Source organism: Hyaena hyaena, unplaced genomic scaffold (assembly GCF_003009895.1).
Source record: "Hyaena hyaena isolate Hyena2069 unplaced genomic scaffold, ASM300989v1 scaffold_105, whole genome shotgun sequence".
In the NCBI taxonomy this organism is placed as follows: domain Eukaryota; kingdom Metazoa; phylum Chordata; class Mammalia; order Carnivora; family Hyaenidae; genus Hyaena; species Hyaena hyaena.
In genome coordinates this window covers 1,820,190-1,892,278 of record NW_024080737.1, presented here as the reverse complement: position 1 = coordinate 1,892,278, position 72,089 = coordinate 1,820,190, and the positions used below count along the sequence as shown (strand labels likewise).

At 41.7% G+C, this 72,089-nt stretch overlaps 1 protein-coding gene across 3 annotated transcripts in view; it reads left to right on the top strand.

Annotated features, from left to right (window-relative positions):
- The first annotated feature begins 71,169 nt into the window (after window positions 1-71,169).
- The window catches only part of CCNL1 (cyclin L1), a 12,479-nt gene continuing 11,559 nt past the window's right edge, over window positions 71,170-72,089 (top strand). For 2 of the 3 annotated variants that reach the window (XM_039236023.1, XM_039236022.1), the window contains exons 1-2: window positions 71,170-71,558; window positions 71,857-71,931. In XM_039236023.1, coding sequence (XP_039091954.1) covers window positions 71,259-71,558; window positions 71,857-71,931 — 375 coding nt within the window. In that variant the 5' untranslated portion in view covers window positions 71,170-71,258. The remainder of the gene's footprint in view (window positions 71,559-71,856; window positions 71,932-72,089) is intronic. The other variant, XM_039236021.1, reaches the window with a different exon arrangement.

The window sequence follows — 72,089 nt, the reverse complement described above, 5'->3', positions numbered from 1 at the left end:
CCAGAAAGAGATTAGGGGAGGGAGAGATCAGAGTTGAAAGTACTCTCAATGGTTTGTTGGTTGTTTTGTTTTGTTTTCTTTTTTTTTTTTTTTTTTTTTTTTGAGTGGGGGAAGGTGATGTGCCAATAAAGGAGACAGAAAGGGGCACCTGGGTGGCTCAGCTGGTTGAGTGTCCAACTCTTGATTTTGGCTCAGGTCATGATCTCAGCGTCATGGGATCAAACCCTGTGTCTGGCTCCATGGTAGGCATGGAAACTGCTTGAAATTCTCTCCCTCCCCCTGCCCATCTCCCCTGTTCCTATGCGCGCGCTCTCTCTCTCTCTTTCTCTCTCTGAAACAAAATTTAAAAATTAAAAAAAAAAAAAGGACAAAGCTTCATCAAGACACAAGTTAAATTTGAGATGCCTGCTAGCTAACCTGCTGGAATATCTAGGAGACATTGGAAAAAGGAGTCTAGAACTCAGGAGAGTAGTGAGGCTGGAGAGAGATTTTGGAGTCAACATATAGGTATGTGGAAGCTGAAGCAGGTGAGTAGGTGAAACTCCTCAGGAAGAATGCATGAAGCAGCCTTTTCAGTTTCAGCTCCAGGGCTGATGTGGTAGCAGTTCACCCAGCAGGGGCCATACTTGCTACTAAAATAGAGGAGACCATGCTGAGCCTTATTGGATCCTGAGGTGAAAGGAAAAATCGGTAATGGAGAGATCCAGTCTCTCGTGTTGAATAGTGTGTCTCTCAAATTCATGTCTACCCAGAGCCTCAGAATATGACCTTACTTGAAAATAGGACCTTTGCATATATAATGAATTAAGATTACTGGATTAAGGGGGCCCTGAATCCAGTGGCTGGTATCTTGAATGAATAGGTTGCTAAGGTTACCACTAAGCCAAGTCTCTTACTATAAGGTGCAAGGGTTCATGCTGAGCCCTTGGAATATTAGAAGTTTAGCCCAGTACAAAAGCTCATGGTCCCACCAGCAAGGATTGACATAAGGCTCATCTCCTTAATGGCTGCCCAACTCCATTTTAAAACTCCTTGGCATAAGTAACCCCATTTCATCATCTTTCACACGGGCATCTACCTCTTTCAAGTCTCAGTCTACACAAGTGCACATAGTTCAAGTTTGTTTGTTTTAAATTAATTCCTACACCCAATGCGGGGCTTGAACTCATGACCCAGAGATCAAGCATTACAGGCTCTTTCAACTAGCCAGCCAGGTGCCCCTACAAATGCATGTATCTGTAAGGCAGAGTAGGAAGAAAGCGCACTGCCCCTCCAGGGTGAGGCACCCTCCAATAAGGGATGCCCCGGAGCCTTGATTGCGGCAGAGCTCAGGACCCCATCAGGCAGCTAGTCCACATGGGAAGTAACTGTCGTGCGTTTCAGTGGCCGCTTCCGAGTGATTTTCTGCAGGTGGGTTTCCTTTGCCCTTAAGGCTGTGAGGGTGGTTGGGAATGGCACTTGTTCCACAGACCTGCAGGGCCCTGGCTGCCCAAGGATGGCTAGCAGGGTGCTTACTTTGCACGCACAGGACACAAAGGTCAGGGAAGCCAGGGACCTGGAACAGAGCGAGTGTTGGGAGAGGTTAAGTCAGAATATAAGGCTGTTGGAAGTACTTGGCATCCATCTGCTTAATTACAAGCCTTCCTTACAAATGCACATATCCCCACCCCTACCCCCCATGGCAGAACCAGAGGAGTCTGGAGTGCCTTGACAAGGCAGGGCTGGCTGGGATTGCTAGGCCACATCCTCCAATAAAAGACACCTGGGAACTTCGATTGCTGAAACCTGGAACCTATCAGGCAAACGGTCTAAGTGGGAATTGACTGGTGGCAGTTAAACGCTGCCGCCCGAGAAAGCTTTAGGGAAAGGGCTCTTTCCACCATGAGGCCAGTCGGGCGGTTGGAGTCCGGCCAGAGCTGCACAGATCTGGAGTGACTCCTGCAGCTGAAGGCTAGGTGACAGAGGGTAAACTGTGCAGGCATGAGCCACGGAGGTCAGGGTGACCAGGGACCTGGAACATGGCAATGTCAGGAGAGACTGGGTCACAGAAGGGGGCTCTTGGAAGTACCCAAATTTGCCTGATTACAAGCCTGACCTGCATAAATGCCCCCTGAAAGCAGAGGTTGAAGAATCTCAGCTGCCTTGCCCGGGGCTGGGCAAGGAGAGCTAGCAGAGGTACCCTCCAGTAACAGACACCTGGGAGCCCGCATCAGTGCAGAAGCCTGGACCTCTAGCAAACGTAAGCATGCATGGGGACAGACTGTTGCCCATGTCACTCACTGCCACAGAGCAGTTTTCCAGGGTGGGCTTTATCCACCCTTGAGGCAATGAAGGTGGTCATGTATAGGCCCCGGCTGCCCAAGGGTAGCTGATGGGTTATCTACAGCTACGGGCAAGCTGATTAGGTCAGGGTAGCAAAGACCTGGAACAGGGCAATAGAGAGCAAGGCTGGGTCACAGGAGGGTGCAATTTTGGGTACCTGGCGTCTGCCTTTCCAGGTATTGACTTCCACTAACGCGCATGTTCCTGGGGAAGGCAGAGCTGGAGGAAAGCGGGCTGCCTTGCCAGGGTGGGGCCCAGTGGGCTGGTCAGGGTAGCCTCAAATACGAGACCCCTGGGAGCCTTGATGGCTGGAGGAGCTTGGATCCCATCAGGTGTCCAGTCAATATGGGGACGGACAGTCTCTGGTTTGATGCTGCCAGCTCAGAAGGTTTTTGGTGGGTAGACTTGGTCCACCCCAGAGGCTCTGCAGTGACTGGGGACAGGCCTGAGCTCTACAAGCCTGAGGGGCTTCCCAGCCAGAGGCCTGCTGAGAAGTACAGGCCAGCGTGCCCAGGGACCTGGAACAGGGCACTGGTGAGCCATGCCAGGTCACAGGGGAGGGTTCTTTGTGGTACAAGGTATCAGCCTAATGGTAAGGCCTATCAACCCATTACGGAGTAATCTCCCAAAGGCACAGCTGAAGGTGTGTTTGTTTAATGTTTATTTTTGAGAGAGAGAGCGTGAGGGTAGAGGGGCAGAAAGAAAGGGAGACACGGAATCCCAAGCAGGCTCCAGGTTCTGAACTGTCAGCACAGAGCCTGAGGCAGGGCTTGAACTCCCTAACCATGAGATTATGACCTGAGCTGAAGTCAGACGCTCAACCGACTGAGCCACCCAGGTACCCCTGGAGCTGGAGGTTTTCAACTGCTTTGCCGGGAAGGGGCTCCGTAGGCAGGACAGGGTATCCTTCAGTAGAAGATGTCTGCGGGTCTTGGTTCCTGGGGATGCCCAGGACTCCATTAGGCACCTGTCCCCATGGGGATTGCATGTTACCCATTTGTAACCGCCACCTCGGGGTGATTTTCAGGAGTGGGCCCCTTGCCACACTGTTGCCTATATAGGACCATGCCTGGTCCCACACCACCCCCTGTGGATGGCCCTGGCCACCTCACCCTGGGTGAAGGGGTGGACTGTGCATGAGTGTGTAGCACACGTCAGGCTAACCAGCCACCTGGAAAAGAGCACTGGTCAGAAAAGTGGCTCTTGGGGACAAGGTGTGTGCCCATGGGAAGGCCTTAACCTACCCAAAGGACAATATTCCTGCTGAATGCAGAGCTCTAGCTTACAGAGCTGTCTTTGCAGGATGGGGCTGGGTGAGCTGGCCAGGCTATTAAGTAATGAGATTCCTGGGAGCCCTGGTGGCTGAAGAAGCCCCAGACCCACTCAGCAAGTCCAAATGGAGGCGGATAGTGGTAACTTTGCAGCTGCTGCCTCCGGGTGATTTCTGAGAGGGAGCCCCCCACACTAACCCTATGCAGGCTTTGGGGGTCAGGTCCCAAGGCTATCCTCCCAACTGCCTCAGGCTGGCTGAAGCTGTTCCTGCCCTGACAGTGCACTTCAGGGTTGCCAGGAACGTGGAACTAGGTAAGGGTCAGAAGAGCAGATTCTTGGGGGGCCCTAGCCGGGGCTGCCAGGAGGGGGCTGCCAGGCTGGCCAAGGAACCCTTTCATAAGAAATACCTGGGAACCTTGACTGCTGGAGAAGTCCAGGACTCCATCAGGCAGCCAGTCCAAGTGCAGGCTATCATCATCTCAAAGCTGCCACTTCAGAAAGATTTTGGGTGGGGGGTCCCCACCCCTACCCAGGAGGCTATCAGGTGGTTAGGCAACAGCTCACTCTCCACAGCCCTAGAGGGACCCAGGTGCCCAACGTGCTGACCAGGTGTGTGCTGTACAGGCAGGAGCCGTGCAGCTCAGGGAAGCTAGGGGCCTCAAACAGGGCAAGTACAGGGAAAGGCTGGGCCACAGAAAGAGGATCTTAAGGACCCAAATGTGCATATTTTCTAGGAAGACAGAGCTGGGGGATACTGGAGGGGACTTCCTTGCCAGGGCATGGCGAGGCGAGCAACACCTGGGAGTCCTAGTTGCTGAGGTCTGGACGCTTTGGGGCAGCAACTCCAAACCTGGACTGATGGTGCCCACTTTGCAGGTTCTGCTTCAGGGTGACTCTCCTGGGTGGGACCCCTCCATCCTGGAGCCTAGGCAGGTGTTGGGAGCAGGACCCCAGCTGCCTCAAGCCCGCCGAAGGGGTGCGAACCGCTCCTATGCCGTCAGCACAGTTCAGGGCAGCCAGGGACCTGGAAAAGGGCACTGGGCTCTAGAAGCTGGGTCAGAGGAGTGGCTCTTGGGGATACCAAACTTTAAAATAGCCAGTTATTTTACTAGAAAAATCAGTTTATTTGGAAATGACAGGAGAATTACAATTCAGGACAAGCAAACTATGGCAGACCACAGGCAAGACCAAAGAAACAAAGGATAGGCCAGATGTTGTGAGATTTGGGAGGAAATGGGGAGGGTTGTTTTGAACAGAAGTTCACTGGAGAAGAACACGAGTTTGGGGTTGTGATGGTTTCTCATTGGCTGTAAGCAGTGGGTAGAGTGTTTTGCTGGGGCAGGGAGAGAGCTTCTTCATAAAGCAGGAGATAAAATTCCTCTGTGAAAAGTGTCCTCTCTTGTCAAGATAAGAATTATCTTCCTCCTTCTGCAGGTTGTGCAGGCTGCAAGGAGGGGTAGTGCATGCGAGCTCCCCCCTCTCAGGGCTTCCTGACTCCATTTTAAATGAGGTTTCCTTTACGCTCTGATTCCTCCCCTTGGTTCAGATCTTTTCTTTGTTGAAAGCATTGCTGATCAAGTCAGGTTTTCTGCATTTAGCACTTTGTCCCTTGGTGCCAGGGTTCCCGGGTTGGTATGTCGCCTGATGGAAGGAAGGCACACTGATGGGAAACCATCAAGATGACATTTGATTAGCAAGGAAGGGGAGGAGGGAGAAGTTTTAGGCATCTTCCACCTAAAGCCAGTATCTTCTCAAGGATGTAAGCCCTGGAGGTCCTCTCAGAGCACTGAGCCAGCATCACCCTATCTGATGCATCAGTGATGCAGAGATCTGACAGGCAATAGGTACAAAGTTAAAATTGATTATACAGAATAAGACTATGAGCAGTATAATGACTCCAACTGGTATAAAAATATAAAACCAGGGGCGCCTGGGTGGCTTAGTTGGTTAAGCGTCCGACTTTCGCTTAGGTCATGATCTCGCGGTTCGTGGGTTCGAGCCCCGCGTCGGGCTCTGTGCTGACTGCCAGCTCAGAGCCTGGAGCCTGTTTCAGCCTGTGACTCCCTCTCTCTCTGACCCTCCCCTGCTCACGCTGTCTCTCTCTCTCTCCTAAAAATAAATAAAACATTAAAAAAAAAATTAAAAATATATATATATATAAAACCAAGAGGCCAAACCAAAGAGGTGATCAGCTAAATAAAGGACATGGATCATTAGGTGGAATTTATTGTAGGCAATGTATTCATTCTCTAATTTTATGCAGCTGGGTTTTTACTTCCCAGGGGACAGGTATTCACTATTGCATAACACCTTGTTGAGTAAGTAAATACTCAAGGGCTATGCAATTATACAAAATTACTTTAACCAATGAGTCAAGTGATCCTTGTTGGGCCATTAACACTTTACTTGTAGAGTCAGCTAAATGTAGGAAGAGATTTCTTATCATGCATCCGTTGGCATTCACTTTGATCCATGGGTGGGAGAAAGGGTTCCCAGACCGAGAATCATGTGTGCCTCCTGGAAGATGCTGTTGACAGCAGAGAGAGCGGCTCAGTGGGATGGACCCATGAAAGGTTCTGATTTTCTATGGCTGTTAACAGAGACAGTTAAATGCCCTGATACACATTGACCTCTGATTCACCAGGTACCTAAACATTCATATGCGCCTGGGAAATGCTGTCCACTCCAAACAAACAACAGCAACAAAAAGCCCAAGTGGAGTACAGAGGATGCCCACTAAGGTCTGGTTATTCATAGATTTATTAGCTGGAATTTTCTGACCTTTCCAAGCCATGGGTCAGAATAGTTGGGATGACATTCTGTAAGAGCTTATCCCTCCCTGAAGCAATCTTTCTAAAAGCTTCACAGAAAGGTTTAAACTCTGTTGTATTTGCTTAGGGGGTAGAGGAACAGATCATGTTTAGATAAGGAAAAATAGATGGGGGGGCAAGGGCTGTGTGACTGACAGATGTGGAAATGTTTAGTTTCCACAGTAGTGGTTGAAACAAGAAATAGAAACACCCAGTCTTAACAACCTACTCACATGAGTAACACCTCTAGGCTTGTAGGTAAAATCAGCAGTGGTATTTGAGACTAAAGAGAAATTAGTTGACAAGTAAGACCAAGTGGTTTCTGACATTGTAAACATAGTGGAGTTTCTTGGTGAGCAATTCAACAGTCAGAGAGGTCTACCCCTTTTGCAATAGACTGTGAAATGTGGATAAGAGCATTGCCTCCCCAAGAGAAAGAGGGGGAAAAGGGTTAGGAGGAGCAGTGGGAAAAAGGTATAAAGGTCTGGTCGTGTTATTCTAGGAAAGCTGCCTCCTTCAGCTGTCACTTGTTTCAATTCCTAGAAATCTTGACTTTCAGTCACCAGTTGCTGTGCAGGTCCAGAATGGATTGGTTCTTTCTTTAAATGTAACTCAGAAAAACAACCGTCTGTTCCTTGGTGCTTGGCTGCACGAACACCAAGTTTGGCGTTAACCAGTGGATAACACGACCTGATGGGGTCTTTCAAAGTGGTGGAAGGGAGTCTTTCTAGAAATGTCTTTTCCAATAGATGAAGTCCCCAGGTTGCAAGGTATGATGTTTAAGATCTTCATCTCCTGGGAGCACTCTGAAAAGAATGCTCTACCACAAGCATGGATTTTAATAGAAGTAATTAGACCTTTACTGTATAGGAGTGTATCTCTCTTTATCAGCTGTGGGTCAAAGAAACATTGAGAGTTTTGCTACAACCAAAACAGATTCTTACCGAACTTCTGCAAATATGTACATTGTCATGAAATATAAAAATATTTGATAAGAGTTTCAGAATTCTGGAGGGATCAGGAAAGAAGAAAAAGATCCATGCTTCAACCTTTGTGGTAAAGATATATATTAATAAATTGCTATAAGTTATGCGTAGCTTAAAGGATAGGAGAAAAGGGGGGTTTAAAGTCTAGAAAACAAAACATTAAAGCCACCTGTTTTCTATTAAAAATTTTAGAAATTCTTCTGGACGGTGTCATGATCTTAACTTTATCAAAACCCGTGTCCTAGAGTACTTGTCAAAAGTTTTCTCATGAATGTCTTTGAAGATGAAGAACTGAGGGGGCACCTGGGTGACTCAGTTGGTTAAGTGTCCCACTTTGGTTCAGGTCATGATCTCACGGTTCGTGGGTTCGAGCCCTGCATCAGGCTTTGTTCTGACAGCTCAGAGCCTGGAGCCTGTTTCAGATTCTGTGTCTCCCTCTCTCTCTGCCCCTCCCCAGCTCGTGCTCTGTCTCTCTCTCTGTCTCAAAAATAAATAAACGTTAAAAAAATTTTTTTTAAATGAAGAACTGAATAACTGTGCCTAAATGACAAAAGGCTTAAAAAGAATAGCATTTGTTAGAGAGCTGATGAGAGTTCATTGTGATGTATTGGGCAAGGAAATTTGCTTATTTCTGTGACCTGCAACATGTCAGGATAATAATTAGAATTCCAACTGATAACATTATACCAGCACATATCAAAATTTTAGGGATTTTTGGTAATTTCTAGAACACTTATGTATACCTACACAAATACAGCATAAAATATAATATTCTCATTTGACAATGCTTCTCATGTAATTTAACCTATCAACTAATCCTAATCAGTGAAACCTCTCCCTTTTTATGAGGAAAGGGAACAAATCTTTTGAAAACTCCAGGGACTCTCCAAAAGTTACCGAACTCACTTTTAGGTAAAAACAACTGTGTTTAGAATTTTATTTGGGTAAGTGTGTAAAAAGAAAAAAAATCAAAAGGATTTGGACACTTGACCAAATAGGACCACAGATCATTATGAAACAATGGTTAACTGTCTACTTGAGCAAAGTGACCATAAAAGATGTCAAAGGCAAATACATGGCTGTAAGCATAACTTAGCTTTCTTAATATACAGAAGACTCCGTTTAGTTGATGATAAAGGTAACCTGAAGCACAGGAAATTATTTTGATAATAAACAAAATATTTTCTCTCCTAGTAGATTACTTTAAAAGTTAAAACCTTTCACAATATCTTTTCAAAAACAGACCAATAGTCCAAGAAAACTTTGCCCTTTTACACAGAAGAGATAATTAATTTTAATTTAACAAAAATGCATTATTGGTATTAAGGGTTGGCCAACCCTTAATTTTAGCCAACTTGAGCATATATAAAATGTCTTTTTTCAAAATTTGTTTTCCATAAACCTTTAACAATTTTCTATATCTGTTTAGGTTTTGCTTGTCTTTCCCTTCCTTATACTAGAGAAATCATTTCACTTGAGGACACGTTTTTGTTTTTTTTTTCCTTTACCAAAATGACCAACCAACCATGTTCTTCACACCTTTGCTTATCTCCCATCCCTCCTGCCAAACAAACAAACAAACAAAAAACCCTATCACATTCTATTTTTCTTATGTAGTTTTCATATAGTTCATTTCTTTCGTTCTTGTTTCCAGTAGCTTTGTGGAAAAGAACTTTTGCTGACCATTTCATCTTCATTAGCTTAAATATTACTAAATATTTTCTCAATTTCAAAAACTTACAAAGCTTATCTAAAAAGAGATGATGTTAGACAGCTGTTACAAAATAATTCCAGATTCCCTCTTACAACACAGTGCAATTACATTGAATGAATATAAACTATGTAATATAGTTAAGCCATACTCCTGCCTATAGGCTCATCCTGACCTCTCTCTATTAGACTGAGGATGATAGAACAGGCAGAGACAACAGTATCTCATTATTAATGAAGAATGTTACTCTATGTAGGCAGGAGAAAAAAAGATTTGAAAAATAACTTCTAAACTGATCGCAGAGTTCTAGATATCTGGGAAACCCCACCAGAATTAACAGCTTTGCAAGTAGTTATGAGAAACAGGGGAAGTTCTTTTAAATAGACGGCTGCCTGGCTGAAAATCTGAAAAGGCCGTGAAATATGAGCCTGTCAAACAGTGATTCTCGCCTGGTCTTGAGGAGTTACCACTGTGTGTGTACAAAACAGAAAAAGTGGTTCTTACACTGGCCTTCTCAGTTGGCCACACAGATTTTGTTGCACAACTTACTGTGATAGAAGAGCAGTGGTTTTCAAACCGGTTGGAATATTCTGCAGTAATAAAGAGTATGTTTTATGGCCCAGTACTTACATACCTATATATACACGTACACATACCCATATACTTACATACCTATATATACACATACACATACACATACCCATATAAATCACTGAAGTAAGTTTAATAAACATGTATTTCCTATTTCCCAGCATATGCTATATATTACTCTTTTGCATTTTATAAAATTACTGTTTATATATAATCTATAGTGAATCCATTTACAAATTGTAGATAAAATTGAAGATATCCATTTATCTATACAGACCTAGTACATAGATTTTCTATTTACATAAATGCTCATCATAATTCATCAATGGTCTGTGACTATAGTTTGAAAAACAAGTTAACAAATTTTGTAATATATAGTCTGAGCTCTCCAATTAGTAAACCCAGAAAAAGTTGTTTATCTGCATTCTATTCAATGCTGAGAACTCTGAAGACATGCCTTTTAAAAAATTAACCACTGATCTTAAACTACCAATTTATCAGTGATTATCTCAGATCATATGAACTTGAAAAACATTTGAGTTCGTTTATACATTTCTCAAAGTATATTTGATTTATATAAATGCTTAGTTTTCTTTAGGTCAATTAAATGGAGCTCTTTACTGATTAATTTTGGTAACACTATCTGGAGGTAGAAAAACATCACACATCTGTAACATATAACCTAGACATACTTAATATATAGATTCAGATGTATTGTAGTAGCTTTTGTTTAGAAAACTTAGTCCTGCCTCAGGTACAAAACTCAAGAGAGAATAAAATTGGCCCTTGAGTAATGTGGGCTGGAATCGTGCAGGTTCCCTTACATGTGGATTTTTTTTTCCCCAATAAATACAATACAGTATAATATATGTATTTTCTCTTCCTTGTGATTTACGTAATGAGCTTTTCTTTTCTCTGGCTTATTTTTTGTAATATACATAACATATAAAATATGTGTTAACTGACTGCTTAGGTCAACAGTAGGGTATTAGTAAGTAGTAGTTAGTAGTTAAGTTTGGGGGGAGTAAAACATTATACTTGAATATAACATATATACACACGTATATACTGTGAGGGGGTTGATGTCCATAACCCCTGAACTATTCAAGGGTTCAACTTAAGGGGATCCTAATCATGCAGTAAAACCAAGTTAACATTTCCTGCCCAGATGGCCAAAGACTTTTATTAAAGTTTTTATTGTATACAGTATGGATCCTTACAAAGTCCTTTTGTCTTTAGAAGATTGTGTATATCAATCAAAGAACTCATTTCATGGTCTCTCTGAGGTTCGTAATCCTCATTAAGGGGGTTCCTTAAGGAGGATTTATCTAAAAGCTTTGCCAGAATGCCCATTATAATTTCAAATTCTTCAAAAATGGACACATTTTTTCAAGAAAAGCAGTGGAATGCCGGCTCAATAACCAGGTGGATCCTAACTTGCCTTTGGATTCCTGAAGATGTCTTAAGTATGAGAGGCTTTATTTTTACACAACTGTTCTAAAACACTGTGAATCATGTGTTTTCCTCCCTTTTGAATACAATGAGTGACTTACCAGGAAGCTTCAAAAAACAGAAACGTTTGTTCACCAACCTCAGAGTTGTTGGGGGTCTTCTCTGGATCTGCTTCTCTGACAGCATTTCATGACAACCTTAAAACAGCCAGTTATTAGCAAAATGAGCAGGAATAGCATAGGAATTGCAATTTGGGACAAGCAAACTATGGCAAACCAATTGTGAGTCTGAAAAGATAAAAGGTCAGTTTTTATTAAGTTTTAGGAGAAAATTGGGGAGGGTTGTTTTGAACAAAAGTTCATTAAATACTAAGAGCTCGAGGTGGCAATTTCTCATTGGCTGCAAGCAATAGCTCTTGTTGCTGGGGCTGAACCAGATCCTCCTCTTTCTCAAAAGCAAGAGATGAAATGCCTGTGAAGGTGTCTTACCTTGTCAAGGTCAGTCTTATCTTCTTTCTTCCTGCTGGTTATGCAGATTGCAAGGAGTGGTGTGTGCATGAGAGCTCCTTCCTTCAGGGCTTCTTGACTCATATACACGGAAAAGGTATATGAGTCCCCATAAGCCTTAACCTACCCAATGGGCCATAACCCCTCTGCATGCAGAGCTCAAGGTTACTGGACAGCCTTGGTAAGGCAGGGCAGGAAGGGCTGCCTAAGGTATCATCCAATAAGACACTCCTGGGAGCCCTGTTTTCTGGTAAAGCTCTGGAATCCCATAGGCAGCAAGTCCAAATGGAAATGGACTGTCTCCAGTTTGCAGCTATTGCTCCAGCGTAATGCTTGGGGGTGGTACCTTCTATATCGAACTTTTGCGGGTATGTGGGGACAAAATCCAGCTACACTAGCCTGGTGAGCCCTGGCTTCTTAAGGCTAGCTGAAGGGCTTCCAACTCCAGGTGCCTTGACAGTGCAGTTCAGTGTTGCTGGGAATCTGGAACTTAGCAAGTGTCGGGAGATAACTGGTATCCAGAGCACAATATTGGAAGCCTGTGGATTCTGCCCAATTTTAAGTCCTAACCTCCACAAACATACTTCTTTCTTTTAAAGCAAAGCTGGAAGAGTCTGCACTTACTTGCCAATTGACCAGGGTATGCTTTAAGAAGAAACACTTGGGAGCCTTGATTACTGGTAAACCCAGGACCCCATTAGGCAGCCAGTCTGAACAGGACAGATTGTCACCAGTTTAAAGCTGCTATCTCAGATTTTTGGGCGTGGGCTCCTTCTGCCCCAGAGGATAGTTCAAAGGTAGTTGAAAATGGCTTGGGCCCCAAAAGGGTCCCAAAATAGCCAAGGGCTGGCTGACAAAGCACAGACTGCACATGCATAAGTCCACACATCAGGGTCAAGGACCTAGAAAGGGCAAGGTTGGGTGAGGCCATGTCACAGGAGAGGGCTATTGGGGGTACGTCCTATCTGCCTAATCCAAAGCAGTAATCTACAGAAATGCACACATTCTCTCTGAAAGCAAAATTGAAGGAAACTAGATGGCTATGTCCGGCTGTGGCTAGGCATACAGGCCTATAATCTTCCACTAAGAGACATTTGGAAGATTACTGGAAAAATTCCGTACCGCATCAGGTGGCCTGTCCAAATGTGGACTGACTGTCCCGATCAAAGCAGCTGATGCAGAAATATTTTTGGATCCCTCCACCCAAGAGACTGCAATAGGTTGGTGACTGGGTTAAGTTCCACAGGTCTGCAGGGCCCTGGCTTCCAAGAGCAGCTGATAGAATATGAATTGAGCACGTGCAGAGCATGCAAGTCAGGGTGCCCCGGGACTTCAAACAGGGCAAGTGTTGGGAGACTGGGCCATGGATGTGGGATGTGGGCTCTTAGAGCTCCAAGGCACCTTCCTAAATCCAAGAACTCACCTACGCAAGTGGGCGTGTGAAGGCCAGGACAGGCCACCCCATAAGGTGCCACTTCAGCATATTGGTTATTTTGAATTAAGGTTTCTTCTCAAACAGCCAGTGCAAGGATGACACCCTGACTCCCTTTGACGCCACCAAGCAAAACGTAAATCTCCCATGCAAACTTTACCTTCTCTTTACCAGGTAAAAAGCCCTCAATATCACCAGAGATCTGGAATTCAAATCTAAGAAGGCTATGTAAATAAAACTGGTCACTTATACTAATTTTGCTATCCTGGCCCAAATTCTGTTTAGAATTCCTTACTAATTGAAACTTGCAAACATAACTTTTCTTTGTACTGTCAGTTCCTCACAGATGAGTTGTTTCGATGTCTAAAAAAGCATAGGGGCACCTGGATGGCTCAGTGAGCTAAGCAAGCCCCGCACTGGGCTCCATGCTAACTGCTCAGAGCCTGGAGCCTGCTTTGGATTCTGTGTTTCTCTCTCTCTTCCCCTCACTCACATTCTCATTCTCTCTCTCTCTCTCTCTCTCTCTCTCTCTCAAAAATATTATTTAAAAAAAACTTTAAAGCATAAAAGCTGCCTGCCTTGGTTATTTCATCTCAATTTTAATGGAGTCTCAATCTTAATAATGGGCCTCTCTGTGTGTGTAATTTATTTTCCTCCTGTTAATCTGTCTCTTGTAAATTTAATTCTTAGATCACCTAGAAGATTTCTTGAAGGGTAGAGAATCGTTTTTCCTCCTCAACAGTCCGCATGGCCGGCAGGATGAACTTTAGCTGGCAGGCCACTGTTGCAGCTGAGACATTATGGGGCATCTGCCAAAAGCTGGCACAAGGGAAGACTCCTCACCACCACATCAGCCAACTGGATCTCTGCGTGCCAGGTCTAATGGAAGTGAGAGTGATGTGAGTCCTTTTTCTCTCTCTTCCTAAATTTAGGCAAGCAGGAGAAAGTATTTGTGGAACTAGTTCCTTGGCTCTAATGACTGGTGAATTTGGTAGTTCTCTAGGCTTGACACATTGATTTCCACCCAGAGATGATCACAGCTTTTCTTTATCATTGTCATAAAAATGAATTCCCATAGGAAAGCACACAGGCTTAGTCCCAGGCAGCCTGTTGTTCGAGTTGGCCTCACAGACTGGAGAATTCACAGTTACCATCACACCCGTATCTGTTTAGACGAACTTTGCTGTGAGTCCTCTATGTAAAAGCCAGATGAGGTTTTTCCTTTTGTCTTCTTTTATGTCCTCAGAGCTTGGCTTTGTGACCGGTGAGAATATTCTCTCTGGTCTCCACCATCCACAAGATGGAATTACCAGAGGGCACCCTGGTGGCCTGTCAAGTAGGTGGGGTTCTGAGTTCTGAGACACAGTTGCAAGCAGTTACTCTCATTGTCTGGCCTTGCCAGCAATCAGCCCACAATGGACCCTTGTCTTTGTAGTGCCTTTGTCTGTTAGTGCTAGAAAAGTCTCATTACAGTAGTGCCTGTCCCATGTCACAGATTAGTGGGTCTGTGACTAGAGGTGTTTCACGTTTTTTTTGTGGGAGACTGGACATACTGTTTTCTCTACATCAGCTTTACTGCCTGGGCAATGAAGGCCTTTGCTGTCTTAGACAGTTTTGGGGGATAAAATTTTGGACCACAGGGGATCCATCATCTATGCCCTCACCAAGGATGCCTCTTGTGTCAATGGTTTAAGGCTGGAGTGTTGCCTTTATGTCTTCCCATAAAAGTGCATATTGGTTTGAGTCACTATTGAGATTAAAAAGATCCTACTCATCATTTCCAGATGATGGATCCTTTACATTGGCTATATTTGAAAGAAAAAAAATTCTTTATAGAAAGTTTTCTGTTGACTCATTAGTATAATAGCTAGCTAGCTTTTGGGACTCTGTTGAGAAGATGAAAACAAGCTAGACTAAAAACAAAAATTAATATTTATATCCAATGTAAATTCCCCTTCTCAAAATCTGGCCCCATTTGCCTGTTTTAATTTCCCTTCCCAAAAAATCTGTACAGAGACCACCCTGACCTGATCTCTAAGTTCAGAGTACAAAAGTTATTCATGTAAATGATGAAAGACAAGAAATAAAATTAACAAAAGCTCAAGACTGGCAGTAAGGCTTGCTTTGCCCCTACTTTCAAGGGCTCTGTAATTTTTTTTTTTTTTTTTGCTTATGTAGAGTAACATGTAAGTGAAATCACATGCTATTAGTCTTTCACTGTCAGACTTACTTCACTTAGCATAATAACTTGTTGACAATCAATCTCATTCTCTTTCATGGCAGAGTGATATTCCTTTGTGTGTATATATGTATATATACATAGTATATGTGTATATGTGTATATATATATATATACACATATACACACATACATACATATATCTTTACAAATATATATGTGTATTTACATACATACACAGACATAGACACACACACACAGACACACACACACACACCACATCTTCCTATCTATTCCTCTATTGATGGACCCTTATGTTGCTTCCATATCTTGGATATTGCAAAATAAAATGAAATGGTAATAAACTTAGGAGTACATATATCTTCTTGAAGTAATGTTTTCCATTCCTATGACCAAATACCCATGAGTGGAATCACTGGATCCTCTTTTACTTTGTGCAGTCACCATAGTGTTTTCCACAGCAGTTGCAACAATTTACATACCTGCCAGGAGATAACAAGGGTTCCTCTTGGTGGATATCATTTAGTGGATCCAACCCAGTGTGCTTGGTGTGAGGTAGTATCTCATGGGGTTTCCTTATGGGTCTCCTAAATGACATCTGATGTTGAGCATCTCTTCCTAGGTCTGTTGGCTAGCTGAATCTCTTCTTTGGGGGGGAAAATACTATACCAAATTATTCAAAGTATATGGTTTGTTGTTGCTGTTGTTGTTGTTACTTGTGTTTTTTGGGTTTTGGTGTTGAGTATTACAAGTGTGTGATTATTTCAGATATTAACCCCCTATGGCATATATCAGTTGCAAACCACTTCTGCCATTCAGTAGGGTGCCTTTCATTTCATTAATGTTTTCCTTTGCTGGGCAAAAGCTTTACATGCCAGTGTGCTCTCCATAGTTTATGTTTGCTTTGGGTTCTCTTGTCTGGTGAGCCCTATCTAAAAAACTATTGTTCCAGCTGATATATAAGAGATTACTGCCAATGGCTCCTTGAATGAGTTTGATGATTTCAGGGGTCATCTTTGGATCTCATTTCCACTGTGGGTTTGTTCTTGCACATGGTATAAGAACATTGTTCACTGTCCTTCTTTTGCACACAGGTGTCCAGTTCCCCCAGCATCATATGTTAAACATGTAGTCTCTCCCCAGTTGTCTATTCTTGCCAATTTTTTCCTAACCTAATGGACCATATAATGGTGGGTTTATTTCTGGGCTCTTTAGGCAGTTCCATGTATCTGTGTGTCCTCTCATTTGTGCTAGAACTCTACTTTTCTGGTTATATCATGAAATCAGGGTTGTAAGAGCTCCTGCTCTGTTCTTCCCCCTCAAGATTGCTTTGGGCTCTTTGCAGGCTTTGGTGATTTCATGCTAATTTTAGAATTGTTTATTCTAGTTCTGTGGAAAACACAGTTGGCCTTTTGATAGGGATCACATTAAATCTGTCAGTTGTTTTGGGTTAGGGTGGACATTTTGACAAAATTGATTGTTCCACACCGTGGGTGTCCTGTCTCCACTGATTTGTGCTATCTTCAATTTCTTTCATCTGTGTTTTATGATTTTCAGAGACAGTTCTTTCACCTTCTTGGTTACATTTCTGCCTTTATTTGTGGTTTTTCTTTTGGGTTGTAATGTAAATGGACTGTTTTCTTTACCTTTTTCCTACTTCCTTATTCTTATGTAGAAATGCAATGAATTTGTGTATATTAATTTTGTATTCATTTTTACTGAATTCATTCATGTATCAGTTTAAAGAGTAGTAAAGTCTTTAGATTTTCTATATATGATATCACATCTTTTTAATATGACTCTTAATTTTCACTTTCACTTTCTTTGTCTTTTATTTTTTTCTTGTCTGATTGCCATTGCCAGAACTTCGTCATTAGTTAAGAAAATATTGATGAGTGTGAACATCTTTATCTATTTCTGATTATTTTAGTTCTTTTCTATTGAGAGCAATATCACATGTGATTTTGTCATGTTTTCTTCAGTATGGTGAGGTATATTTTACTTTTATAGTTTTTATCATGAACAAATGTTAAATTTTGTTAAATTTTTGTTGCATTGATTGTAGAGATCCTGTGAGTTTTATCCTTTCCCTTTTTCATTTTGTATCACATTGAACAATTTGCAATATTGTACTCTCTTTACATCTCTTTAATAAATCCCCCTTAAGGGCGCCTGTCTCAGTCGGTTAAGCGTCCAGCTTCCACTCAGGTCATGATCTTGTGGTTTGTGGGTTCCAGCCACGCGTCGGGCTCTGTGCTGACAGCCAGCTCAGAGCCTGGAGCCTATCTTCAGATTCTGTGTCTCCCTCTGTTTCTGTGCCTCTCCTGCTCACACTATCTCTCTCTCAAAAATAAGAAAAACATTTAAAAATAAAATCACCCTTGTTCTTTTGTTTGTTTTAATGTTCATTTATTTTTGAGAGAGAGACAGAGTGAGCAGGGGAGGGGCAGAGAGAGAGAGGGAGACAGAGAAGCTGAAGCAGGCTGCAGGCTCCAGGCTCTGAGCTGTCAGCACAGAGCCCGATTCAGCGCTCCAACCCACGAACCTTGAGATCATGACCTGAGCAGATGGTCAGATGCTTAACCCACTGAGTCACCCAAGCGTCTCCCCCACCCCCTCTCCCACCCCGGACCTTGTTCTTTTTAATGGTTCTTTTAATGTATTGTTGAGTTTGTTTTGGTGAGGATTTTTCCATCTGTGTTCATAGGGATATTGGTCTCAAAATTTCTGTTTCTATAACAGAAATTTCAGTAACTTAGTGGGATTTTTTGTCTTTGTAGACAAAATTTTTGTCTAATTCTGATCAAGGGAATTTTCATCTCTAGAGTAAATTTGGAAGTCGTCCTTTGTTTTCTATGTTATGTATTGATTTAAAAATTAGGTATTAATCTTGAGGCACCTGGGTGGCTCAGTTGGTTGAGCATCCGACTTTGACTCAGGTCATGATCTCACTGTTCCTGAGTTTGAGACCTGTGTCCGGCTCTGTGCTGACAGCTTGAAGCCTGGAGCCGGCTTGGATTCTTCGGTCTCCCTCACTGCCCTACTGCCTCTCTCACTTTCTCTCTCAAAAATAAAAAATAAAATAAATTAAAAATAAAAGTCAGGTATTAATCTTTTAATTTAATGATTTTTTATTAATGTTTGGTTAACATTAATGTTAAATTAGCATCAGGTAAACAACATAGTGCTCTCACAGCTCTTGACATTTTACAATGCTCACAAGTGAATCTCTCATTTGTCCTCATAGAATACTATTTCAATGCCATTGACTATATCACCTATGCTATATTTTAGTTTTCATGACTTTTTATTTTGTAATGTAAGTTTTTACCTCACATTTTTTTCATCCATTTTTCCCTTCTCACTCTTGTCATCACCATTCACCACCAGTTTGTTTTTTGTGTTTGAGTCTCCCTCTGTTTGCTTTCTTGTCCATTTGTTATGATTTGGAGATTCCACATACAATTAAAATCACATGGTATTAGTCTTTGATTTATTTCACTTAGCATAATACCCTTTAGTTCTAACCATGTTATCACAAATGGGACATTTTCACTCTTTTATGGCTGTTACATTCCTGTGTGTGTGTGTGTGTGTGTGTACATATAAAACATGTTCCTTATCCATTTATCTATGGATGGACACTTAGGTAGCTTCCATATGTTGGCTATTGTAAATAATGTGGCAATAAACACAGACCTGTTTGTTTAATCTTTTTGAATGTGTCTTTCTATTTTCTTTGTGTAAATATCCAGTAGTGGAGTTACTAAATCACATATTTCAATTTTTGTTTTGGGGAACCACCATACATTTTCACAGTGTTTCATAATTTATATTCCTATTAAATGTGCACAACGCTTCCTTTTTCTCCACATCCTGGCCAGCACTTATTCTTTCTTTCTTTCTTTTTTTATTCTAGCCAATGTGACTGGTATATAATTATACCTGATTTTGGTTTCATTTTGCATTCCCTTGAAGACTAATGATGTTGAGCATCTTTGCATGTTGCTGATAGCCAGTTGGATGAATTCTTTGGAAATATGCCTATTCAGGTCTTCTGCCCATGTTTTAATCACTGTGTGTGTGTGTGTTAGATAATTTCCTTACAGATTTTTAATATTAAGCTTCTCTGATATATCATTTACTAACAGTTTGCCTTTTAGTAGGTTGTCTTTGTATTGTTGATGGTTTTGTTTGCTGTATAAAAGGTTTTTTTTTTAAGCATACTCCCAATAGTTGCTTTTTTCTTTTGTTTCTTCTGTTTAAAGAGACATATCTAGAAAAAAGTTGCTAAGGCCAACACGCACAGCATTACTATCTATGTTTTCTTTTAGGAGTGTTTTGGTTTTTTTTTTTAATGTTTATTTATCATTGAGAGAGAGAGTGAGAGCAAGTGGTAGAGGGTCAGAGAGAAAGATACACAGAATCCAAAGCTGGCTCCAGGCTCTGGGCTGTCAGCACAGAACCTGACATGGGGCTCAAACCTTAAGTTCATGACCTGAGCTGAAGTTAGACACTTAACTGACTGAGCCACCCAGGTGCCCCTCTTTTAGGTGTTTAATGACTTCAGGTCTCATATTTAGGTCTTTAATCCATTTTGTGCTTACATTTGTTTATAAGGCAAAAAACAGTGGTTCCACTTAGTTTTTTTTGCATATAGCTGTCTGGTCTTCTTGTACCATTTATTGAAGAGACTCTTTTTCCCTTTGTCTATGCCTCCTTTGTTTTAGATTAATTGATCATATAGTCAAGGGGTTATTTCTGTGTTTCCTATATTGTTCTATGGTTCTATATGTCTGTTTTTGTTCCTGTACCATATTCTTTTGATGGCTATATATTTGTCATACATTTTGAAATCAGTGATTGTATTACCTCCAGCTTTTTCTTAAGATTGCTTTGGTTCTCCAGAGTGTTTTGCAATTTCCATACACATTTTTCAATTATTTATTCCAGTTCTTTGAAAAATACTATTGTAATTTTGGTAGGGATTGCATTAAATCTGTAGTTGCTTTTTGTAGTGTGGAATTTTAAAATTGTTAGTACCTCACCATTAGCATGTTATCTCTCTCCATCTTTGTTTATTTGTTTCTCTTGAATTTCTTTCATCAATGTTTTATAGTTTTCAAGGTAGAAATCTTTGTGATTAAGTTCACTTCTAAGTACTTTTGTCTTTTTTGGTGCAGTTGTAATTTTTGTGTACGTGTATGCAATTTGTTTCTCCTACTTTGTTCTTAGTATATTTTGAAACACAATTTAGGTTTATCAGTTTTGTATCTTGCAACTTTACTTACACATTTGTTCCTTCTAATTGTTTTTTGTGGATTCTTTAGTGTTTTATATTTATCTATTTTATATAACATATATGCATATGTATTATGTCTCCTGCAAATATGACTTGACTTCTTTCTTATAAGTCTGGATGTTTTTTCATTTATTGTATGATTGCTATGGCTAAAAGTTCCAATACTCTACTGAATTAAAGTGGTGAGTGTGGACATAGTTGTCTTGTTTCTGATTATAGAGAAAAAGCTTTTAGCTTCTCTTCATTTAGTACTATGGTAGTTGTATGTCTTTCTTATTTGAGTTATGTTTCTCTATACCCACTTTTTGGAGAATTTTTATCTTGAACAAATGTTTAATTTTATCAAATATTTTTGTACATCTTGTGAGACGATCATATGGTTTTTATCCTTTTGTTAACGTGTTGTATCAGATTGATTTTGGACTATTGTGTCCTGGTAATATATACCCTTGATCATGGTGAATCATTTCTTTACTATGATTTTTAATTCAGTTTGGTAAGAATATTTGGTAATATATTTGCATCTATGGTCATTAGAAATATTGGCCTAAAGTTTTCTTTTTCTGTAGTGTGTTTGTCTTATTTAGGTATCAGGGCAATGCTCACCTTATAGAATGAATTTGAAACTTTACTTCCTCCTCTCTTTTTGAATAGTTTAAGAAAAGTATGTATTAACTCTTCTTTAGATGTTGGGAAAATTTACCTGTGAAGCTCTCTTTTCTGAACTTGTTTTTCTGGGAGCTGTTTTTGTTTTTGTTTTCTACTGATTGTATTTCCTTCTTGTAATTTGTTACATTTTTGATTTCTTCCTAATTCACTTTTTGAAGATTGTGTGTTTCTAGGGATTTATTTCTTCTACATATCCACTTTGTTTGGAGTTAACTTCTCATATTCTCTTATCCTTTTTGTCTCTGTGTTATCTGATGTTATTTCTCTGTATTTGTTTTTCTTTCTTGATTCTTGCTAAAGATTTATCAATTTTTCAGACAGCTCCCCTTTTTATCAAACTTTTGATTTTTTAGTATCTTTTTTGTTTGTTTCCACTCTAATCTTTATTATTTTCTTTTTCCACGGTCTTTGGGATTTTTTGCTCCTCTTTTTCTGGTTCCACTAGGTATGAGTCAATTGTTTGAGACTGTATTGTTTCTTGAGGTAGGCTTGTATTGCCATTAACATTCCTCTGAGAACTGCTTTTGCTGTGTTGAAAAATGTATCATTTTGTTTACATTTTCTTTATTTTCCATGTATTTTTTAAAATTTCTTCAAATTCTACATTGACCCCCCTTTTTAAAAATTTTCCTGTTTAACCTACATGTGTGTTCTATGCAGCTGTTTTCTTGTAAATGATTTCTAATCATGCTATTGTGATCAGAAAAGATGCTTGATAGGATTTCAGTCTTCTTACATTTTTTTGAGGCTTGTTTTGTGGCCTGATATGTCATATATCCCAGAGAATGTACCATGTGCGCTTGAAAAAAAACTGTGTAATCTGTTGTTTTTGGATAGAATGTTCTGAATATATCTGTTAAGTCTTTGTCTTTCTAATCTAATGTGCTTTTCAAAGCCACTGTTTGCTTGATTTTCTGTTGGATTGTATGTCTGGATAATCTATCCATTGTTGTACATTGGGTGTTAAAGTCCTCTACTGTTGTTATTGTCTTCTTCTCTCTTAATATTTAGGTATTTAGGTGCTTCTATGTTCTATGTGTATATTTACAATTTTTATGTTCCCACGTTTTATTGATCATTTTATTATTATGTAATGCTCTTCTTTGTCTTTAGCTACAGTCTGATTTAATGTTTATTTCATCCAATAAAGTGTTGCTACCCTAGATTTTTTTTCTTCTATTTGCATGAAATACTGTTTTCCATGCCTTCACTTTCAGACAATGTGTATTTTTAGGTCTGAAGGGAGCCCCTTGGGCTTTGTTTTTTATCCATTCAGCTACCACATTTCTTTTGATTGGAACACTTTGTCCATTTACTTTTAATGTAATTATAGGTAGGTAGGTAGGTATGTATTGCCATTTTGGTCATTGATTTCTGAAATGTTTTTATAGTTCTTTTCTGTTCTGTTCTTGCTCTTTTTTGGGGGTGGTTTTATACTTTCTTTAGTGTTATGCTTTAATTCCTTTCCTTTTATTATTATTCTTTTTTTTGTGTATCATAGGCTTTGATTTGTGGTTACCATGGGGTTTATATATAATACTGCATGTATACAGCAGTCTATATTAAGTTGATGTTGCTTAAGTTCAAACATCAACTAAAAGCACTACATTTTTACTACCCCCTCAGTATTTCATGCAAATAAGGTCATGCTTTACATCCTTTTATTTTGTATATCCCCTGTCTAATTTTAGTACATATAATTGATTTTACTATTTTTGTATTTTAACCTCCATATTGGCTTTATAAGTTATTAATCTATCACCTTTACTATATGTTTGTTTTTACCAGTGAATTTTTTTTCCTTTCATAATTCTCATATTCTAGTTATAGCATTTTCTTTCCACTTAAAGAATTCCCTTTGACATTTCTTGTAAGGCTGATTTAGTGGTGATGAACTCCTTTAACTTTTGTTTGTATGAGAAATGGCTTCTCTCTCCAATTCTGAATGATTGTTGGATAGAGTATCACATGCTGGGAGCACAATAGGCAGAGTTTGTTCCCTGTGTTGAGAAGCTTGGCTGAAGCCACTGCAGGATTTGTCTGGTGGCTCTGGGTTTCAACCTAGCGGTCTATAATTAGCCTCTACAATAGCTACAGGTATACTAATGGGCAGGGTTTCATCCCTTCACAGGCAACAAAGAAGCCCAGCTATTGGAACTAAAGTATTCTAGTGTGTGGGGTTATCTCTTCTGCTTCAGGGCAGAAATTCCTTTAGACTGGCACTGGTCCCAGCCAGTGCTACCTGCCAGACTGGCCTGGCAGAAGCTGCTTTGGAGGGGTGCCTGCCAAAGTGAGGGGCTTGGGTGGAGTTGGTCTGTAGGGGAATGCCGGGTGCTAGCAAAGGAGATGGAGAGTGTTGGAACTATTTACATTAAAAACTACAGCCTTGCTCCGATTAAACACTCTTGGATATTCCCCACAAACAGTATTTAGTCTAAATTTCCCCTTGCCTTAGTACTTCTTCATACGTTTTTATGGATAAGTTTCCAGCAGGGACCCTCAGAAGCTGTACTAATTCTTGTGGGTAAAAACAGATTAGATGAAGACATTCCAGTATGACTTACTTTTTTGTGATATCAAGACAACTTTACATCTAAAAACAACTTTTGTCTTTGTCATTTACTAGTGCTTTTGAAATCATATCAAACCAATACACAACACTCCATCCTAGTGTCATTCAGATCCTTGGGGATTCTTGTGGAGACTGCAGTGCAAGTTTCAACTCCTTAATCAGCTTCTCTAACCATTTGGTTTCTCCATTGACTAAAGTTTTCCCAGTGAGTAGATAGTGCAGACAGTGAAGGGAGAAGTGGAAAGGTTGAGCTTGGTGATGTCAGTAATGCAGTTAAGTCATCAGTTGCAATAAGGTGACCAAAATGGCAATCCATGGAGGAAGAAGAGGATGTCACAGACTCAAATTATATTTGGAGCAGAAGGTTGCCCATTTTGGAACACTGGCACAACTGATACTGCAGAGGAATATCTCTAGCTTTACTGAATATGATATCAAAAGTGAGCAATTGCAAAAGAGTGTGGCCAACATGCAGCACGCTGCACTGACCTACTTAGTAGCAGTTAAAGATGCAAAGCAGATTCATGCCTGCAAAATATAGTGTCCCATAAATTTGTAATTCTTTCTTGTTCTTGCCACTCAAGGGAATCTATAGTTGTTATGGCAATTATTGACACCCTTGTCCCAAGTATTTATCATCCTGCATTATATTAGCTAATATTAGGCATCCAATGTTGATAAATGATAGTGTTCATGTGCCTGAAACTTTTATAGAGGCATCATTATAGTCTTTAATTTGTTGTAATATACCTTTTCCTTTGGTCCACAAGTAGAGTTTTATATGGCAGGTGCTATGATTTTCCCTGTACTGTGTGTATGTGTACACACATTATATATTCTATATATACTATATACTTATGCTCTGTAATTAACACTTTTCCTATTTTAGATTCTGGGATGGTGTAATGCTAATTCCTATCTCTGTAGCTGCCTGCAATACTAATTCAGTAGGAGTTCTTTCATCCTTTTTATATCTATGTTGTAGAGAATACCACTTTCCAGATCATTTTAGTCCAAGATTTCATATCTAGATTGTTAGTGAGCAACCTAGCTTTTGCTTAAGCCATCATACCTTTCAGTTGATCCAGAGACATTTGGGTTGTAGAGTAAGATGGAGTTCCATATTATGCCTTCTTCCTTAGCCCATTCTTGTATTAGCTTTTCTGTGAAGTAGGTGCCCTGATCTGATTTTATGATGGTTGAACTACCAGAGCAGGCAATCCAGATTTCTAAGGCTCAGATGGTGGATTTTTTATTATTTCTTTCACAAGGATAGAGTAATCGATGTGTCTAAAATTGTTCATACATATAATTTATTCTCTGATATAGGTGAGCATTCCATGTAACCAGTTTGTATAATTTGGAAGGGTTTGTGGTCTTTGAATTTATCTGGATGATTCATTAATGTAATGAAGAACCAATGAATGAATCCTCTGAGGTTCAAAATGGTGGCAATTATCACATTTCTTTTTTTTTTTTTTTACAAATAGTTTATTGTCAAATTAGTTTCCACATAACACTCAGTGCTCATCCCCACAAGTGTCCTCCTCCATGCCCATCCCCCCCTCCCCCCACATCCATCAGTCCTCAGTTTTTGTCAGCATTCAGGAGTCTCTCATGGTTTGCCTCTCTCCCTTTCCCCCACCATTTCCGCCCTTCTTCTCCCCCTTGGTCCTCCGTCAAGTTCCTCCTAATCCTCCTATACGTGCAAACATATGATATTTGTCCTTCTCTGCCTGACTTATTTCGCTCAGCATAACACCCTCAAGGTCCATCCATGTTGCTACACATGGCCAGATTTCATTGTTTCTCATTGCCATGTAGTATTCCATGGTATAGATAAACCACATCTTCTTGATCCATTCATCTGTTGATGGACACTTAGGCTCTTTCCATGTTTTAGCTATTGTGGAGAGTGCTGCTATGAACATTGGGGTACATGTGCTCCTATGCCTCAGCATTTCTGTATCCCTTGGGTAAATTCCTAGCAGTGCTATTGCTGGGTCATAGGGGAGTTCTATTGTTAGTTTCCTGAGGAACCTCCACACTGTTTTCCAGAGGGGCTGTACCAGTTTACATTCCCACCAACAGTGTAGGAGGGTGCCCATTTCTCCACATCCTCGCCAGCATCTAGAGTTCTCTGATTTGCTCATTTTAGCCACTCTGACTGGCGTGAGGTGGTATCTCAGAGTGGTTTTGATTTGTATTTCCCTGATGAGGAGGGATGCCGAGCATCGTTTCATGTGTCTGTTGGCCATCTGGATGTCCTCTTTGGAGAAGTGTCTGTTCATATCTTCTGCCCATTTCTTCACTGGGTTGTTTGTGTTTCGGGTGTGGAGTTTGGTGAGTTCCTTATAGATTCTGGATATTAACCCTTTATCTGATATGTCATTTGCAACTATCTTTTCCCATTCTGTTGGTTGCCTATTCGTTTTGTGGGTTGTTTCCTTGGCTGTGCAGAAGCTTTTAATCTTGATGAGGTCCCAATCATTTATTTTTGCTCTTGATTCCCTTGCTTTTGGGGATGTGTCAAGTAAGAAGTTGCTGCGGTGGAGGTCAAGGAGGCTGTTTCCTGCTTTCTCCTCTAGGATGTTGATAGTTTCCTGTCTCACATTCAGGTCCTTTATCCATTTTGAGTTTATTTTTGTGCATGGTGTGAGAAAATGATCCAGTTTCATTCTTCTGCATGTTGCTGTCCAATTCTCCCAACACCATCTGTTAAAAAGGCTGTGTTTTTTCCATTGGATATTCTTTCCTGCTTTGTCAAAGATCAGTTGACACATTTCTTAATTTTCAATTGAAGGTATTTTGCAAATATATGTGTTTCTTTTCTTCAATAATGTTCTAGTGCCATGTTTGCCAGCATGACCTGTTTGGTGCTGTGCCCATACAATGATCCTATCCATTGGCATATCTGTATGTCCACATTTTATGTTCCATTGTCCTTCTTGTTTATGTATGGTTGTTTTGAATTGGTTTCATCCTTAGCCATGAATCTGTGTTTTTTCAGAAATTTAGGTATCTTTATGTCTTTAGTTTTCCTATTGAGTTTGTCAACTTGGTTATTACATTTGGTTACTTCATAGCTGTTCTTTTGATGCGCAGACATGAGTAACCAATATTGAGATGTCATCCAGTGCTATTTTCTGCCATACATCCTTACCCCATAGGTTCTTATATCCTATTTCCCATTCTCCTGCCATGACCTGACCAAAGAGCTATTCATTTACCTACTATCCTTGGATCCAAAAATTACATACCTCATTCTGACTTTCCTTAACAGACTGTTCAATTACCAATTTTATGACTATTAGTTCAGCACGTTATGCTGATTCTCCCAAGCCTGATTCTATCATGGTTAGACCATTGTCAGTCCTTAACTCTAGCAACTGACTGCTCGCATACTCTGGATGATGGCAGGAAGGCTGATCCATCTAAAACAATGCACTGTTGGGGCACTTGACTGGCTGGGTCAGTTGAGTGTCTGACTCTTGATTTTAGCTCAGGTCATGACCCCAGGGCCATGGGCTCAAGCTCTGCATCAGACTCCATGCTGAGTGTGGAGCCTGCTTGAGATTTTCCCTCTCTCCCCCTCTTCCCTTCTCCCCCACTTCACACATGTGGTCTCTAAGGTAAATAAAATAAAATCATGCATCATCAACTACTGTAGTCCCTATAATGCAACCGCTTGAGCTTACTCCTCAAAATCCAGCAAGTCCACTATTGGCATTGCTGAGATTTTTTTCAGCTAATGCAGGTCAGCTTTTAATCTGTGGCCCCACTCAGATATGTACCATTTTTATGTATAGCTTTATGGTCAAGAGTACTTCCCCTCTCTTTGTAGAGGTCTGCTTTACCTATACCAGAAGGGGTTTTTGGAGTTCAGGTATAATTTAGTTTCTCTTAATGTGTCTGTATTTTCTAGGGACTTGTAGAATGTTTAGGTGAGCCTCTCACTTGGTTGGTTTATGTTCTCAGACAATGGGAACTTCTTAGTGTAAAGCCCAGTTGGGTAAAAACTTGGGTTTCTGTGGTGTTTCAGTCCACAGTGATGCTGCTACAAACTCTCATGAGTGTAGGGCTCTAATTTGTATTTAAAGCCCTCATTAGGGATGCCTGGGTGGCTCAATCAGTTAAGCATCAGACTTCAGTTCGGGTCATGATCTCCCAGTTCGTGGGTTCACACCCCACGTCAGGTTCTGTGCTGACAGCTAGCTCAGAGCTTGGAGCCTGTTTTAGATTCTGTATCTCCTTCTCTCTCTGACCCTCCCCTGCTCACTCTCTCTCTGTCTCAGAAACAAAAACATAAAAAAAAAATAAAGTCCTCATTAGCTGTGCCAAAGTGTTAAACATTGACAGGATTTGTCAAATAAATAAAGGCTGTCCTGAGTCCCTAGCCATCTAAATTCTCTTCCTGTTTATTTCATAAATGTGTTTTAAGATTATCCCCAAAGGTGGTTATGTGCTATACCCAATATCCAGTCCTATCAGTTTCTGAGCATTGTCTTTTGTGGTAGGAGTCAATATGCAATTTATATTATGACTGGGTATAGTATTTTTATGTCTCCAGAGGACCAAATTTTGCCTAGCATTTTTACTGCAGTGTATGGACCTTACCTGGGTCAATTTTCCATTTTCTGAATGAAAGGAATTCAATTAACTCTATTTTGACCCTAATCTGTTTTTTTCCTAGTTATCACTATAAGTAAGGATGTCTTCAATATATAGGAAATACTGTTTTTTTTGTGTGTGTTTTCATCAAAGACCTGGGTGTCTTGTGTTAGAAGGTTGTGGCCTATTACTGGGGTGCTAAGGTATCCTTGTGGTAGCCCAGCAAACTGATATCATCTGCCTTGCCATGTGTATGCATCCATGGGCTGGTTCTCCTCATCAATTAGAATAGCAAAGAACATGTCACATAAGGCCTGGATATCATGGTGATACTGGTGACATACCACATGACATAAGGTCTGGATCCATTGGTTACGATAGTGCCTATGTCCCAGAGTGCTCCCTCAGTTTGCGGAGAGCAAAGTATAACACAGTTTCTCAGTTCTGAGGGTAGCCAGTTGAGAAGATTTCTAGATGCCAATTTCAAAGCATCTTCGATGGAGTGAAGGCAGGCAGTCACAATCAAATGATATTTCTGGTTTGCACTTTAAATGTCACTGGTGATCTTTGGCCACACAATAACCAGTACAAAGATTACCCATACATAAGCTGTTCTGATAGTTTCTCTGGTCCCATCAAATCATTCATATTTGTTTGCAATGTTTCAAAAGAATGGGAAATAATAAGAGATGTTACTTTGGAAAGATGTAACCAGACATTTGAGACACTAAAATTTGGCATTTGTCTAGTTGACAGGCAGAAAACAGAACCCCAAAGACAATTAATAGAACTAGAATCTAATATCTAAAAGTTCACAGTTGCAGTCAAAACAATTTTTCTCTGTACAATTACTCCCATTTCTATCAATTAAAACCATTAAGACTAATTTGCAAATAAGGCTACTTTCAATGAACTTAGATTGATTATATAAGTGCAGTGAGAGTCATGATTGACAGTGAGGCTCTTTTACCCCACTTTGGTGGAACTTTTCATAAGGCATCTCAGATTGAATTTTTAACAGACTCTTGATGCTAAGAAAGAAAGACAAATATTTCCCGGTCATCATGCTTTGCCTGCAATACCTATGGATTTGGGTTATTTCCTTTTTTAACAGGGTCCCCAAAATATCCTGAGGTTCCTGCATCTGCGTGGAAGTTGCCTTGTTTACTTACCTGGTAAAGATGCTGAAAGCCCTGTAAGCAAGTATCACAACTGCTATTTCCAAGGCACTTGATTGGCTCCATAAAGTCAGCATTAGTTCTTCAAAGCTGTCTGGTTGTATCTGAGCTTCTGTAGATCTCTTAAATATGACATTACTTTAGTAATAAATATTTTTAAATGTTTATTATTTTTGAGGGAGAGAGAGATGGAGTGTGAGTAGGGGAAGAGCAGAGACAGAGGGAGACATAGAATCTGAAGGAGGCTCCAGGTTCTGAGCTGTCAGCACAGAGCCCAATGTGGGGCTCAAACTCACAGACTGCGAGATCATGACCTGAGCCAATGTTGACACTTAACTGACTGAGCAACCCAGGCACCCCAAAACCTTAGTAATAAAACCAGTGTTCCCAATTGTGTCTTGTTAGAAAGAAGACGGATTCTTATTGAACATATACAAATATAGTGCCATAAGTATATAAGATTACTCACTGAAAGTTTCCAAATTCTGGGGTGATCAGGAAGGCAGAAGAAAAATGTTTCAATTATGCTTACAAAAGTATAATTTACTAAACTGCTAAGGAAAGGTTTTCCTGTATCTGGAAAGAAAGATTAAAAAACAGTAGTGTTTCAGGGCATCTGAGTGGCTCAGTCGGTTAAGCATCTATCTCTTGGTTTTGGCTCAGGTCATGATCTCACAACTTTGTGAGTTCGAGCCCTACCTCAGGCCTACACAGACAGTGGGGAATCTGCTTGGGATTCTCTACTTTTTCTCTATCCTTACACCACTTGCATACTTTCTCCCTCTATCTCCCAAACCTAAATTTTTTAAAGCAGTATTTAAAAAATAAGTCATAAAAATTATAATTTTCATTTTATTCAGTCCCATTTGTAATTAATTTCTCTTTTTTAAAAATTTATTTTGAGAGAGAAAGGGAGAACACATGCACACACCAGTTAGGGAGAGGGCAGAGAGAGGGAGAGAAAGAATCTCAAGCAGGCTCTGCACTGACAGACATGGGGCTCAAACTCACAAAACCATGAGATCATGACCTGAGCTAAAACCAAGAGTCCAGCGCTTATCCAACTGAACCACCCAGGCACCCCTGTAATTAATATCTATTGATCTTGATCTTCTGTTAGTAGTTTTGTGAAACCATCAGTTTCTCCATTAGAGTTCTGTAAATTCTTAGTTCAATGATATGATCTTAAGTTATTAGAGACCTATATCTAGAGTATTTGTCAGTCTTTTCCTTTAATCTCCTTAAAGATGAAGCACTTTTGCAAAAGCATCAAATTAAAACAACTGTAAATGACCAAAAAAAATGGTATTGGTTAATGATCTGATTAGAATTGATTACAATGCAGGGGCACTGGGGTGGCTCAGTGTATTAGGCATCCAACTCTTGATTTCGGCTCAGGTCATGATTTCACAGTTTGTGACTTTGAACCACTGAACAGTGCAGAGCCTGCTTGGGATTCTGTCTCCCTCACTCATGCTCTTTCTAAAAAATAAATTAAACTTTATTAATGCAATTAACACGGAGATTTGGTTATTTCTGTGATGCTCAACACTTCAAGATAACTAGAATTAAAAGTGATAAATTTCTGGGAGTCTCAATTTCTAGAACACTTGTTTTAATTATATTTATGGAAATATAATCTAATTAGCATCACTTACTTAATGATTCCCATGTAATTTAACATACCAAATAAACACAGTTAACATTTTATTTATTCTTAAATTAGCTAACATACAGTGTAGTCTTGGCTTCAGGAATAGAATCCAGTGATTCATCTCTTACATATAATGCCCAGTGCTCATCACAACATGTATGTTCCTTAATGCCCATCACCTATTTTGCCCACCCACCCCCATGCCTATCAACCCTCATTTTGTTCTCTGTATTAAAAAGTCTCTCATGGTTTGCCTTCCTCTGTTTTTATTTTGCCTACCGTTCCCCTATGATCATTTAAGTTTCTCAAATTCCACATGAGTAAAATCAGGATATCTGTCTTTCTCTGAATGATTTTGCTTAGAATAATATCCTCCAGTTTGCATGTTGTTGCAAATGGCAAAATTTCATTCTTTTTGATGGCCAAGTAGTATTCCATTATAATACAATTCTATTGTGTATACACACACACCCACACATCTTTTTAGTCCATCTATCAGTTGATGGACATTTGGGCTCTTTCCATAATTTGGCTATTGTTGATACCACTGCTATGAACATTAAAGTGCATGTGCCCCTTTAGATCAGCACTCCTATATCCTTTGGATAAATTCCTAGCAGTGCTATTGCTGGGTCATAGAGGAGTTCTATTGTTAATTTTTTGAAGAACCTCCACACTGTTTTCCAGAGGGGCTGCACCAGTTTGCATGCCCAACAGTGCAAGGCAGTTCACCTTTCTCCACATCCTTGCCAACATCTGTTGTTTCCTGAGTTGTTAATTTTAGCTACTCTGACTGGTGTGAGGTGGTATCTCAATGTGGTTTTGATTTGTATTTCCCTGATGATGAGCAATGTTGAGCATCTTTTCATGTGCTGGTTGGTCATCTAGATGTCTTCTTTGGAAAGGTGTCTATTCATGTCTTCTGCCCGTTTCTTCACTGGATTGTTTTTTGGATGTTGAGTTTGGCAAGTTCTTTATAGATTTTGGATATATAACTTTATCCAATATGTCATTTGCAAATATCTTCTCCCATTCCGTCGGTTGCCTTTCAGTTTTGTTGATTGTTTCCTTTGCTGCGCAGAAGCTTTTTATCTTGATGAGATCCCAATAGTTCATTCTTGCCTTTATGTCCCTTGCTTTCCGCAACATGTCAAGTAAGAAGTTGCTGCAGCTGAGGTCAAAGAGGTTGCTGCCTTTAACATCTCTTTTATGAGAAGAACAAATCCTTAAAATCTTCCAGGGGTCTTCTGGGAAATTTCAAACTCAAGAAGGCTTCATTTTACAATTCGACTGCAAGTTTTATCAAAAACAAAACAAAACTTTTTGCTAAATAGAAAAACAGGTTATAAAACATTATTATCCATTTTAACTAAAGTGGCAGTTAAACACTTCACAGGCAAATAAAGAAAATTAAAGTTAGACTCCTCTAAGTAATCAAAGACCTGATGAAGACAGAACATGGAATCTTGATTTTTCTAGACACATTACATTAAAAGTAAAACAAACAAAAAAACTTTAAAATCAAAAGCAAAATAAGAAAATGTCCTTTTAACAGAGACAAAAAACAAATTTTAATTTTGTACCAGCTTTTAATATTAAAACTCATTTTTCAAATAAATCATTTTAAAGATTCCTTGTTTATAACTTTTTAAGACTTTTTTTCACATTCAGATTTTTTCTTGATTTTTCTTCTTTAAATAGTCTCACTTTAGGACAAAAAATTCCCCCCCCCCCCGATTTCTTATATCTTTTCTATCAAAAACATATATCCTACTTTTCTTGCATATGGAGAGGTTTCCCTTATTATTTTAGTAGCTCTAACCACATTAATTAGAATTTTTAACCCTTAGAAACTTCATAGTGAAAAATAGTAAGCAATTATGAATTGTTACATTTACTTATTGCATCTTTAGATTGGCAAATTATGAATGTATTCACAAATTTCTAGAAATATGTGCTTCTTCATAACAATCTTTCAATAAAGCACAAAAAACTGTTTACTAGAAGACTCAAGTTTTAGTTTCTCTGTGATAGGGAAGCCAAAAGAATAAACCTACAGTAAGTAATTAATGTTTTATTATTGCCTTATTGGGAAATAAGTTAAATTCATCTATCTCCATTAACTCATCATTTACCAAAGCTTAAATGTTTCCGGTTACCAAAAAGACTTGGAGAAACTATTAAAAGTTTTTAGATAAACTATTTAATGTTTTCTTTTTTTTTAAGTAGGCTTCACATCCAGTGCGGAGCCTGAACCCATGACCCTGAGATCAAGACCTGAGATCAAGAGTCGGATGCTTAACTGATTGTACGGTAAAGGGCATGTGGGTAGCTCAAACTTTTTTACTTCAATTTACTTGCTCTGTTTTTTTTTAATGTTTATCTGTGGGAAAGCCAGTGAGAGAGAAAGACAATGAGAGTGAGCAAGAGAGAAAGCAAGACAGAGCATGACACTGTGAGAGCAAGGGATAGAGAGAGAGAAAGTTACCAAGTGCAAGAGAGCAACAGAGTGAAAAGAGACAAACAGACTGAAAGAGCAAGACAGAGTGAGCGAGTGGTAGAGAGAGCGACAGTGTGGGGAATGAGCTTAGGGATTCCATGAGCCTGCACAGATGGGTTAATAAAGCAGAAAAGGTGAGTTGCTGCCAGGAGGCCTGAAGGCGGGCAGAGAAAAGAGTTCACGTGTTCCTAAAGCCTGTCAGATGAGCAGGTACCGATTTTTGTTTTGTAGGATTTGTTTTGTTCTCCACTACTGGAATTAGGCAGTCTATACCAGGCCAGAAAAAACCGGGGAAGTTCCCCAAAACAAAAGGAGTTTTGGCAGCTGACTGGGAATATTCCTTAAAATCTCCATATTGAGGTAAGCTACCAGAAACAATTGGCTCTAATCATCATAGTTATTAATCCAGGAAATGAATGAGGGAGAAGCCCTCATACATAGAGTAACTAGAGTGTATAGGGAGAAACAGTGAGTTAGAGTCCCCTGTATTATGGATGCCCTGTGTAAAGTACACTGCATCATTTTAGTGCATTATTTTACTGACAATGATCGGGAATGTTGCCCCATGTCAGACACTGGAATAGCAGCGGCAAAGTTGTGCATACCACGAGCCATTCAAGCATCATAAACTCTAGGACACAGACAGCACACTGGGCTGGGGTTAAAATGGTGTTCATAAGAGAGCCCCAGGCACACATGGAATGAGTACCACAAATACTTTTTAAAGCTAATTGTAAAAGGGCTGTGATGGACATACAGCTGAACTGATTTTTGCAATTCTTTTACTAGTGGAAAATTCTTTTACTAGTGGAAAGAGCAGGCCTCATGGATGTATTGAGGCCTTTTTACCTGACAACAGGAAACATGGCCTTATGGGCTTCCTTAATATACTTTTGCATTGGGATGAGGACTTTATCAGAACTGGGTGGTGAGGCTCAATATTGTCCCATCCTTTTGGGGGGGACGGGTATCTTTTGGCTATAAAGGTGCCAGAGGCACAGACTGATTATAGGGGGACCAATGTTTTTCCTTTTTTAGATAACACTATGTCTTCATATACACCGTCTGAGCTCAAGGAGAGAAGGGCAGGGCGGACGATGGACCAGGTGAGGATTATCTCGGGGGGGGGGGGGCATTAGCCCCTTCAGAATGCCTGGCCTTCACTGTTTTCCCTACTCATTCCCACACTTCAAGATCATAAGTTCCTTGTTCTGGGTACCAAGGGCAATTTTGTTGGACAGCCAGCAGTAATCTAAGGAGAGCCTTATAATTTAGAGGTTTCCCTGTCTCTCCCAACAACCGAAGAATTCGAATATAGTACTTTTGTTCAGGGGCTAGGGTGTTTCCCACGGTAGATCTCTCAAAAAGCAGTGAATCCTAATAGTTTTGCGTTATCCCTTACCTCATCAGAAAGAGATTGTACTGGGTGAGTTTTTTCTTGGAGCTCTTTAATGTTCCATGGTGTCCTGCAGTCCTTGTATCACACCACCTCCTGGCCACATCAGCTCCTTGTCCATGTCGGCCTGTAGTCCTCTTTCCTTCTATCACCTCAGGGTCACCATCTGTCATAGACTCTGGGTCTAAAATTCTCTTGTCCAGCAAGCGTGCAGATGCAGGATTAAAATGCGAGAGATGGCTAATCTGGAAAAAGACAGCCCCAAATAAGGGTCCTTGCTCCATATTTATGAGGATCAGAAAGCTTGCAAATGTGATGGGTGTGCACAAAAAGACAATGAATCTGTGAACATTAACTCATGGGTATAAGGGAAAGGGAAATTTGAAGATATACATGTTAGGGGTTTGGGTCAATATAAAACAAAATCCTGGCACTGGGAAGATGGTTGTTAATGGCAGACATGAGGTGGCATGTCACTATACCTTAGCCTAGGGTGTAAGACAGAGCATGCAACCTCTGGGTCAACAAGGCACCTTTCTTTTGCGAATCAGCTCCTCTCTGGGCAACTTCACCAGACAGCGGGTCTATAGCCCAGTTTACCTATTTTCATCCTTCCTTCCTTTGAGAGTAGCTTTCTGCTATAGTACTAAATTGGAGGGTATTTTTGCCCTGAATACCTAGTTTTGCTTACCTCATATACCTCTGTATTGGGGCCTTGGCTCCGCCCTCTCTATACCTATTTACCTAATCTTGTTTACCCAAACTTGGGTGTGATCATCCTATGGTTTTGTAATTCTTTTTGCCTTGTTAACCCATCAGTACAGGCTCAGGGAATTCCTAAGCTCGTTCCCCACAAGACAGAAAGAAAGAGAGCAAATGAGAGAGGGGGGAGAGAGAGAGAGAAAGGGAGAAAGCACATATGCACAAGTGGGTGAAGGGCAGAGAGAGGGGAACAGAGGGTTCTAAGTGGGCACTTGCTCTTGACAGCAGCAAGCCCCATGTGAGGCTCCAACTCATGAACCATGAGACCATTACCTGAGCCAAAGTTGGATGCTCAATATTGACTGAGCCCCTGAAGTGCCCCCAATTTACTTACTCTTAACAATTAGATTACCTATGAAAACTTCATGAGATCTCAAAGTCAGCCACTTTCCCTGTTGACAATTCTGTAACCTAATAGACTTCAGGGAAGATGTATCCTAGGCTTATTTTGTTCCATGGCTACATTTAGATAACAACCACATCGCTGTAAATATCTCAGAAAACCACTCAAAGACTGACAGGCTTTTCCTAGTTAATCTTAGAGAAGAAGCCACATCATGAATGCCTAGATACGTGGACATCTGTGGGACCAGCCCAAACCCCAACCCCATTTTCTCTTATGAACCTGCCCCATCCAACCAACCACACTGGGCAGGCGTTCCTCCAAAATGGCTCCAGACATTTTCCCACCACAGGGCTCCAAGTCTCTTCCCACAAGCAGACCAGTACAAACCTTGCTTTACATTAGGCATCCCACCCTTGTGTTCTCCTGCAGGCTCTCCCATCCAACCCACCCCACTTGGCAGGAGTCCATCCAAAGTGGCACCACACACATGGCATTTTGCAAGCAGCCCTGGCAGTGGCCAGCACCAATCAAAGGGACACTCACCCTGGGGAAAGTGGAAAATAACCACACACACTAGTTTGCAGGCCCACCAGTGGGCTTGGGACAGACATCTGGTCTGACTGTAGATCCCACCCACCAATAAAAGCCTTTCAGGAGACAATGCTGGGAGACTACCCTGCAGTTCAGTGCAACCACAATTCTGGAAATGAGCTGGGGGCATACATCTGTTCTGACCCAACTCAAGCCCAAGGTGGCTCTCAGACTGGCCCCTTAGCACCACAGGGACCAAAGCCTACCCCTAACAGGCAAAGAGCCATTGCAGACAACTGGAGTAAAGTCAAACGTACCTCGAGCACAACAGTAGGGTGCACACAACACACAGCAGAAAACCCTGAAATGCCAGGTTCTGCTGCACAGGAGACCTCACATTGCAGGGCACTATAGGGCCTCCTCTTCACAAGGCCACTAATTTCAAATGCAGGAGACATGGTTGACTTTCCTAACACATAAAGTTAGACAAAATGAGACAGTGGAATATGTCTCAAAAGAAAGAACAAGACAAACTCATAGCAAGAGAGCTAACCAAAATGGAAATAAGCAATATGCCAAATAGAGAACTGTAAATAATGGTCATAAAGGTACTCACTAGACTTGAGAAAAGGATGGATGATCTCCGCAAGATCCTCAACAAGGAGAAAATATTAAAAAGAACCAACTAGAGATGAACTCAATAACTGAAATTAAAAATACACTACATGGAATAAAGGACCAAAGGAAGCAGAAGAATGGATCAGTGAACTGGAGACCAGAGTAATGGAAAACAACCAAATGGAACAAGAGAAAAAAAGAATATTAGAAAATGAGAATAGGTTAGGGGAGCAAAGTGACACCATCAAGTGTAATAATGTTCACATTATAGGAAACCCAGAAGAAGAGAGAATAAAGGGGGCAGAAAATTTATTTTAAGAAATAGTTAAAAACTTCCCTAATCTACAGAAGAAAACAGAAATCCAGATCCACGAGGCACAGAGACCCCCAACAAAATCAACCTAAGGTGGTCCATACCAAGACACAGGATAGTTAAAAATGGTATAAAAAAAAAAGGCGATGAAGAATTTTAAAAGTATAGAGAAAACAGTTACATAGAGGGGAATCCCATAAAGCTATCAGCTGAGCTTGGGCATGATATATTCAAAGTGCTGAAAAGAGAAAAATCTGCAACCAATAATACTCTATCCAACAAGCCTATCATTCAGAATAGAAGAAGAGATAATGAGTTTCTCAGACAAAAATAGTTAAAGATATTCATGGCCACTAATCCATTTCTACAAGAAATGTTAAAAGGGTTTCTCTGAATGGGAAGGAAAGACCATAAGCAGGAGTAATAAAAGTAAGAAAGGAAACATTTTCAGATACATATAAACATTATAAAAGCAGCATACTAATCCCTTATAAAATCATTATGGAGGTTAAAGCACAACAGTAGGAACGTTAGGCCACAAATTAAAAAATACTAAAATCAATATATCTGAAAATAAGTGAAGGTATTTACAAAATAAAAAAGATGTAAAGTATAACACCATACACCTAAAATGTGGGGTGGGAAAAATAAAAATTTAGAATGGGTTCAAACTTTAGAAATTATCAACTTAATATACACTGCCATATGCATAGGATATTATATATAAACCTAATGGTAACCTGACATAAATATGCAAAAAATAAAAAATAAGGGAATCCAAGCATATTACTAAAGAAAACCATCAAACCACAAGAGAGCAAGAAAGGAACAAAGAAGAACTACAAAAGCAACCATAAAACAAATAAAATACCCACTTATCAATAAATACATACTTATTAATACATACTTATCAATAATTACTTTGAATGTAAATGGACTAAACTACCTAGTCAAAAGAATAGGGTGCTTAATTGGATAAAATTGCAAAACCCATCTATATCCAGCCTACAAGAGACTCAGAAACTTATTTCAGACTTAAAGACACATACAGATTTAAAGGGAAGGGATGGAAAAACATTTACCATGCAAATGGAAGTGAAAAGAAAGCTGGTAATAATATATCAGACAAAACAGACTTTAAAACAGACTGTAACAGGGGCACCCGGGTGGCTTAGTCGGTTAAGCGACCGATTTTCGCTCAGGTCATGATCTCGCGGTTCGTGGGTTCAAGCCCCGCGTCGGGCTCTGCGCTGACTGCCAGCTCAGAGCCTGGAGCCTGTTTCAGTCTGTGACTCCCTCTCTCTCTGACCCTCCCCTGCTCACCCTGTCTCTCTCTCTCTCTCTCTCTCTCTCCTAGAAATAAATAAAAAAACATTAAAAAAAATAAATAAAACAGACTGTAACAACTGACAAAGAAGGATACTATGTAATCATAAAGGGAACAATTTAACAAAAAGGTATAATTGTAAATATTTATGTACCCAACATGAAAGCCCCAATATATAAAGCAGCTAATAAACATAATGGAAGAAACTAATAATAGTAAGAAACTTTAATATCCCACTTACATAAATAGATCACCCAGAAAGAAAATCAAACAAGGAAACAGTGGCATTGAGTGACACACTGGACCAGATGGATTTAACAGATACATTCAGAACTTTTCACACCAATACAGCAAAATACACATGCTTTTCAAGTACACTTGGAACAGAATAGATTGCATTAGGCCACAAATTCAGAAAGATTAAAATCATAACATGCATCTTTTCTGACCACACACTATGAAACTAGAAATCAATCACAAGTAAAAAATATGGAAAAAACACAAATACGTGGAGATTAAATAACATGCCACTAAACAACAAATGGGTCAAAGAAGAAATCAAAGAAATAACAATACATAGAGACAAATGAACAGGAAAATACAATGGCTCAAAATCTTTGGAATGCAGCAAAAGCTATTCTAGGAGGGAATTATAGCAATACAGGCCTACCTCAGGAAACAAAAAAATATATATATATCAAACAACCTAACTTTACACCTAAAGAAGCTAGAAAAATAGAAGCAAACAAAGCCCCAAACTAGCAGAAGGAAATACCAAATATTAGAGCAGAAATAAATGAAATAGAGATTTTAAAAATCAGAACAGATCAATGAAAGCAAAAGATAGTTCCCTGAAAAGATCAACAAAACTGATAAACCTTTGGCTAGACACATTAGAAAAAAAGAGAGAGAGGACTCAAAATCAGAAATGAAAGAGGAAGAGGTGCCTGGATAGCTCAGTGGGTTAAGCATCTGACTTCGGCTCAGCTCATGATCTCGCAGTTAATGGGTTTGAGCCCCGCGTTGGGCTCTGTGCTGACAGCTTAGAGCCTGGAGCCCCCTTCAGTTTCTATGTCTCCCTCTCTCTCTGCCCCTCCCCTGCTCATGTTCATTCTCTCTCTCTCTCAAATAAACAAACATTTAAAAAAATAAAAGAAATAAAAGAGGAAAAATAACAATGCCACAAAATACAAAGGATTATAAGAGAATGTTATGGAAAATGATATGCTAACAAATTGGACATCTTAGAAGTAATGAATGAATTCCTAGAAGTATATACCCTCCCTAAACTGAATCAGAAAGAAATAGAACATATGAACATACTGATTACTAGTAATGAAATTGAATCAGTAATTCAAAAACTCCCAATACACAAAAATCTAGGATGAGATGGTTTCACAGATGAATTTTACCAAACATTTAAAGAAGAGTTACTGCCTATTCTTCTCAAACTCTTCCAAAAAGTAGAAGAGGAAGGAAGTTTCCAAATTCATTCTGAGGCCAGCATTACCCTGATATCAAAACCAGATAAAGTTACTACAAAAAACAAAAACAAAAGCAAAAACCTACAGGCTAATACTTCTGATGAATATGTATGGGAAATCCTCAACAAAATAGTAGCAAAAATATCCAACAATATATTTAAAAAATCATTCACCACGATCAAATGGAATTTATTCCTGGGATGCGAGGCAGTTCAATATTTGCAAATCAATGTGATGTATCACATTAGCAAGAGGAAGGATAAAAACCCTATGATCATTTCAACAGATGCAGAGAAAGCATTTGTCAAAATACAACATCCATTCATAATAAAAAAAACTCTAAACAAAGTAGGTTTAGAGTGAACATCCTTCAAAATGACAAAGGCTACATATGAAAAACCCACAGTGAGCATCAGATGCGATGGTGACACACTGAGAGCTTTTCTTCTAAGAGCAGGACCAACACAAGGATGCCCACTTTCATCACTTTCATTCAGTGGAAAAACCAAATACCTAGGGAAGCTGATAAAGAAGTGGAAACTTCCATTTCAGTCTCCATGAGAATCATGAATCCTGCACAACCGCCCCTATTAGAAACTGACTTGAAGGAGAAAGACTGGCCTGAACCACTAACTGTCTCTTGGTATTATAAGACGGTAGCATATATACTAGGACAATCAGGTACTGACTTCTCTTTTTTTCTTTTCTTTTCTTTTACAAATAGTTTATTGTCAAGCTGGTTTCCATATAACACCAAGTGCTCATCCTGTAATTTTTCTTTATCTTACTAAATTGAATGTAGCCCTGGACACATGCCAGAAATTCTGAAAATAGCATCAATTTAATTCCTGACTTCCTTTGTATAGTAGCACTTTATAAGAGCAACTGCTGAATATTCAGAATGGGCAATTATATTTGTAAATATAAATTAGCCAAAATTTTGATCATTTACTACACTCTCAACTTATACTGTTTAATCCATAGTCACCTATTAGAAAATTAAGAATACATTCATGCACACTATATCCAGACTTTATAAGAACAGAGACATCTAGTAACATTTAATATATCATGGGCAAAGACAAAATCAGTCTGTGAGCATTATTTGTTTTCCATAACCAAACAGTCTTCAGGGGGAATATGTACTTTGTGCAGGTTAGGTTGGCATTAGGTAGATGGCAGGTACCTCAGTAGCTTGCTCCTGTGACAAGGCCTCACTCAACATTGACCTGTCTCAGATTCCTAGCTACCCTGACCGGTGCTGCCCAACATGAACAGTCTGCACTCTGTCAGCTGCCCTGGGCTGCATCCACAATCAGTTGTATTACCTCAAGTGTAGAGGGAGCCCACCACTTGAAAATCACACTGAAGCTGCCACTGAAATAGGCAAGTTAGTTCCCATGTGTACTTACTGTTTGCTGGGGTCCCAGGCTTCTGCACCAATCAGGACTCCCAGGTGTCTCTTACTGAAGTTCCTTAGCAAGCCGCCCAACTTAGCCCTGGTAAGGCAGTCCATATTCCCCCAGTGCCACCTTCAGGGGAAGTACACATATTTGTACAGATGAGGATTTGGAATTAGGCAGATGCCAGGTACCTCCCCCATCCCCCTCCTGTGACCCAGCCTTGCCTGACAGTACCCTGGTCCAGGTCCCTGGTTACCCTAACTGTACTTCCCGAGCATGCACAGTATGCACCTTGTCAGCCGGTCTTGGGCTGCTGGGGCTCTCCAGGCCTGCGGAACTGCTGCCACACCAAAACCCTGTGAATGGCCTCAGGATAGAGAGGGGCCAACCTCCAACACTATTTCTGAGATGGCAGTAATTCCCCCTTTGGACTGGATGCCTGATGAAGTCCCGACATATTCAGCAATCAAGGCTCCCAAGTGTCTGTTACTGAAGGATACCCCTCGCTAGTCCTCCCAGCTCTGCCCTAGCAACACAGTCCAGCTTCCTCCAATTTTACATTCAGGAGGAATATGTGCATGTATGTATGTTAGGGCTTGGGATAAGGCAGATTCCTTATGTCCCCAGTAACCCCCTCCCATCACCAAGCTGCTCCTGATCCTTGGCCTGTTCCAGGTCCCTGCTTAGTCTGAGCCAGTCAGCCAGCCTCGTGCAGGCAGGGCACTCCAGGGGTGCAGGGCTGGGGCCATCTGCAACCACTTGCATAGGTGTCGGGCTGGAAGCATCTTCAAGTACAGTGAGGGAAGGTAATGGCAGTCTGAGAGGTTTTCCTGGTGGGTAGTTTGAATGTCTCTCCTGAGCTTTTCGAAGGGCCCAGAGTGACAGGCATGAAAATTATCTTTATGTAATCTATTGTGCTGATTTTCCTGAAGTTTACATATACCAAGTCATTCATATTTAGTTTGCAGGGCTTCAGGGAGAAAAGTCTTGTTTTCGTTCTCAATGATTCTAAATGAAAAGGCTGGAAGAAACTCAGAAACGTTGTTTGGAGAGTTGTAGCCTGCCACCAGAAGAAATCAGAAAAATTCAGAATCTAGTCTAGTTTACAGGTAGAAAACAAAACCTCAAAGACAGTCAACAGAACTGGAATCTAATATCTACAAAAGTATTACTGAAACATAATTTTTCTCTCTGAAGTCACCCTCATTTTCAAAGTTAGCCAAATTAGGTGTAACTTGTTTGTAAAATAAGTTTACTTCTTTTAAACTTGGCATTCTTTACATAAAGCCAGCAAGTATAGTGATTGATTGTATAGTCTTTTTTTAAATTTGCTTTGCTGGAACTTTTTATAAGGAATCTTCAGACTGAACTTTTAACAGACTCTCAAGGCTAAGAAGTCTAGCCAAATACCATCAAACTTTGCCTATAATACCTATAAATTTGTGTTACTTCCTCTATTCTTGATGTCCCCAAAATGTTCGGGGGTTCTTGCACCTGCAATGAAATGATCTTCCTTACTTACGTAGTAGGGTGGCTGGTTACCCTGTAAGCAAGGTGGCAGGCTGATATTTGCAACAGGCTTTATTAGCTCCATTAAGTCAACTATAGTTCCTTAAGGCTGTCTGGTCATATCTGAGTCTATGCATGTTTTCCTCAAATATGACATTCTCATCAAAGCCTTGACAATATAACCAATGTTTCCAATTTTGCACCTTTATAAGGAGAACAGATTCTTATTGAATTCATGCAAATAAATATATTGCCATGAAAATATAAAAATACAGAGAGCTTCCACATTCTGAGGGGATCAGGTAAGGAGAAGATAAAGGTTTCAAATCTGTTTACAAATGTGTAATTTACCAAATTGCTCTAAACCCGTTAGCTTAAGAGAAAACAGTTCCCTTAAATCTGTAAATAAAACATTCTTAAAAATCAGCAATGTCTTGGGGAACCTGGGTGGGTCAGTTGGTTGAGCATCTGACTCTTGATTTTGGCTCACATCATGATCCCAGAGTTATGGGACAGACCTGTGAGTTGGGCTCCAAACTGGGCATGGAGCTTGCTGAAGATTCTCTCCCCCTCTCCCTCTGCCCCTCCTCCACTCATGTACATGCACTCTCTTCCTCTCTCTCAAAAAAAAAATCAGCAATATTTCTAACCAAAAGTCATAAAAATTATATTCCTCCTCCTCCTCATCAGTTTATTCACTCACATGTTTTGCTTGAATCCAGTGTTTCCATTAATTCTGGATTTTTTACTTAAAGATCTTAAGGTTCTCAGAAACCTGTATCCTAGAGTCTTTTTCATGAGTTTCCTTGAAGATGAAGCATTTTTGTAGGAACACTTGTGAAGGCACTGAATAAAAGTAGAGCTATCTATAAATGATAACAGATTTAAAAATGACAGTGGTTAAAAATTTGATTCAAATTCACAATGCAGTTGAAAAGGAAATTTGGTTACTTCTGCGACACACAATTCAAGATAATAAGTAGAATTATAAGCAATAACACACCACTACATATAAAATTTAAGCAACTCCTACAACTTCTAGATTATTTTAACACATTAGAGATTTGCAAGACAAAGCTGTTTTTAATTTCCACAAAGTACTACATTACAACCTGAAATATCAAGGGACTGACCTGCCTTTTAAAATGGAACTTGTGGGGTACCTGGGTAGCTCAGTCGGTTAAGTGTCTGACTTCAGCTCCAGTCACGATCTTGTGATTCGTGAGTTCTAGCCCCCTGTTGGGCTGTGTGCTGACAGGTCACAGCCTGAAGCCTGCTTCAGATTCTGTCTCCCTCTTTCTCTCTGCCCTTTCCCCACTCACAGTCTGTCCCTCTCTCTCTCAAAAATAAATAAATGTATATCTTAAAAAAATAAAATGGAACTTTCTTCTTTTTATCAGGGAGATTTAGAACTAAAATGGGAGTCAAAACACTTAAGCTTTTGAAAAGTTTGTACAAAGCATTTTTTACAAAAACCTCTTTCTGAGGTATACAATTTAATCTTGGCCTCTATTAGCCCCTGAACATTGACCTTTGCTGATCACTTGTATGTAGGAGGGCCTAGGAGACATTCTGGTCATCAGTTTTACCTGTGTGTAAAGGGTAGGGGTGTTGTAGATGGCCACGCATTTTCCTAATTCCTCCCTAAATTTGGTAGGAACTTCTGAAAGTGGAAGTAAAAGGGATTTTAAAGGATTTGCTGCTGTCCAGAGGACATAAATTTTGTCGTGTGTGCGGATGGTGAAGATATGGGAGTGTCTAGGATACATCTGCAAAGGACATTGCATAGAAAAGCCTGAAGCCGGCAGAGCCCCATGGTGGATCCCTGAAAAGTAGAAACAAAGCAAGCCCACTGTCAGTCTTGGGTGCTTTTGTTAAGTTTATTTCCTGGCTTTTGGCATTTACATAGGTAACCTGTATATATTGATCCTAGAGATTAGGCTGGAGTGCTCTGTGTAAATCTTGTGGGGGAAAAGGGAAGTTGAAACAGGCAGACAGGGCTAGATTTCAAGAAGGAGAATTTGCATTGGATACGGACAACAATTCTTAAGTTTAATTCCTATTCTTTCATCTTGTCAAAGGAGCTTCAAAGGGTAGCCATCAACCTAGTTAGATAATTGAGAACTGTCTGTAAATAATATTTTTCTTTCAAATATAGCCAATTTAAAGGATCCACCATCTGGCACTGATGAGTAGAATCTTATTAACGTCAACCACGACTCAAACCAATAAGGCTTTTTATGGGAAAACCTGAAAGTAATTCTTCAGGCTTAGACCATGGACCCAAGAGGCATCCTTGGTGAGGGCACAGATGATGCAGTCCCCATGGTCCAAAATTTTACTTCCTAAAATAGTCTAAGACAGCAAAGGCCTTCATTGCACTGATAGTAAAGATGGTGTAGAGAAAATAGTACCTTTGGTCTCCCACAAAAAAAACGTGAAACACCTCTAGTCACAGACCCACTAATCTGTGACATGGGTCAGGCTCTTCTGTAATGAGACTTTTCTAGCACTAACAGACAAAGGCACTACAAAGACAAGGGTCCATTGTGGGCTGATTGCTGGCAAGGCCAGACAATGAGAGTAACTGCTTGCAACTGTGTCTCAGAACCCCACCTACTTGACAGGCCACCAGGGTGCCCTCTGGTAATTCCATCTTGTGGATGGTGGAGACCAGAGAGAATATTCTCACCGGTCACAAAGCCAAGCTCTGAGGACATAAAAGAAGACAAAAGGAAAAACCTCATCTGGCTTTTACATAGAGGACTCACAGCAAAGTTCGTCTAAACAGATACGGGTGTGATGGTAACTGTGAATTCTCCAGTCTGTGAGGCCAACTCGAACAACAGGCTGCCTGGGACTAAGCCTGTGTGCTTTCCTATGGGAATTCATTTTTATGACAATGATAAAGAAAAGCTGTGATCATCTCTGGGTGGAAATCAATGTGTCAAGCCTAGAGAACTACCAAATTCACCAGTCATTAGAGCCAAGGAACTAGTTCCACAAATACTTTCTCCTGCTTGCCTAAATTTAGGAAGAGAGAGAAAAAGGACTCACATCACTCTCACTTCCATTAGACCTGGCACGCAGAGATCCAGTTGGCTGATGTGGTGGTGAGGAGTCTTCCCTTGTGCCAGCTTTTGGCAGATGCCCCATAATGTCTCAGCTGCAACAGTGGCCTGCCAGCTAAAGTTCATCCTGCCGGCCATGTGGACTGTTGAGGAGGAAAAACGATTCTCTACCCTTCAAGAAATCTTCTAGGTGATCTAAGAATTAAATTTACAAGAAGCAGATTAGTGGAGAGAAACAGGTTAATTACATACACAAGGAGGCCTGGTATAAAAATTGAAACTCGATGAAATAACCAAAGCAGGTACTTTTATGCCTTATAAACAAAGGATCAACAAATCTGTGAGAAATTGATGAGACTTAGGTTCACAAGCTTCAATTTTAAAGAAATTCTAACAGAATTTGAGCTAGGGTAGTAAATTAGTAAAAGTAACAAGGTGTTTGCAGTCTTATCTCTAAATTCCTTATCTGGTGATTAAAATTTATCTTTACATCCCAGTACAGGGAGGGTACCTTTCACACGGAGATTTATTTCCTGCTTTCTAGAAACAAAGCAGTTGGAGTGTTATTCTTGCACTGGCTGTTTCCTAAGTGACTTTAATCCAAAATAATATGCTGAAGTAGCACATTTTGAGCAGTCTGCCCTTTGCCCCCACATGCAAGGTTAGGGCTTGGAATTAAACAGATGCCTTGGACCTACAATGGCCCACCCTTCTGACCTGGGCTTCCCCCACCACCTGCCCCATTCCAAGTCCCTGGCTACCCTGACCTGCCTGTCCTACCCATACCCAGACCACACCTTGTCAGCTGACCTTGGACTGCAGCTGGCCTTCCAGGCCCCTGGAGCTCTGGACAGACCCAACCAGCTGAAAAGCCTCAGAATGGGGGAGCCCATACTGGGAAAAATCTGGGCACAGATTTAAAATGGCAGTAGTCAGTCCCCATTTGGATTGGCTGTCTGATGGTGTCTTGGGCTTCTCTTGACAATCAAAGCTCCCAGGTGTCTCTCTTTTTTTTTTTTTAAGTTTGTTTATTTTTGAGAGACCGAGAAAGTGAGAGTGGTGAAGGAAGCAGGGAGAGAGGGAAAGAGAGAGAAGCCCAAGCAGGCTTCCATACTGTCAGTGCAGAGCCTGATGCAGGGCTCGAACCCACAAACCATGAGATCATGAAGTCTCTTACAGGAGGGTTCCTAGACCATCCTGCCTCATCTGCCCTGGCATGGCAGAGCAGATCCCCCAGCTCTGCCCCAGGAGGAATATGCGCATTTGTGTAGATTAGTGCTTAGAATTAGACACGTTCCTTGGATACTCAACAGTGTACTCCCATGGTCCAGCCTCTCCAGATACTTACCCTATTCTTGGTTCCTGCCTACCCTGACCTGAGCAGCTGGAGAATGTGTCACATATACCCCATCAACTTGCCAGGGTAGCCAGGGCCCTCCAGGCCAGCAGAGCTAGGGTGGGTCTGAACCACCTGTATCACCTTCAGGCTGGAGGGTGTCCACATGCCCAAATTCTGAGATGGCAGCTTTTAATTGGCAACAGTCAGTCCCAATTTGGACTGGCTGCTTGATAGGGTCCTGAGTTTACAAGGCTTCCAGGTGTTTCATATTGGAGGAGACCCTGGCCAGTGGGCCCAGCCCCACCTTGGCAAGCCAATCCAGTTTCTTCCAGCTGGCCATAGGCCTGCAGAGCTGCAGTCCAGGCCCCTGAAGCTCTGGAAACACCCCAGCCCCCTGCCTGGCTTCATAGTGGAGGGAATCCACATCAGGGAAGCCTTTCTGAGGCAGATTTAAACTGGTGACAGTCAGTTGCCATGTGGACTGGCTGCCTGATGGGGTCCTGGGGTTCCCCAGCAATCAGAGCTCCCATGTATCTCTTCTCGGAGCATACCCCGAGCACCCTGTGTGGAGTCACCCTGGCAAGGCGGTCCAGATTGCTCCAGCCCTGCCTCCAGGGGGAATACACACGTTTGTGAAAATTAGCACTTGGAATTAGATGCAAATAGCCTGCTCCTGGGACCCAGCCACTTCCTACAGCTGCCCTGTTTCAAGTCCCTGGGTTCCCTGCCCTGTGCCACCCACACATGCACAGTGTACACTCTGTCAGATGGCTTTTGGCTCTGGAAACACTCTAGGCCTGTTGGATTCAGGCTGTTCTCCAAAACCTGCCTAGCCTCCAGGGTGGAAAGTGCCCGTTCTGCATAAGTCTTTCTGAGGCTGAAGTTTTAATGTGCTGACTGTACCACTGGACTGAATGCCTGACTGGTCTCTGGCTTCTCCAGCCCTTTAAGGTTCCCAGGTGACTGTTATGAAACGATACCCTGGCCATCCTACTCTACATAGCCCTGGCCAGGCAGCACAGATGCTCCGCATTATGTCTTTCGGGGGGAACATGCATCTTTGTATAGGTTAAGGCCTGGAATTAGGCAGATCCAGGTACTCCCAACATCCGCCTCCTGCCAACTGGCCTGTTCCAGGACCCAAGCAACCCTGACCTACTGAGATTGTGCATGCTCAGATCGCACCCTAGAAGCATGCACTGGGCTATAAGGGGCACCCCAGGCCATGCAGCTCGGCAGGACCCCAACCCCCAGAATCTGGGTCTAGAAAGCCCACAAACCGATCATATTTCTAAGGCTCCATTTTAAACTGGAGACTGTCAGTCCACATTTGGATGGCAGACTGGTGGTGTCCCAGGCTTCTCCATCAATTAAGGCTCCCAAGTGTCTCTTAATGGAGGGTGCCCAGACCACCCTGTGTGGGCCCACCCTGGCAAGGCAGTCCAGACTCCTCCAGCTCTGCCCAAAGGGAGAATATGCACATTTGTGTAAGCTAAGCTTAGAATGAGGAAGATGCCTTGGAATCCCAACAGACCAACCCTGTGCCTCTCCAGAATCTTGCCCTGTTCCAGATCCCTGGCTTCCCAAATCAGTGCTGTCTGCAAATGTGTAGTAACACACCCTGTCAACCTGCTGAGGCCAGTCAGGGTCCTCTAGGCCAGCACAGCCTGGGTTAGTCCCCCAAACCAGTATAGTCTCCAAGGTGGAGGGAGCCGACCTCCCAAAAACCTTTGTGGGATGGCAGCTTTAAACTGTCAACAGTCATAGGGCACCTGGGTGGCTCAGTCAGTTAAGCATCCAACCAATTTCTGCTCAGGTCATAATTTCATGGTTCATGGGTTCGAGCCCCACATCGGGCTCTGTGCTGACAGCTCTGAGCCTGGAGCCTGCTTCAGATTCTGTGTGTCCCTCTCTGTCTGACCCTCTCCTGCTCACACTCTGTCTCTGTCTCTCTCTCAAAAATAAATAAACATTAAAAAAAATTTAAACTGTCAACAGTCAGGACCCTTTTGGATTGGCTGCTCAATGGGGTCCTAGGGTTTCCCAGTAATCAAGGCTTACGGATATCTCTTCCCAGAGGACAGCACGGTAGCACACCAGGCCCCATCTCGGCAAGGCAGGCCAGCCTCCTCCAGCCATACCTTCAGGTAGAATATGTATGCACTTGTGAATATGTTAGGGTTTGGAATTAGGCTGATCGTTGTACCCCCAACAGCTCAATCTTGTGACTGAGCCTCTCCAGACACCTGCCCTATTGCTGGTCCCTGACCTGCAAAGTTCACACATGTATAGTAGGCATCTCATCAGCCCACCAAGGGCAGCTGGTGCCCGCCAGGCCAGTAGAGCCTCTGGTCCCAACTACCTGCATAGCCTTCTGGGCAGAGGAATCGCGCCCCTGAAATTCTTTCTGAGGTGGCAGCTTTAAACTGGCTTTAAACAGTCAGTACCAGTGTCAGATGAGGCCTCTGGCTATTCCAGCAATCAAGGCTTTCAGGTACCTCTTATTGGAGGAGATCCTGGCCAGTCTTCCTGGCCCCAGTCTGGCGAGGCAGCCAACTTTCCTCTAGCTCTGCCTTCGGGGGCAATATGCTCATTTGTTTACAATAAGACTTGGAATAAAGCAGATTTCAGGTACCCCAAATAGCCTGCTCCTGTTACCCAGCTTCTCCTTACAGTTGCCCTAGTCCACATCCCTGGCTACCTGTACCTGCATGGCCTACACATGTTCAGTCCGTACCTCATCAGCTGGCCCTTGGCTGAAGGAGGCATTCCAGGCCCCTGGTGCTCCAGGAGGACCCCAACCCCCTGCACTGCCTTGGGGTGGAGGGAGCCCACACTAGGAACATCTTTCTGAGGCAGTAGATTTAAACTGGTGACAACTGGTCTCCACATGCGGACTGGCTGCCTGAAGGGGTCCTAGGGTTCCCCAGCAATCAAGGCTCACATGTATCTCTTCTTGGAGCATACGCCAACCACCCTGTGTGGACCCACCCTGACAAGGCGGTCCAGATTCCTCCAGCTCTGCCTTCAGGGGGAATACTTATGTTTGTGAAAATGAGCACTTGGAATTAGATGCAAGTAGCCTGCTCCTGGGGCCCAGCATCTCCCTACAGCTGTCCTGTTTCAGGTCCCCGGTTCCCCTGCCCTGTGCCACCTATAAGCGTGCAATCTGTACTTTGTCAGCTGGCCTTTGGGTGCCCAGGCCCCCTAGGCCTGTTGGACTTAGGCCTTTCTCCAAACTGTTCCCAAGCTCCAGTGTAGAGTGCACATTCCTTATAAATCTTCTGAGGCTGCAGTTTTAACTGGCAACAGATAGTCTCCCTCTGGAATGGATTGCCTAATGTGATCCTAGCCTTCTCCAGTAAGCAGGGCTCCCAGGTGTCTCTTATTGGAGGGCACCCCAACTACCCTGCACTGACCCACCTTGGGAAGTCTGTCCAGATTCCTCCAGCTCTGCCCTCAGGTAGAATATAAGCATTTGTGTAGGTGAATGCTTTGAATTAGGCAGATGTCAGGAACCCCCAATGCTTTTCCCTGTGAACAGGCCCTTTAGGACATTATCCTATTCCAGGACCCTGGCTACCCTGACCTGCACTGACCGTGAATGTGCTGTCTGCATACTGTTAGCCTTTCCTGGATTGCAGGGCCACTCTGGGTCCATGGAGCTCTGGTAGGACACCAACCACCTAAGTGGTCTCAAGGTATAGGGAGCCCACCAGCTGAAAGTATTTCTGAGGCTCCATTTTACATTGAGGACTTTCAGTCCCCATTTGGGTGTACCTGACCATTCCACGGGTCTTCACCCTGGGAAGGTGGTCAAGATTCCTCCAGTTCCACCCTCAGTTGAACAGGCGGATTTGTGTATGTTAGAGCCTGGAATTAGGGAGATATGTTATAGCCCGCACCTGTTATCTGGCTTCTGCATATACCTGTCCCTGGCTACTTTACACAGCAGGATGCACCCGTCAGCCTGGCCAGGCAGCCAGTGCCCTCCAGGCCTAGGATTTCACGCCAAGTCCCCAACCACCTGCATAGCATTTTGGGTGGATGTAGCTCACCACCAAAAATCTTTCTGAGAAAGCAACTTTAAACTGGCTACAGTGATGACCCCACATAGCCCAGCTGCATGATGGAGTCAGGCTCCTGCCACAATCAAGAATCCTAGGTGCTTATTATTGAAGGATACTTTCGCAGGTCAGAGTAGCCAGGAACAGGTCAATGTCAGGTGCAGCCCCGGCACAGGAGGGGACTGGTGGAGGTAACTGAGCTGCCTAATCCCAAGCCTTCTGGTACACAAATACACACATTCACCTGAAGGCAGAGCTCAGTGAATCTGGACTGCTCTGCAAGGTCCTACGCTGGTTTGGCTGACCAACGTGTCCTCCAACAAAAGACACCGGGGAGCCCGATTGCAGCAGAAGCCCAGGACCACATCTGGCAAGCAGTCCACAGGGTGACTGGCCATCTCCCATTTCAGCTGACAACTTAGAGTGATTTTGGGGGGCGAAGGTCGGGCTTCCTCGACTTTTTGCAATGCAGGTGGTTAGGGATGGGCCCTAGCTCCATAGGCCTAAGGGCCCTTCTGCCCAAGGGCAGTTGACAGTGTGTGTGCTGTGCATGTGCCAGACTCACATGGCCCTGTGGCCAGGGTCTTGGAAAAGGGTAAGTGCTGGGGGAGGCTAGGGGACAGGAGAACCCCCACAGGTTCTTTGCAGGTACAAAACATCAGCCTAATTGCAAGGCCTATGTACCATTGTATACTATTCTCCCTTTCCAAGGCAGAGCTGGAAGTTTATCAACTTCCTTGCCAGGAAGAGGCCCAGCAGGCAGGGCAGGGTGTCCTCCATTAGGAAACACCTGGAATCACTAGTCTCCAGTAAAGCCTGGGATAAGGAAGCAAGTCCATAGAAACACTGTTAGCCATTTCCAGTTGCCACCTCAGAGAGATTTTCAGGAGGTGGCCTCCCACCACACCAGAGGGTACGCAAGTGGTTGGGGCCTGGCCAGAGCTCCACAGGCTTCAGTGCCAAGTCTGCCCAAGACCTGCTTCTGAGTACAAACGAGTGCGTGCAAACAAAGTGAGCATACACAGGTGGCAGGGGCCAGGGTGCAAGGACCTAAACAGGACAAGCATCTGGAGAGGCCAGGTCACCGGAGGGGGAGGTCTCCCTCCCTTCCTGAAGATGTGCAGGTGGTTAAGGGTAGGCACTAGCTCCACAGGCCTGGAGGGTTCTGGCTGCCCCAGGGTGGATAACAGGGGACGCACTGCTCATGCGTGTTTCACACAAGTCAGGGTGGCCAGGAGCTTGGAACAGGGTGAGGCCAGATCACGGCAGCGGTCTCTTTCTGGCACCTGGCATCTAATTCCAAGCTTTATTTTACACAAATGTGCACATTCCTCCTGAAGTCAGAGGTGGAGGGAAGCGTACAGACTTGCCAGCATGGAGCAGCCAGAACGGTTGGGTCCCTCTAATAATAGATACATGGGAGCGTTGATGGCTGGATAAGCCCAGGACCACATCAGACAGCCAATCCAAATGGGGACTGTTTGTCACTGGTTTAAAGCTACCACCTCAGAGGGGCGCCTGGGTGGCTCAATTGGTTAAGCATCTGACTTCGGATGAGATCATGATCTCACAATTCGTAGGTTCGAGTCCCATGTTGGGCTCTGTGCTGACAGCCAGCTCAGAACCTGGAGCCTGTTTCAGATTCTGTGTCTCCCACTCTCTCTGACCCTCCCTGCTCACGCTGTCTCTCTTTCTCTCTCTCTCTCTCTCTCTCAGAAATAAATAAAGCTACCACCTCAGATAGATTTTTGAGGGGTGGGCACTTTCCACCCTGGAGGCTATGCAGGTTTTGGGGACCAACCTGAGTCCAACAGGCCTGGAGGGTGCCAACAGCCAAAGCCCGGCTGAAAGAGTGCAGTCTGCACACACGTGGGCAGCGCAGGTTAGGGTAGCTAGGGACCAGAAACAGGGCATGTCTCTGGAGAGGCAGGGTCACAGGAGCAGACTTTGGAGGTACAAGGCATCTGCTTCATTCCAAGTGCTAACCTACACAAACGCACATACAGACTTACCTCAGAGACATTGTGGGTCTTGTTTCCAGACCACTGTAATAAAGCAAATATTGCAACAATGTAAGTCAAATGAACTTTTTGGTTTCTCAGTGCACGTAAAAGTTATGTTTACTCTATAGTCTGTTAAGTGTGTAACAGCATTATGTCTTAAAAAAATAATGTATATACCTTAAAAAATATAGTACTTTACTGCTAGGGGTTCAGTTGGTTAAGTGTCCAACTCTTGATTTCAGCTCAGGTCATGACCTTACATTTCTGAGTTCCAGCCCTGTGTCAGTGACAGTGCAGAGCCTGCTTGGGATTCTCTCTCTCTCTCTCTGTCTCTCTGCCCCGCCCCTGCTCTCTCTAGCTCTCTCTCAAAATAAATAAAATAAAAACTAAATATTTTATTGCTAAAAATGCTAACCATTAACTAAGCTTTCAGCAATTACTAACTGCTGATCTCAGATCACCATGACAAATATAATAATGAAAAAGTTAGAAATAGTGAATGGCCAAAATGTGACACAGAAACATGAAGTGAACAAATGTTGTTGGAAAAATGGCATAGACTTGTTCAAGTCACGGTTACCATAAAACTTCAATTTGTAAAAAAACAAAAAAACACAAAACACTATCTGTGAAGCACAGTAAGATGAAGCACACAAAATGAGCATACACACTTCCTGAATTTGCATAGACTTAGGACTCCTTCAGCCAATACTTTACAGTGGACACAACAGTGAGGCTGAATCATAAAAGGCAATGCAGCACTGGCCTTATGCACTAGAACACTTGAGGCTGGAGCCCTGAACTGACACATAAAAGTCTAATTACCCAGAGGGCACTAGCTGTAAAGAAGCCAAACCACACAAAGTAGCCAAGAGTAGCTGCTCCTAGTCTTTGAGCCAGACCAGCCCCAGGGACTTCTAGGAGAAGAATCAATCATGCTGTGCTTGGTCTGAATTTCTGACCCAAAAAATCTATGAACATAATAAAATGGTTGTTTCTAAGATGATAAATTTAGGTAGTGTGTTATGCAGCAAAAGTAACTGTAATGGAATATGAAGGTCAAAGACATATCAGTATGAATAGATAGACTCATTATCCAAATATATTCCAATCATCTGCACAATGGACGTTCGCAATACTTTGGAATAAAATTTTCTAAATAATCTGAAGAAATCTTTGTACATATGTGTTGTCCAACTTGAGAGCTTCAGAACATGTAAAGCCTAGTCCCTTTAGTTAATGCTTTGTGTTCAAACTACTTGTTAGTTGTGTGAGCCTCTATCTTAGTTCTAAGACAGAAAAATAAAGTTACTAAACCTTGCTCTTTTCTTCCTAAAATTTAGAGAGAGAGAGAGAGAGAGAGAGAGAGAGAGAGAGAGAGAACGCATGTACACACGGGAGAGGGGCAGAGAGAGCGGGAGAGAGAGAATCCCAAGCAGGCTCCATGAAGACAGCACCCACTGTGGAGCTCGATCTCACAACTGTGAGATCATGACCTGAGCCAAATCAACTGAAGTCAGATACTTAACTGACTGAGCCACCCAGGTGCCTCTAAACCTTTTTCTTTGAGCCCTCATTTCAAACTGTATCTCACGAACACAGATGTTAGTGAAAGGCATCCTCAAGTTTTCCAATAAAAGAATTGATTAGCCTAACTTCTCAGTTGATAATATTAATTCATGTCTATGTTTTATAGTTCCAGCAGTAAAAATGTCAATATTATTGCTGACATTTTAAAGACTAATACAATCATTATTTTTGTTTGTATTTTAAATCCACAAAAATAAAATTAACCCCCAACCATGCTCGTGCTTAGTTTTTTGTCATTAAAATAGCATGTATAGTAAGTATAATAATAAAGTCCTAAAAGTATATAAGAAGTTTTTGGAATAAGCAAACTTCGTGTTTGTACCATCCTGGGATCCAGGTTCCTAACTTTATGATAAATGTAAGATATAAAAGATAAAAATCACTACTCTTGAAGGTAGAATTTTGGGGGGAAAAAAGAATAATATGGAATAACGGTGATTCTGCTAATTGTAAACTTCAGGATAGACATGTAACATTACACAGACATTATGGGAATAATTTATGCTAATATAAATGCTTGGGTTAAAATCATAGATCACATCATTTTTTCTGTTTTCACTCTATCGAAATCAACATTTTTAAAAATTCTCTTTATTTTCTTCTTCTTCCCAGTTTTACTGAGATATAATTGACATATAATATTATGTAAGTTTAAGGTGCACAATGTGATGATTTGATACACACATACATTATGAAACACTGACCACAATAAGGGTAGTCAACACATCCCTCCCCTCACATAATTACCATTTTGTTGTTTCTGTCGTCATTATGTTGAGAACATTTAAGATCTGTTATTGGGAAAACTAGATACCTGCATGCAGGAGAATGAAATTGGACCCTCATCCTACACCACTCACAAAAAGGAACTCAAATGGATTAAACACTTAAACATAAGACCTGAAACAATACAGCTCCTAGAATAGAACAGCAAAAAAGCTCCTTGACATTGGTCTTGCAGCAATTTTCTGGATATGACACCAAAAGCACAAGCACCAAAAGCAAAAGTCAATAAATGGGACCACATCAAACTAAAAAATAAAACATACAGCAAAAGAAACTACTAACAAAATTAAAAGGCTACCTACAGAATGGGAGAAAATATTTGCAAATTATATATCTAATAAGGGGATAATTTCCTAAATATATAAAGAACTCATACAACTCAATAGCATAAAACAAAACAAAACAAAAAACCCTGATTTAAAAATAGGCAGAAGAACTGAATAGAGTTTTCCAAAGATGACATACAAATGGTCAACTAGCATATGGAAAGGTGCTCCCATCACTAATCATCAGGGAAATACAAATCAAAACCAGGAAATATCACCTCATACTTGTTGGAATAGCTATTATCAAAAAGATGAGAGATAAGTGTTGGTGAAGTTGTGGAGGAAAAGGAATTCTTGTGCACTGTTGGTAGGAATGTAAATTGGTACAGCCAGTGTGGAAAACAGTATAGAGAAGTTCCTCAAAAAATGAAAAATAGTATTACCATATGATCCAGCAATCCCACTTCAGCATATATATCCAAAGGAATTAAAATCAGGATCTTAGAGAGATGTCTGCACTTCCATGTTTATTGCAGTGTTATTCACTATAGCCAAGATATGGAAACCATGCAGGCATCCATTAGTGGATGAATAACCAAAATGTGGTGTATACATATAATGAAATATTATTCAGTCATGAGAAGAAAGGAAATTCTGCCAGTTGAGACAATTTGTAAGAACTTTGAGGGCATTATACTAAGTGAAATAAGTCAGATAAAGAGAAATACTGTATGATCTCACCTATATTGTGGAATCTAAAAAAGCCAAACTCATAGAAACAGTAGAGTAGTGGTTACCAAAGGCTGGTGGAAGGGAGTGGGGAATGAGGCAATAACTGGTCAAAGAATAAACTTCCAGTTATAAGAGGAACAAGTTCTAGAATGTAATGTACATCCTGGTGAATATGGAATAGTATTTGTCTTTCTCTGTTTCACTTAGTTTAATGCACTCAAGTTCCCAATTTTTTTAAGCTTACTTATTTATTTTGAGAGAGCTTGTGAGCAGGGGAGGGGCTGAAAGAGGGAGAAAGAATCCCAAGCAGGTTCTGTATGCAGAGCCCGACTGAGGGCTCAGAACTCACGATTTAAGCCAGAATCAAGAGTCGGATGCTTAACCAACTGAGCCACCCAGGTCCCACTTTGATTATTTTTAAATTATGGAATACAGAGCAGTGTATTTTCTTTCACTATAGGGAAATAAAACATAAATCAAACTTCAGGACTACCCTCAAATCAATATACAAAATATGTTTCCAATCAATTTCTGCAATTTACTGTTGACCAAGCAGAGTAAGACAAGTAAATTTCTTAGTGAATTCTATTATCCGTTCAAAGGTAGATATTATTACTAGATATAGTGATTCAGAGACTAGAAAATTGGAAAAAGCAGCAGGAGTTCTGTCTCAGTGTAGGTCTGTAACGTGAGGCAAGTGACTCTGTGCTTTAGGTTCCCCAACACATACGGGGTGTTGCAGATGTCAATATCTACTGGCAGAACTGGAAACAGGTGCCACCATAATAAGAAGCCTATACGGTGGCCATGTGGTCTGGAAACACTGATATTATTATTTCATTATTTATGAAACAGAGCAACAGGACTCCTAAGATTACTTTTTCTGGGACAGCTAAAGCTACAGGTTTATTCCATGAAAGACACATCATCTGAGGAAATGCATTACTGAGGCACATGCAGGGACTGATTGGAAATGATGTATTTCTTTCATAGAACCTACAGCGATGTCATTTTGAATTAAGTAGAGCACCTCTCTGTTTATACCTTTTTTCCCTCCTGTTTCTGATTCCAAACAGCGCACCACACACTCTCTCCCCTTTCTCATACCTCTCCTCCTCTTTTCTTGACTACACACACACATACAGATATATACACACTCCTACTTTCACTGTACTACTATGAAAGTTTTTACCAGAGGAAATGTTATACCTATCCGTATACAAACTTACCCACCCCCCAAAACACCCTCCCTTAACACAAGAAAATAAACTTTAAAAATTATTCTATTTCCTTGTACGGGTATTTTAATTTGGGGGGGGGGGGCAGAGAGAGGGAGACACAAAATCCAAAGCAAGCTCCCAGCCATCAGCACTGAGGCTAGGAGGGCTCAAACTCACTAACCGGGAGATCATGACCTGAGGCAAAGTCGGAGGGCTCAACCAAGCCACTCAGGTGCTCCCACTTTTACAGGTGTTTTAAAAAGAGGTATTTAGGTATTTTAAAAGGAAAGGAAAGGCTGACTCAACTATGAAGAAAATAGTAAGTTAAATAGAGAAAGCAAAAGTGAAGAGGAGGCAAGAACCAGAATCAGGGAAAAGGGGATAAGACTAGGGAGGGAGGAAAGCCAAGAAAAGTGGCGATAAATGCCCAGGCCCAGCAGCCGGTTCTTAAAGGCAGCTTTAGTCAAACTGGCAAGAGTATTGGCATTGTGAAAGCAATGGCCTGAATTCCATCCCTATTGAGCAAGTCACACAAACCTTTGTCTATTTCACTATCCCTAAACAAAACCTTCACCCCTTACAAGTTTAAATTCTTTTCATTTGTAATACACTTTGATTTTCATTTCGGCTTTAAACAGATTACAAAACGATTAAAGCTCTTTAACCGTTTTTTTTATACCCATGCTTTCTTGAGGACACTCCTGGATAATTCAAACGGAAACTAAATTTAAACTAAAATTACATTAATTTCATCACTCCAGACTAGGCCTGGCTTATCCCAGCCTTCATATACAAAGTTACGGTTTAACGGAGGTCACTTTCTTCCAACTTACACACTAAGAGAACACATAAAAATAACAAGCAAAAGCCTCCGAACAAACCCAAATAACGACACATTTTGCAGCTTACTTCTAACAGAACTCTCGGCTTGGAAGGAGCTGGAACTAGGGTCAGGGCCGTTTTCTCCCTTATTAGGAAACGGGAACAGTTTCAAGACTTAATTTGAAGTTTTAGGAAATTACGAGAGATTTCCTTTACAAAACAAGCTCGGGTTGGGGGAGGAGCAGTCAACCTGCCCATCCGGCCCGCCACTCCCTCCGCCCTAGGTCGAGACCCGGAGGCCTCTACCGCTGACGTCACAAGAGACCGGCGCCGCCGGAGGGCGAGAGGAGGAGACCTGCTACGTCACGGCCGCTCAGGCACGGAAGTCGAGCGCGGAGAGAGCCCGCAAGATAGATCCGGCAGCTGGCGGAGGGAGCCGCTCAACCACAGCCACAGAAGGCTAACGGCGCTGCGCATGCGCGGTTGTGGCTCGGTTTGAAGTTCTGACTTGTGCGCCATCCTCCCCGCCCGCCCCCGCAGCCTGGCAGGCTCCGGCCTTCCTAGAAATGACGGAGTGGGCGCGCTCCTTCCTCTTGACAGTTGTGAAATATTTTCTCGCCTGGAGCCTAACGTCAGCCCAGCCAGGCCTTGCACGAATTCAGCGGCAGAGCTGGGCGCGATTGTCCCTGGCCGGACCGTGAGGACCTTGAGGCTCCGCAGGGCCAGGAGGCCTGGGGTTGTGGGTTGGTTGTCTGATGGGCTGTGGGCACGGGGCTTTCTCCCCGAGTTCGTTAACAAAAGGGAAAAAGACTTTCCGGTTGACCAGCCCACTTCAGTCAGTAGCCCTCACGGAGAGGCCTTCGGGAAAGCTGCCTCTCCTCCAGTTTCGGGAGGGCTCTTTAGCAGCTGGCAGAGGGACTTCTCTCCAGAGTCACCTTGTAAAAAAAATTGTAAATGTCATAATACTTAGCTATTTAATTAAGTTCATTTATCCCATAGCACGCAGAATGTTACGAGGTTCTGCGTTGAGAAGCGCTAGCAAAGGTCAGAATGATATCGTGGCCTTCAGGTTGAAAAACAGTTCCTGAAACTACTGACGGGGGAGAAGTGAACTTTTCCAGCCTGTGTGTCTCCTGCAGCCACCTATTTCTCCTTGAACTTCCCTATCCCAGGGAAGAGGCCAGGTTGGGATTTCAGTGTCTACAGATCCAAAACTGAACTCAGAATAATCTCTGGATTCACCAAACCAGTGTCTAAAACAGCTCATCTCCAGAACCAGCTTTTAAATTTGAAGCCTGTAGTCTTTGCATGAATGTAGACTACATACTTGAACGAATGTGTGTACAAGACTATTCCCCTTATGTTTCTACTCTGAAAATTAAGTATACACTATAGTTTTTAAAAGTTTATTATTTTGAGAGAGCAAGCGAGCAGAGGCAGAGCAGGAGAGAGAGAGAGAGAGAGAGAGAGAGAGAGAATCCCAAGCAGGCTCCACGCTGTCAGCACAGAGCCAGAAGTGGGGCTTGAATCCAGGAAACACAAGCTCATGACCTGAGCCCAGACTGAGTCAGACGCTTAACCGATTGACTGACTCACCCAGGCACCCTACACTAGAGATTCTTAAATGCAAAGGCAAAGCATTTAGCAATCCTGATTATAGGTACTGATCCGTGCTTTCCACCTTAAGGAGTAAGTGGGTTGATTTGAGATTTCAGTGATGTATATGTAAACACTCTGTGTTTCATAAAGCAATTATGTGTCAACTGTAAGCACTCTCAGGATTTAAGTACCTCTGAATTGTTTCTTGACTTGTTAATGGAACAATCTTGTTACATGGTAGCTTTAAGGTGTGGCAGATGAGCAACATCAGATCTACAGTGTGTGTGTCACTGTTACTATGAGAAAGCATTTCCCAGAGATAAAATTGAACTAGGTGTCCAATGAGTTAAATGTCACAACGTACATAATTTAAATCAATCTAAACATTTTCTCTAAAACACACTGGTGGGCCTGGAGAAAGCTTGTTCTTTTAGTTACATAGTAAGGTGTCATGAACTTTTTTCACTGTAAGAACAAATGTTACATCTGTCTTAGAAAACCAGCTTTACAATTCAATCTTCTGATGCTGTCATGAAAAGAACACTGGATTGGACATCAGAAAAACCTCAGAGCTCTAATCTCACTTCTGGCATTTGATAATGAAATCTTGGTCAAGTCATTGCCTGTCTCTGAACTTCTCTTTCCTCACTTTTAATGTAGTCTTTGTCATCCTCCCAAATTCTCCTTTGGTATTTTGCTCTTTGTTGTACTCTGGTCAGTCTCACTACTTTGTGGTCTTAGCACCTAGCATGACATAGTTTAGTGGGTAGTCACTAGAAATTTGTTGAAATAATCCTTTCCAACTCTGTAAGGTTTCAACTGGGCCATTGTTCTTCTTTGAAACAATGTACAAAATATATTGAGAATGCTATTTATTGTCAAAAGAATCATCCCACAGATTATTACAAAGATGTAAAGGTGTAATGGATAAATCTGGTGGACACCACCAGAACCAAATAATCAAAATTAACTAAAAATTGGACAATAATTGGACAATGTATGCCCCTTGCTGTTAAACTTGGAAGTACAAACATCATCTATGGAGTATTCATGGGAAAATGTTCAACCTCAATGTAATCACAATCTAATCACAATCAGACAAATCCAAATTGAGGGACATGCTGTAAAACCACTGGCTTAGAATCATGAAAAATATTGTAAAAAAAAAAAAAACCCAGGGAATTGTTATAGATTAAAGGGACATGACAAATATATGTAGGGAAGTTGACGTGAAGCACATTTATTTTTGTTATAATGTCCAAAATGGCTAAAGTGTTCCTCAGATTCCCAGAGTTACTTCTTGTTCCTGCTGAGAAAATGAATTCAATGAGCAGGGTGCTTCAGAAAAGATGATTCTTTAATATTCCTAAAAGTTTCTACAGTGAAAGTCTGCTTATGCTGAATGGTTGTTGAAAATAGAAAACACAAGTAAATAGAGTCTGCTACTTCATTGCTCAAAATAAAATAATAACTCTCAATCCTTCAAAGGAAAACAGTATTTTTTAAAATGTCATTTTCAGGGGCTTGCTAGGTCCTTTCTATGTTTAATTGCCTAGCCTCAACCAGAGGAAAAGAAACAGACTAATAAAATAAGACTACTAGAAAAACTTGAGGAAGTAAATGTTCTTAAGAGCTATAGCTCTTTATTTTCTTGAGGTAATCACGGCTATTAAATAAAAATTCTACTGAGTGTGTTTTAAAGATTCAGCTGGCTTTACTGAATGATTTATAAATTGAGCAGTATTCCATCTAGCTAATAGAAAGGAACTCCAAAGAGCTACAGAAAAGGAAAGGTTTTAAAGGCAGAGAAGGAATGGGATAAGGAAGTCATAAATGAAAAAAAAAAAAAGATTATTTCAGTCAAGGTCACCTTCCTTTGGGAGAGGGCCTATTAGGTGAATTACCTCACTACTGCCAACCAAGAAATTCCAGATCAATGGGTTAAGATTACATTCCTGAAGGAGGCTGAAACTGCAATTAAGTTAGATGTTAGTTTTGGTTTGGTGATGTGGGCACTAGTGACTCCTCTTTAACATTGCTTTAGAACCTCCCGAGCTCCTGGGAGCCTCTGTAAATGAGGGCCTGTTCCTAAGCACTTCTAGCTCCTGCTCACCCCTGCAGCCTCTTAGTCTCTAGTGTATACATACACACACACACACAATATTCTAGCACACCATAATATTCCTTGTCTAGGTCTTTCAGTTAAAATGGGTTTAAGATTAAACGAATAAAAAAGAAGTTATTTGTTCATGTAACTGAAAAATTTCAGGGGTAGAAGAAACGGTATGGCTATATGTGAGGGCATAAATGAAATTTCTGGATTGGGTTTCTGTCTCCGGTCTCTGCTCTTTTTCTCTGCTGGCTCCATTCTCAAACTGGTTCCTTTGTCCAGTGTTAACCTGGCAGTGTCTGTCTGGGCTTACATCTCCCTTCTCAACATCCCAGAAGGAACAAGCACTTCTTTTCCCTCCCCTGGCCAGGGTTACAGCGAAAGTCCTCGACATAACTGATGTCCTGAACCAATCACTGGGAGGAAGAGGAGAGGGGTGAGAAATGCTGATTGGTTTGTGAGCCAGGGAAGAGGTCAGCCCTACCCAAACAAACTACACTGAGAATGGAGAAAGAAGTTGATGGTCCCCAGGGGAAAACGGGAGGGAGACTAGATGCTGAGCAGGCTAAAACAAAAGATATGCAGGATCTTTCTCAACACACCTAGCAGTTTCACACCTCCCTGCCATGGCTCCTGCATTCCATCCATTTAAAATACTCTTCCAGGGCACCTGGGTCTTGGTTAAGCGTCCCACTTTGGTTCTAGTCATGATCTCATGGTTCCTGAATGCGAGCCCCACATTGTGCTCTGTGCTGACAGCTCAGAGCTGGGAGCCTGCTTCCAATTCTGTCTCCCTCTTTCTCTGTACCTCCCCTGCGTGTGTGCACTTTCTCTCTCTCACGAATAAACATTAAAAAAATTTTTTTAATAACTCTTCCACATTTATCCTTTTGACGAATGCCCATGCAGCCTTTCAAATCCAGATCACATATCATCTTTTTGCTGCTTTCTTTGTTTGCTTGTCCAAAAGATTACCCCATCCTCGAAACCACTTCTCTACTGTGTCTCTTATCAGACCAAATTAGACTTTTCTTCAAAACAGTTGCAATTATGCAAGAAATGAGTGTTTAGTATTTTAAAAAATTAAAAGGCTATCAAAAAATGGACCATGGGCTGACACCAAACTCTGAACTGTTTATTATGAGTAATCAGTGAGATAAATATAGAAATTTAGAGTGTCTAGAAATTGTTGTGGCAATTTGACAAAGTAACTTTACATCTTTTAAAACTAATAACAAACACTTCAGATTTGCATTTTCATTATCTTAAAAAATTCACTTCACTAGTAATTCATCATATACATGTACAGTTAACTTCATATAAAAAGGATCACACTATACATATTGTGCTGTATACATGTTCACTTTTTAATAATAAATCCCAAAGATCATTTCATTTAAAAAAAAGAATTAGCCAAATTATCACACTTGTGTACCTGTGTATTATCTACAAACTCCTTGAAGGCAGAATCTATCTTATTTATCACCATATCCCCAGTGCTTGGAATAAAGCCTTGTACTTATTTGTCAACAAATAAATAAGAATTGAAAAATGGAAAAATGAGGGGCGCCTGGGTGGCTTAGTCGGTTGGGCGTCCGACTTTCGCTTGGGTCATGATCTCGCGGTTTGTGGGTTCGAGCCCCGCGTCGGGCTCTGTGCTGACTGCCAGCTCAGAGCCTGGAGCCTGTTTCAGTCTGTGACACCCTCTCTCTCTGACCCTCCCCTGCTCACGCTGTCTCTCTCTCTCTCTCTCCTAGAAATAAATAAAAATAAAAAAAAAAAGAAAAATGGAAAAATGAATGAATGAATGAATACAAACTGTTCACAGCTGGCAGACAAAACGTCTCTGGGGCCAGGATTACAGGCATTACCCACTGGCCAACATCAGATAAATAATTTGCATTTCCAAGACTGGGAAATGAACTAATATATAACCATTTCACCTAACAAACAGTAATCTGTGGTAGGTGTTATTAGTATCATTTTACTGCTGAGAAAACTGAACTTAAATAATTGCCTAAATAATTTAAGCAAATTAAGTAGATTGCCAAAAGTTGCATAGCTATTAAATGACAGGATTTTCCCCCCAATAAGTTAACTCCAGAGCCTTCAATACTCTTAACCATTGGGCTCTACTTCCTCGTACTGAAAGTAATAAAAGACATAAAATCACCTAATGTGCTTTATGCCTTGCTGCTCAGTATAGCTCTTGGACTAGCAGTTTCAGCATCACTCAGGAGTCTTTAGAATTGAGGTTTTTAGGCTCCATCCAGGTAGAGCAGCTTAAAGTTTGAGAAGCATTTCTTAAATACCAGGAAACAGCTAATCTTACTATATTGGTTTTCTATAACTGCTATAAAGAATTACAATGAACCTAGTGGCTTAAAGCAATAAAAATTTTTTATCTGTAGGTCAGAAATCCAAGTTTCCCTGGGCCAAATTCCAGGTGCTGGCAGGGTCACACTCCCTTGATGTAGTCTGTTTGGAAGTGATAACAAGCTCTTGGGGCGCCTAGGTGGCTTAATCGGTTAAGCGTCCGACTTTCCTGACTTTCGCTTAGGTCATGATCTCACGGTTCGTGGGTTTGAGCCCCGCGTCGGGCTCTGTGCTGACTGCCAGCTCAGAGCCTGGAGCCTATTTAGGAGTCTGCGTCTCCTTCTCTCTCTGACCCTCCCCTGCTCACGCTGTCTCTCTCTCTCTCCTAGAAATAAATAAAAATATTAAAAAACAAAAACAAGCTCTTATTACTCTTAAATAGGTGACTAAAACCAAGACTAGCTGGCTAATTTCTGACATTAAATACCATAAAGAATGAGTCCATCCAAGGATAGCCTACAGTGAATTATTCGCAATTAGCAAATACTAATGGGCAGTTACATTTGCAGCCTCTTCCTTGGATCTTAGTTTCCTTGTGTGAAAAAGACATTGGACTATTAATATTAGTCTAGCTCTAGCAGCAAACCTATGATTTTGTTGTCTTTACAGTTCAGTTTATCTAACTGGCATGGGCCTTAACTCTTCATCACACATGACCAATTTCTGGACATACCTCCAAAAACTCGAAGAGCCTCTGTCTGCGTCAAACAACAAACTACTCCACTGTATTGCTTTCTGTGAGCTCCCATCCCTGCACCACAACTCTGGTTATAACAACGCCAACAGGCATTCTGTTCTGTAGCTCATGCCTATATAGAACAGAGCTTGGGGGCGAGTTAAGCAGCCCACTATAAGAAGAACGCAGAAGAGAGCAGAAGTGGAGACACGGCTGAGTGCTGCAAAGTGAACAGGGCAAATGGGGACCTCTATTTGGGAGCAGAGTAGCTCTTTATTAGGGAGATGGCTATGGTGGTAGGACAGACACTTGAGGATGGAACTGGCTGTTGGATGGAAAGGAAAAGGCAAAACCAGGTTTCCTCTGCCAGGTACAAGGAAATAAATAGTCAATTCAGCTCCACAAGTTCTGATTAAGTGTCTACCATAGGCACAATGACTGCCAGGTTCTGTGAACAATGCAAAACAAATGCAAATATGGTCCTATTTTTAATGTTTTTATTTTTATTTTTGAGAGAGTGTGCGAAAGAGAGCATGAGCCAGGGAGGGGCAGAGAAAGAGGGAGACACAGAATCCGAAGCAGACTACAGGATCTGAGCTATGAGCATGGAGCCCGGCATGGGGCTCGAACCCACAAACCACTGGATCATGCCCTGAGCCGAAGTCAGAGGCTTAACCAACTGAGCCACCCAGGAGCCCCTGGTCCTGTTTTTAAACAGTCAAGACACAGGCTTGCTCATGACGTGATCAAGTAACAATGTTTAACAATATAAAATCATGTGTCAAAACGTATAATAGAGGTTTTAAATGCCAGGAGGGAACCAAAACAAGGGGAAAAGCTACTGAAAGCTAGGTCAGGTGGGGAAGACTTCTGACAAGAGACAGAAATTTGGCTACATCTCAAAAAAATTGGAAGGATTTGATAACAGAGAGGAAGAGGAAGAATGTTGTGGGCCTGAGAAAGGAAGGGAATGGGTGAGCTGGTAATCAGATAAGGAATGAGTGACAAAGTAAGTTTCTGTACAAAGCCTCAACTGCCAAAAGGTGTTTGACCTCTTTTATTTTCCAAAGTTTTCATTTGAGAAAGTGAGATGAGGAAAGTGGTATTTCAAAGATTAGAGATCTCCCCGGTTGAACGAGGAATGGGTGAGAATGAAAGAGAACATTTAGAAAGCTACTATAATGGTGTAGGCGTGAGGTAACAGTAGATAGGATAGATAGAACAGGCAGATTCAACAACAAGTTCTTTCCTTGAAAGAAGGAACAACGGGACTAGGTGACTAAATAAAGAAGCAGCGAGAACCAAAGAGGAGTCTGAGGTTCAAGCTGTTTGGATGACCAGAGTCGCAGAAGTTGAGACCTGCAAGGGCTCCAGTTGGACTCCCTCTTAAGAAAACTGGTTGCTTAAAATCTCAGAACTAGTTCTCTGCAGAGTTAGCAGCAGAATGCCCAGTGCTATTATGAGATTTACCAAGCAGTATATGCCTAAGCGTTAATGACATATAAATCAATTTCAGAATAACTATTAAATGATGAGAGCACCAGACCAGAATGTACTGTCATATAACCACAAGACTGAAAAGTCATGTAGCCACATGAATAGTTCATGTGTAAAGTCAAATATTCTATATCTCTGCTATAAACAGAAACTTTAGGCCGTTAGCCTAAATTATAAATTACAGTGTTGTTATTAAACTCTGGTGGCCCACTGATGAATAACTGATTGCTTAAGAAATTAATAAATTTTATCAATTGTGATTTTTGGATTAAAGAATCTGGAGGTTTAAATAATAGGAAAAACATGCTCCCCAGAGAGGCTACAGTGTTTAATGGAATGAGAACTGATCAGAGCATCAAGAATATGATTCTTCAGTACTTACAGAAAGCCCACTCATAATTCCATTTGTTTGTCTCTTCAGTCATAATATGAAGGCTGCAGGGCTTAAAACAATAAAAACTGCAACTTTATTACTGATTTCCTCTTAGACATTGTGAACTCAGGGTCTACTAGCAGGACCTCTGTTCAAAGAATAGACAAAAGTACAGATGTACCATTCCATTTTTCTTTCGCGTGACCAAAAACTCAGTCATTTACCCTCCTAATGGAACTCTCTCACTTGCCTCAATGCACTTCTACTAATGCTTTTACACAATTAAAATATATGCTTTGCTATTCCCAGGTCTAAAACCTTTATAACTCTGAATAGGTCTTAGTCTTTCTACACTTTAATGTTTATGTCTTGGAAGTAGGTATATGGAAAAACAAACTTTCTTCAAGATAACTTAAAAGTAATATAACAATTTTGTAAACTATGATTTATCTAGAATTTGACCCTGAAAAGGATAATCATAATTTTTTTAAACTCCTATCCTTAGACAACCTTGTGGAGCAGATCTACTAGACCCATTGCTTTCCATCCTCTGGATTAGTCATGGATTTTTTAAATTTTAATTTAATTTTTTAAAATTTATTTCTGAGAGAGAGACAGCATGAGCAGGGGAGGGTCAGAGAGAGAGAGAGAGAGACAGAATCTGAAGCAGGCTCCAGTCTCTGAGCCAGCTGTCAGCACAGAGCCCGGCGTGATGCTCTAACCCACGAACCGTGAGATCATGACCGGAGCTGAAGTCAGATGCTTAACCGACTAAGCCACCCAGGCGCCCCCAGTCATGGATTTTTTTTTTAATTAAAATTAAAAAATAACATTAGTTTTATGAATTAATGCTAAACAAATAAAACGTTGGTCCACCTCTTCTACCACCTTTTTGAAGCTAAAGGAATGAACAGTGAAAATACTCACTTCTACTGGACATAATTTGGGGGTATAGTCAGAGGGTGTGGGAAACAGGCCCAAGTGTGGAATAATCTGGGTGTTTCTGCTCTTCTGGAAATGAATGTGAGACACAGGAAGGGGGTGGGGAGCATAGAGGTCTACTGGGATAAGACATCAGGAATATGGAAAGGAACCCCACCTCCTCCCAGAACTCCCTCCCCTATGCTTGTGAATTTTTAAAAATCATGAATCCAGAGAGTAAAAATATATTTTAAATTCTATCAAGGCATCACCAAGTCAGCTTAATGGCTGCTTATTGGAGAGGCATGGTGGAAGACCCTCTAAAGAGGAAAACATTTCCATTAAGAAACACCTTTAAAATAAGTTAAATTATATTACTCTCAAATCATTACAAATGCAGGTGGTGATTTCACTGAAACTTAATGTTTCAATGAATCTTTACCAATTAGCCTTTTGTTTTAGTTTGAAATAATTGAAAATTCACAAGAAGTTGCAAAAATAGCAGAGTTCCATGTGTCATTGATCCAAACTTCTGCAACACTATCTTACATGACCATAGTAAGTTATCAGAACCAGAAAAACAGCATATCATTAGTTTTTTAAAGATTTCAAAGTTTATTAATAGTATTTTTAAATGACTTCTGAATATTGGCAAGGGAAGTCTTCCCTTCCCTGCTGGAAGCAGCCTAGTCAGAAAGGTCAAGGAGGGGGTGCTTGGGTGGCTCCTCAGTTAAGCGTCTGACTTTGGCTCCGTTCAAGGTTGTGAGTTCAAGCCCCACATCAGGCTTGCTGCTGTCAGCACAGAACCCACTCTGGATTCTGTCCTCCTCTTTATCCGCCCCTTCCCATCTCTATTTCTCTTAAAAATAAATAAACATTTAAAAAAAGTCAAGGGCAGAGAGTTAAGTGCTTTAGACAGAAAGTGAATTATACTCTCTTGGAGTAGTATCTCTTAACCCTGTAGAGGATAGGCAAAATCCAAACACTGGCTGAACCCACCCTAAATTAATTCCATCAACCTCTGTAGGTAAGGCTCAAGCATCAATATGTTTTCAAAAGTCATCTCGTAAGATCCTAATCTGCAGCCAGGGTTCAGAAGTACTCATGTAAGGACTTACTAAATAAAACCGACTTAATGCTTTTTTAAAGATGAGATTTCTGGCTATGTTTTGTTTTAATGACATCACTTACAAATACTGAAATGTATTCAAACTTCCTTTCCTCTAAAGACCTAAGTTTCAATACACTTTTCACAATTAAACCCGAGCTATGTAATAGAAAGCTAATGGGATCTCTCATCCCTAGCCAACCATGTCAGAGGTTCAGTGTGGGATAAAAACATAGTAGGAATAAACCAAGATCTACTCATTTACTCCCACCTCCAGACTCCAGTAGTTCCTATCGTTATCACTGTTTTTACTTCAAATGTGAGGAAATTTGGGGGAATTGCTAGCTAAAATCCCAGAGACAAAAAACGCAAATGAGATTTCTTTTTCCCATTCTGCCTAACTGTAGTAACCAACATGGCTACATTGACCTCTGCACATAATCAAATTATCTCTGTAAAGTTCTGCCCTATTTTTGGAAACTAGGGATTTTCCGGATTACGGGGGCCCTGTCACTGGCTCAGGCCAGAGTTTCAGATGCGAACAGGCGAAAGTAGCCGCTCTCCTGGTCGTAACGGGGAATTACATATTAATCGGAGAGCTTTTGGGGGGGAACCAATGTAGTTCACATTTGTGTTTTCTAAAAATTCTGCAAGGCAGCCCTCTCCAAATTCCCTGCGGATCACTTTAAATTACAAATTAGTCCGCATACCACATCACAGAAACCGCTCCTACCCGCCAATGAGGGCGAAGGTCGGTCCTAAACTCCGGGTTTGTACAGGCTGCGCCGCGCAAATGCTAAAAGTTAGGAGGGAGACAGAAGGAAGCAGAGAGACGCAAGTCCTTGACAAATTACCGAAATCGCGCAGAGATTATAGCAAAATTTACCCAACTCTAACTTGGAGATAAAGCTCCCTTACTATTCTCGTGGCTGATAAAATTAAAAACGCGGCGACTAAAACCCGTTTTAGCCAGAGACGACCTCCTGGACCACTCCGGGTCATCAGGTGACAAGGAAGGAACTCCTGCCTGCGGGCGCGCCTCCTGAGGCGGCGCAGGCCTAGGCGAAGCCTGAAGGGACTAGTTGGCGCGCACCAGCCGGGCGCGGTGACGTCAGGGCGGAAGCGCACGCTGCGTGAAGCGGCCCAGAATCCGGCGGTCACGGGAATATCCGTCGCGCCGAGGACGCTGGTTAGTCTCGCTCCGGGTTCCGGCTGCGTTGGGCGTGCGTGCATCTCGCTGAGGCTATGGCGTCCGGGCCTCACCCGACCGCGACCGCTGCCGCCACCGCCTCGTCGGCCGCCCCGAGCGCGGGCGGCTCTAGCTCCGGGACCACGACGACGACGACGACGACAGGAGGGATCCTGATCGGCGACCGCCTTTACTCGGAAGTTTCGCTCACCATCGACCACTCGCTGATTCCGGAGGAGCGGCTCTCCCCTACCCCGTCTATGCAGGACGGGCTCGACCTGCCCAGCGAGACCGACTTGCGCATCCTGGGCTGCGAGCTCATCCAAGCCGCCGGCATTCTCCTCCGGTTGCCGCAGGTCAGTGCTTCGGCCCCGGCCCGGCCGAGCGCGCTTCTCCCCGCTGTCTCTTCCGCTGCATCCCGATACCCGTGTGTCTCGGCAGGGTGGGGATGCCTCCTCGGGCTCTCCAGCCACGGGTCCCAGCCGGATCGCCGGCCTGTCGGGGGCGGGAGGGCGCCGAGGCGAAGGGAGGACCCGGCAGCTTGCAGTTCGCGGCGGGAGGGGGAGGGGGAGGGAGCGGCGGCACAAAATGGCGGCGGCGCCTGGTGCGGGCCCGCCTGACCCCTGCGCTTCCGTTCTTCTCTCTTGTCTGCAGGTGGCGATGGCAACGGGGCAGGTGTTGTTTCATCGTTTTTTCTACTCCAAGTCTTTCGTCAAACACAGTTTCGAGGTAAGCACTGCGGGGGCGGGTGAAAAGGGATTTCTTCATCCGGAAACGGGGGGGGGGTAGTGTCTCCACCCAGCTTTGCTAAAAAGGGAGTGGTTGGTTTAGGCCTTTGTACCTAGTTCTCACCCACCGAGACGTAGACTTTTGTAATGTGTTTTAAA